The 52,898-nt window shown below is 40.4% G+C and overlaps 1 protein-coding gene across 4 annotated transcripts; it reads left to right on the forward strand.

The window, feature by feature from the left end:
• Positions 1 to 23,964: 23,964 nt before the first annotated feature.
• LOC125229594 (syntaxin-binding protein 5) lies at positions 23,965 to 51,838 on the forward strand. Of its 4 annotated transcripts, XM_048134469.1 has the most exons (22): positions 23,965 to 24,084; positions 24,510 to 24,720; positions 25,644 to 25,874; positions 26,651 to 26,814; positions 27,071 to 27,201; positions 27,751 to 27,830; positions 28,328 to 28,503; positions 28,988 to 29,107; positions 30,603 to 30,781; positions 33,726 to 33,888; positions 34,197 to 34,869; positions 35,541 to 35,600; positions 39,001 to 39,117; positions 40,425 to 40,547; positions 41,021 to 41,130; positions 41,326 to 41,560; positions 41,793 to 41,901; positions 43,307 to 43,396; positions 44,833 to 44,928; positions 46,516 to 46,640; positions 46,988 to 47,185; positions 48,413 to 51,838. In XM_048134469.1, the coding sequence occupies exons 2-22, from the start codon at positions 24,642 to 24,644 to the stop codon at positions 48,475 to 48,477; spliced, it is 3,324 nt and encodes a 1,107-aa protein (XP_047990426.1). In that variant the 5' UTR covers positions 23,965 to 24,084; positions 24,510 to 24,641; the 3' UTR covers positions 48,478 to 51,838. The 4 variants fall into 4 exon arrangements, with proteins under 4 accessions (XP_047990426.1, XP_047990430.1, XP_047990427.1 ...); XM_048134473.1 differs by lacking the exon at positions 43,307 to 43,396; XM_048134470.1 differs by lacking the exon at positions 35,541 to 35,600 and having other exon boundaries at positions 38,992 to 39,117.
• Positions 51,839 to 52,898: the final 1,060 nt, after the last annotated feature.

A 52,898-nucleotide genomic window follows, 5' to 3' on the forward strand; every position in this document is an offset into this window, starting at 1 on the left:
TTATTCGTTGCAACAGTAACACGACATGGCCTACAACAAATAAGATAACAATAGGAATTAAAATTGTAACTGGAAATTATTCGTATTTCATGTTTTAAAATAAATTTCCAACGTGTCATCGTTCGAGTAGAGATAAGCAGGATTGTTAACAGTTGGATGTGTAACTTGTCAATGTATAATTTCCCGTTGGGATATACAGGGTGTTTCAATGAACGTCATCCTCCTTGCGTTATCCCGGCATTTTCCACGGCTCATGGGTGCCTGGGGTCCGCTTTGACAACTAATCCCAAGATTTGGCGTAGGCACTAGTTTTACGAAAGCGACTGCACTCTGACCTTCCAACCCGGAGGGTAACTAGGCCTTATTGGGATTAGTCCGGTTTCCTCACGATGTTTTCCTTCACCGAAAAGCGACTGGAAAATATCAAATGACATTTCGCACATAAGTTCCGAAAAACTCATTGGTACGAGCCGGGGTTCGAACCCACGACCTCCGGATCGAAAGTCGCACGCTCTTACCGCTATACCGTTACCGTTACCGCGGGTGTTTCAATGAACGTAATACAAAAGAATTCTGGCTCTATTAACGACGAATTATAATTCACGTATTCTGGTCTTAAAATTCTACGTAATTAAATTTTGCTAATTTTCTAACAAAAGTAATAAATCACATTCTCAGTGTGGTCACTCATTGTGACGTCATGGCATGTGTTGCTATAAGTCAGTTGGATTTTTGATTATTGTGACAAGTAACACGTCAGAATGCATTTTGTTCATAAATTATCAGCCGAGATACAAAAACAAAAAGGTGAGTTTATACTACGTAACTAGATTCGATATATTTTCTCTTAACAACCTAGGTAGGGTAACCATGTTGTGACCAAATTAACAGGATTTAGAAAAACAATGATAAAAATGATTATTAACTAGTTTAATAACACGCGATCTAACATAGTGTTTTGGCAAGGAAGACGAGTTCGTAAAACATGTTTTGTATCACGTTCATTGAAACACCCTGTATCTTGTTAAGAGCAGAGCCTAAAAAAGTGGCGTTGATTGTCAGAAATAGTAGGTAATTTTAAGGGCATATCAAACATTAATGCTAGTGGCAGTTGTTGGAACCAATTTGAGTCCATAAGATTTAATATAATTAGAAAAGCCCACAAGCGCCGACGCGGCGTCAGGCTTTGCCATACAGTTGGCCCGACGCTACGCTCGCGAGACGCTAGATGTGGGGGGATCGACCCTCAATCATGCAAAATGCTCAATGACAGAAGTAAAGCTGAACATTTTATGCATTTATAGCTGTATCGAATATTCCAAATAAATTATCCACTCCGCCTACTTGGAATTTAATTGAAACTTGTGTACCTATGTATACGAGTACTGTACGCTTCACCACCATAGTTTAGTTTTTAATTAAGGTACCCAAAAATACCCTACACGCCACGAACCGATAAAACGTGTGCCTGACACGTAATTTACCGACATGAAAGTACAGAATTTCGGAAGTTTAAATTTAAAAAACAGTTTACCAGGAAAATTGAAATTCGGAACATCGCCTTTTGATCCTTTTTAAGTAACGTTTTTTTGATGAAATGCATTTGAGCACGTGGTTTTCGCTCAGAATCGCAAGCTTTTTCAATTCTAATGGGAGAAAAAAAGTGTCCCGAAGGTTTTCCCATTCCGTTACCATTTTTTCATACATTTTGTATGGCGGTAACGGAATGGAAGGTTTGAAAAATCTTGGGACTTTTTTCTCCTATCAGGACCGAAAGACCTCGCGATTCTAATTATGACTAAAAATAGCCATGTTACAAAAAAAGTGGGGTGGACAACTTTAGAAAAAAAATGGCCCATCTAGGTATATTTACATGCTTATTGATTTACATAAAAATTTGTTAAATTTGCAAGTAGAATAGCACATCCTCTACCTTCATTTATGCCTAGCGCTTATTTCCAAACATCGCAATAAGAAATAAATACAATTTTATTGAATCACACCGAGACGAATATTTTCATTGTACTTTTTGACATCCAATTAGGACATTGGCAATTCAACCGCAGGGGGCGGTAATTATGCCCCCAGGCGACAGTGACAATAACCATGGCGTACAGTTTCATTCAATCTCTTTATTTCATTAACGACTTGAAACGTTGAAAGGAAAATATCAAATTATAAATCATGTTTAATACTCGCCTGCAAAATCGACCTTATACTGTTTATTTTGGATTGAATTCTGCTTTTTGGTTAGCTGGAAGCAATTAGTTATCGGCTCATTTTTCTAAGAACACATTAGTTATAGTGACTTTATGAATAATTAACATTATGGTGTACATCCAGCTTCGAATATACTGTAATTTTAAAACGTTAAATAAAGTGGTACACAATACAGGATGTCCCATTTGACAGAGGAAGATCTGTTCTTAGAAACCATGTCATCGATTTTAGTAACAAGGAAATTTGAATATAATTATATTCTTATAGTTTCAGACTTTCCCATATCTACAGGGGGGTTTACGGTTTGTACAATTTGTACACCACTATGAGATGAAATCGCATATAATTTGTACTTTTAAAAGGAGTTTAAAACATTTTGTGACTTCCAACGATATCGCTTCCCAGAAAAGAAGTAAATCATCACATTCAGACACATTTATTGCGCATGTTACAAAGCAATATGTCATCCATCCGTGTATCCACAAATCACGATATCAAATAAACGGCAAAATCATGCTGAGACGTCGAGAAAGTGTCGATACACCCCAAAGATTATTTCAGATCTTTTATTCTCATTCTTCTGGTATGCGTATAACATGGCCTTGATGTATTTAAGAACTTTACGCCACCAGAGAGCTTATTTTACTGGCCATCTTCAACTGAGCGAGTTTTTTGTATCAAGATTGGTTATTGGTTAACTTCAAGTTTTATAAATAGTTTACGCGATGTAAGGAAGCCTCAATCCGTCAAGTCTCGAATTCTGTGCACGGAAATGGAGGATTATTTAGTGAAATGCACTAATCGCTTTAAATAGTATCCCCCTTATTCATAAACGTTTACTAAAGTTATCAAGCCGATAAAGTTCGTTTGTCCCTTTCTATCATACGAATATGTCGGAACTTTATCGGCTCGATAACTTTCTTAGTCAACGTTTATGAATAAGGGGTAAGTAAAATACGAATCAAGTGCGGAAAAGAAGAAGTTGGAAATGAGTGGCTATAAATTAAAACACGGCCGAAGGGATATAAATCGACACGAGTTACGAATTTCCTTTTCGCGCGCATATCGTACGACGTTTTTCAGTACAGAACTACAGGTGGCCCTCTGAAGTTTCGACCTGACAAGAAATGAACCACTTCTCGCACTAGTTAATGCATATGTATGTATGTATGTATAAGCTTTATTGTACATAAAGGAAACAAAAGAGACACAGTTACAAGAGTCAGTAATATACAATGTAGGCGGACTTAATACCTTGACTAGTAGTTATATTCACGAAAATAACAGGAGATGCTTGCTAGATTTATGAGTACTACGATATATTCATCACAACGCTTTTTCTTTGTCAAACTGTTTTCTTCCAAAGTCGTTGAACTAAGTGCCTTTTATATATGTTGTGAAAAGCAATGATTGAACACCATCGCTTGCCATGAAAAGCGAGCTTGTATCGGAAAACGTTTTACGCGGGTATCCAATTGAGATCTCTTTGATGCCTAAAGACTTTTTAATGTACTTTTGCTTTTGCTGGTAAAGAGTGTACATTTTACTTATAAGCTGGTATTAGCATACGTTTTACTACTATCCTGTATAATGGCAGGAATGGAAGTTTCCATGCGATTTTTCTGTGTGCAAAAAGTATCTGAATTTTGTCCATTATATATGCTTATTCTGCATTTAATCAAGTTTTGTATATTCATGCGTACGACATTTGAAACATGTTTGTTATGGATTAAATGGATAAGAGTTTTTAATGATTTTCGGTTATTTTCATTAGATTTACATTGCATCGTCAAACATAGACCGCGATTACCTTTTTGAGTTTTGTCGATCTTTGATATTTCAGACTCCAGTTGCATGCATCATGATCATTGAGAAAATCATCAGCGCGGGCGGGTGAACGTCGGTAAGCTTTGCGTAGATAGCGCAGCAGAGATTTAATTTCCTTCCTTCGCGCTCAGCGTCGGCTATGTTCTTCATTTTCTTCTAAAGCACGAGCGCAACATTGGATCGTGCATTTACGACTCGACGGTCTGTCCGTAACACACTAAACTAGTTAGCCACATTTGGTTCAATTTTGATTTTACATTTTTACATTAAACAAATCACTGGATTCCATATATTTGATAAGTTTGAATATCCTTTATTTTCGATCGAAATTTTTATATTTGTGAATCTTGTCATTGGCTTCTCTTACCAATTCCTTGCATGTGTAGTGGCGTTCCGTCGAGCCTTCCACTTTCGGACCATGTAACTTGATCCAATGATGCCAGTAGTAAAAAAATGATTAGTAGTACATGTACTAGCAGCAAAAGCTACCGAGAAATAATATGAATAGGTATAAACCCTGGCAGTTATACGATTATTTATGCTAAATTTAACATTTTACCTGTGAATAAAAGATAAATACGTAAAATATTTTGATAATTCATAAAACGTACATTCTGACGTTAATAATTGAATTGTGATCAAATAAATGAAAATACAGGCAATTGAGTAAAAATATTTCAATTGTAAAAGTCGTAATAGAAATTAACTTTTACACTGTTCTTGAATGAATGTTTTTGATTAATGCTTCGAATTTAAATAAATCCCAGCTTTGGTTTAATATTAAGACAAATAAATAATATTTATTTAGGGTTATTTTTGCTCTGTGTAAATTGCACCTTTTAAATCATCATGAGCTGATTTATCATCCCTCTTTGCTTTATCCCGGTATTTGCCTTAAGATTTATTGATACCTAATACTCAATTGATTTATTGTAAGTATAATAAAATTTAGATAAGTTTTTCGCAAAAAAAAAAAATTTTAGTTAAGCCTTCATCGTTGACTAGTTTTTCTTTTCTTCAATTAACATTCATCCACTGCTCTCCGATATGCGCTTCTAAAATCGCAAAATCCTTTAATTGATGGATATTGTATATTTGTCACGCACACTTTCCTATGGCACACTTTTTCTTGTTCTATTACGATACTATAATACTTACGCATTTTCACGTGATTTACATGTGTGTAAAATTTCAGTTTTATCGGAAACTGGGGAAAAAAGCCGAAAGATTTGATTACAGACAGACAACGGGGCAGGTTAATGTAAATAAAACTTTGTAAAAAATATTGTTGTGTAAGCTGACGTAGGTAATGCAGAGCTCTGAATTATACCACTTCATTTGTTCTGTGAGGGTTGCAGGAGTCAATTCAGCTGATTTTGATTCAAGTGCGGTGTGGTTGATAGTCTAGCAACCTGTCAAATGTACTATCGCAATTACCTTGTGATTGTAAGTAATTGAAACTTGAATATAGGTAAACTGACTAATTGACCGATAATATCTTGTACTTTTAAACGATACTTTTTGTATATTTATTTGTTTATTTGCTGATTTATATATATATTTATTTACACTGACGATCTGAAACTGCTCTGAATGATTTCGCAGAACTTTGTTATAGACTTTGTAGTGGTGAAAAATCATCTAACTTATTCTTAGTCCCCTGAAATGCCGAATTTTCGAGCTTTCACGCGCTGCTTCGCGCGCCATCTCGTGTGCAGTGAAGCGTACCAGCAAGACAGAATTCTTTCGGTCGATGTGGTAAGCTACCATTTACTGCAAACACAATTTAGATGGCGATACAGTATCGTATGTGCTAAAACGAATAGAAAATACAATTATTTGAGTTTTCGTATGGTGAAATGCGCGGGATAATCGATCTCAGTGCGGATGAGATGAAGTGTTACTGTCCCGATATGGCTAGGCTGGAGAATTCTTTTCGGCTCGATGTAGGAAAAATGTCTATTTGTAATCCAGATAATGATACATACGTTGGTGTAGGATAGCGATGTGAATTGAGCGAAGCTTCTCGAAAGGTTGCCCAGATATTCAGCATTTTCATCGTAAACATGCACGAAACTGCTGATTCCCAAGAGATTCCTTTGGCACGTAGGTTCCTTTTATAAGGTGTAGAGGAGCACCAACAAAGGATTTTTTTTAATCTGAATTCCTAAGGGGGCCAAATTGTAGTCCAAAGTTTGGAGTAATAATATTACTTTCAGTACGTAGTAAAGTGTAAGCCAAGTGAGAAAGCTACAACTGCGATTATGATGGCTTGCGATATGTCATTGTTTACGTAATTCATAGAAGCACGTTAAAGTAGGTAATATAATTGTAATTTTTAAAAAAGTCAGAAATCCTAAATGGAATGTTTATTTTTATTCGAAATAAATCTCCGTCGTAGAACGTAATTGATAATAGAAATTTCCTTAGAAAAACGTTATCAAATGTGTTTGCCGTTTATGTAAGAAGGCTTGGAAAAATATAAATAATAATGAAATGATAGGTTTGTATTTTTGTCACGCAAGTTTCTCGGAATCGTAGCGATCCGTTCCTGTTAATGTATGTGCTGGTAAAAAGGACGCGTGGTAAGGGTAGGAATGTGTAACGCTCATTTGTACTAGGCCCACAATTGTGTGAGAAAACAAAGACATTTTAAAGATAAAATTGTATTTATGACTTGAACTTCATTATCAAAATCAATTTTTCATTTCTTGTCAGGTCGAAACTCTTATATTTTCACCTGTACTGAAAAAATCATAACTCATATCGATTTAACACACTTGCATTGCAACGTACTATAGTTAATCAAACAGAGTGTACTTGTAGCGAGGAGGGTGTGGTCTTTGTAAAGATTTTAGTACTGTTATTATTGACGATTTCAAGTGGTCTAAGATGTTTTTTATTGAACAGAATGTACCACTTCTAGAGCTGGGTCAATCCAAAGCAAGAGCAACATGAGTCACGATTTTACGCCATGTTCCTCTATATGCATTTATTCACGATAAAGGTTCAAGGGATAATCTATCATAAATAAGTGTTACTTTTCCGATATGTGTGCAAGAGATCCTTTCATTTGCAGCTGTAGTTCAAACAGCAATTCGAATGAGGTCGTGGCTCACGTTACTTTTACATGGATTCACCCAGCTACGTCGTAGCACCTACTCGTAGCAGGTATTTCTTGCTTGAAAAACCTCGTAGCGCTTTACACTACGCATAGGTACTGCCGTATAAGACGAATGCTTCTAACTATTGCAGAGCGCATAGATTTTAGTGAGCCTATTTAGACGGTACGAGAACTCGCACAAATAAGTAAGTTTTATTACATTGCGGTGGACGATTGGCTGTGCAAAATTAACAGTATTGTAACCAACAGCCCGCAATGGACCTAAAATCGCATGCGAGTTCTAATGCAGTGCAAATCGGGCCTTATCATGTAGGAAAGGTAGAAAAAGATAGAAAGATACAACTGCGATTATGGATGGCCATTATGATATGTCATTAATGATAATCAAGATTTAAAGAATGTAAAGAGGCGAAAACAAAGATTTAAAATATGATTTTCGCTAGGTTTAACGTACAACGTAAAGAACTGGCTTTGTAGAGAAAAGCACCTAATGAATAGAAAATCAACCGAACAAAACGAAAATTAATGTAGGTAAGGTACAGCGGGACAAAGTCTTGATCAAAGCAAATGTAACTGGTCCATTTTTCCATGTTTTACAACGTTTGTATTTATTAAATAGAGTGTCCACCGGTTATATATGGTAGGCGTGTTCAGTGGATACATGTAGAATCAACATCATAGTAATAATGAAAATGGTGGATCAGTTACAATGGCCCCCTAATCGAGATTTACCCCGCTGTACCTTACATTGTATATGCTACCGGCGCATAAGATTACGGCGTCCACCGGCTACTGAATACTAAACAAAACGAATTCGCAATAAGTAATTACGATTTGGTTCATTTAACGACTGCGATTCAATCCTCGCGTGCTGTTTTTTACGAGCATTTTGTTGTTTTGTTTTCCGTCGCTTTGGGATGCTGCAGAAAAATAAAACTAAATCTTAGTCGAAGAAATAAAAGAAAGAAAGACAATTATTTCCTTGAAAGAAATAGGTAGGTACGTCATGGATAGTTTGTCTTAAACATCGGCGTCAGAAAGATACTCGTATGAAAGTTTCACGGTTAGATCGGATCGATTACTGGTCTTAAATACACATACATATAATCACGCCTGTATTCCCATAAAGAAGGTAGGCAGAGCACATGAAACTCAAATTTCAGTGCGCTCCCTTCGCAACTTAGGAAGATTCATATCTAAAAAGGGTTAGTTAACTTATTGACACCTTGGCCCGGCCTTGACGCGTGACACTCTGAGTCAAAAGTGGTCAAAAAGGCTTTGAGCTTACAGCCGAAACATTGGCATGCATTACCATCTTAGCACCTACTAACACAACCGAGTAATGAGTACTACCACCAATCCACCCATGCAGTATCTTATGTCTAAGCTCAAAAATCTTCGAGTTTCCTACCAACACTCCTCAAAACGAGATTATTTTAGTAAAGTTTGTACGAGTAACTTGACAATCCGACCTCGCCTTTGACACATGACATCTCGGAAGTCAAATGGCGAAGGACCATTACAAGCTGGACAGCTGAGGCATTTGCATGCATTACCATCTAGCACCTACTAACATAACTATACCACCATGAAATATCTTACTTAAGCTCCAAAAACTCCCGAGTTCCTTAACCAAAAATGAGATTATACAGTAAGAATTTGCGGCTAAGTAATTTGACAATAACTGAGCCGGCCTTGATACGATGACACTCCGGGCTGCAAAAGATTTTGCCGACCTGCAAAACTGACAGCTGAGGCGTTTGCATGCATTACCATCTAGCACCTACTTAACATAACTATACCACCATGAAATATCTTACTTTGAGCCCATCCAAAAACTCGGAGGCGTTATTGCATGCATTACCATCTAGCACCTACTAACATAACTTGGTACCACCATGAAATATCTTACTTAAGCTCCAAAACTCGAGGTTCCTTAACCAAAAATGAGATTATACAGTAAAGTTTGTACAAGTAACTTGACAATCCGAGACCGGCCTTTGATACATGACACTCGGGTCGAAAGGCGCCCGACCACCAAGCTGACAGCTGAGGCATTTGCATGCATTACTATCTAGCTTTCCTACTAACGCTGACAACCGAGCATGCTGCCGTGAAATTTCGTATTTTGAGCTTCCATCTTTCGAAAAACAAAATAGGTAACTTTAGTGACTTATGCGTTTGTCCTCGTTTACACACTACATCAATTGTAACTTCAAAATAAAAGAAAAGAAGCCATAATTAACTATATTTTGCAAAAGTTACAAGATACCTAGTGATGAAAGGCAAGATTCGTACCTTGTTCAGCTTTTTAGCTATCGATAACGACATGAACTCAGAGCTTTGAGTGGGGAAGCGTAAATGAACACGGTAAATCGTACAAGTTTATACCCAAAAGCAGCGCCACTAATCGTAACGGGCTTGTCGGTAACAAAGCAGTAGAAATTAAGCCATCTTGAATTCATTTTAAGCTTAATGTTTAAAACGATATAGAAATCGGAATTTCATTAGTGACAAACTCAATGACGTATTCAAAGTAGGCGTCAATTGCAATAAACCTGTCAATGCTTCTTCGGGTATAATGCCAAATCAGTTTAACCCCTTTCCGCTAAGTCACCCCACCCTTTGCTGGCACTCTGAAATGTGGGTCACCTGTTTAAATGTGGTCCGAGAGGGAGTTACCTAAATATAAACGGTTGAAGTGTTGAGACCATTGGTTGTCAAAGATTTCATAATAGAGCGAGACGACTAAAACGAATCACGATTAGTCCGTCGGTTAGGATTATCAAAACATTTTAGACACGTATTCTTTCTTTTTTCTCGTAAACGAAAAATGACGACGGTACAGTGCGTTGAAGTTTCGCGTGACGTCACGCCTCAGAGTACAATTTTTAATTAGAAATGACGTAAAAAGCTCCCCACTTTGATGCTTCTATATCTTGGTATTTTTTCATTAATTAGGGAAACAGCTTGCGAAAATATGAGTTCAGTATTTTTGGATTGATCTAACTGACGGACTAAACAGAATGCCATTTTTTATGTGTAGTCGTTATCCCTAATAGGCGATTAGCTTGTTATAATTGATAAATCGTGTATTTTAAGCTGAGTAACAGGCACCCAACATGTAGCTTTTATTTCTATGTTTTGTAACTATTATGGATTTCCTGAGGGAAATATCACACATACATTGTTGTATTTTTTTAATTGTCAGAGCAGGTTAGAGCGTCACTTTTTTTGCAACGCGTCATGACTACATGACTTACATTTAAACGTGTGCTAGGGCATTTTCAGTAATTGGGACCCAAAGTGCAGTGACAGTTGTTAACAAAAATTAACTCGATGTCAGCGTTGTGAGCGACTTGTAATTAAAAAAAATAAAATTTGTTTAAATACCAACTTTTTCTCTATACAATTTATAATTGTAGATTATTGCTTATAGCTGTTTATGAAATTTCATGCTTAATTGTCAACTGTCGTCACAAAACGGCGTCGAGTTAATTTCTTGTTAGCAACTTTCACTAATTTTGGGTCCCAATTTTTGAAAATGCCCGCTAATGAAAATCTTCGCTCATTTTTTGCTGGATAAAAATTGAATACTCTATATTCCCTTTTGCAAAAAATCATCCCCTCTATTTTGCAGTAAAGCCTTCATTTTTCCCCTCACTAGCTCGGAAACACGTGTTTTGTCCTTTAATACCAGTGGGTAAAAACGCATTTTATCCACTAGTGGGTAAAGTAATTTGACCTTGAATAAAGTCAAATTAACTGCTTTAAAAATTGATAAAAGTAGGTGAATCTAGTAATAAAGATGATTTACCACCTGTGGAACTACTGGAAGCAGTGATAAACGCATTTTTGCGTTGTAGTTTCCTCGCTATAGTGAGGGGAAAGTTTTGTGTTACACTCGGGTGCAAATGTATTTTACTTCTCGTGTGTTAAAAAACTCGCAAGTTCAGGATTCTATTTCGAACCACTCGCTTCGCTCGTGGTTCAACTATAGAATCCTTTCACTTGCTCGTTTTTCAATTCCACACTCGGCGTTAAAATACAACTTTGCCCCCTTGTATAACAAATAACTATTCTTTATTGCTTCGCTATCTAAAATCCAAATCGGAATTAACTCCCTACTATTCATATCCAAGTTGAGATTGCCTAGTCCGGATTAGTTCGCACGTGTGTGTCAACTAATCTCAACAACACGCTAGGATGTCTCTGCTATATTGGTAGGGAGTTGCGCAGTTTTGTATTAGTTTCAACTTTGTTATTGGAGTGAAACGTTTGCTACTTTTAATTAGCGCAGAAGTGTACGGAGTGTTAGAAATAAGGGTTGACAATTTGATGCTCTTTTGTCTTGAGACTGTAATGTTTTTCTTGTGTCAGTTTAATTTTCTCTCTTATTGTTTTAGATTTCATTATATGGAATATAAATTTGTAGCTATATTTACTTCCTATGTAATTGTTATGTTGGCAAACAGAACTATTCACCAACATAAGGACTTTTTCTTCTAAATAAAATTTAAATATCCATTAGGGCCATGGCAGGTCTGATATGATTTTAATATTCTATCTAGTAATTAGTATGCTCCTCAGTGTTAGCTATGACTCAGAAAACTTGCTTCGAAACGCTTGCAAATGCATTTGGGTCCGAAAACTGAAGCATTGAAGTTACACATTGCCAAAACGTATCTTTCGGTTTTGCCTTACTTCAAAACCCTAGGCACGCTACTGTGCATGGCACTGTCATAATTATATTGTGACGAGTCATACCTATAGAGTTTTTCTTAATCAGCTGATATGTACGTGTATCATTGACATTTTACTTGCTGATAAGCTGGTAGCCTAGCGGTAAGAGCGTGCGACTTTCAATCCTGGAGTGTCGCGGGTTCGAATCCACGGCTCGTAATGTAGAGTTTTTCGGAATTTATGTGCTGGAAAAGTGATTTGATATTTGCCAGATGCAGCATTTCGGTGAAGGAAAACACCGTGAGGAGTGCCAACGCCAAGTTTTGGGATTAGTTGTCAATGTTTCCTGGGGTCCAGGCTACTATGAGCCATGGCAATGACGGGATAACTCTTGGATGATGATGATTGGACATTTTACTTTCTCTTAGCATTTTCTATTTATTACTCCAAGAATAAAACATTCTCTTAACTTCCCACATCCTCATTGAAGTACCAGTCTAGCTTCCACAAACGTAGCGAAGACAATATAAGATCCATCAACAGTGTCGGTATAATTGTACAGCAGTTGATTATACACGACCGCCTGTTTGCTCACACAGCATCACAAATTGTTGAAACACTTCCACGAATTTACTTACGCCCATACCATAGACATATCACTTCGTAAGGATATGTTATCCGAGCTTACGAATGGTGCCGATTCATTAGCCAGGTAAACACAGAGCGAGGCATCAGGTAGAAGACTACGTTCGGACTGGCGTCGTTCATGGAGATGTCTCAATCATATAAATTATAATCGTTGCCCAAAACTATGTTATCCTGATGTATATATATGCTTTTACTTAACTTCCAGAAGGTATGAGGGATGAGGGATACATGTAAGGTTTCATTGTATTACCCAACCACTCAGAATCTTGGGTTGGGTTGGGTTATATATAATAAGTGTTGTGTTTTATCATATAATATTGTCTCATCTGCATTTTTTTGCTATTCTGGGAACGTTTATTATGAACGTTGCTATTCTTGATTAATGCACTAAAACGTGATCTAAATAGACTTTAAAATGATATGTGTGGTTTATCATCGTTACCATAATCGTCGAGTTTCCATGAAAATGCGCACAATATTTATTAAACGCTTCCTCGCTTTGTCAAAGTCGACGCAGAAGTTAGCTTGGTCCGACTCCACTAAATCGTCGCTTTAATATAAAGGTCTCATTTCCAGGAACCATTGAGTTTTCCGCTAACGTCCACTGCCGGTTTTAAGCCCAAAATGGCAATATATTATTTTGAATTTAACTCAGTAATTCGGTTTAACGACACCCCGCCGGCGTCCATGGAGACGCTTCAAGCCAGCGCTCTCTGCTTCATAAACAATCGTCTTAATTGGCGAAGTTGCGCGCCGCGGGGCTCACTCGCTCCGCCATATTGTAAGTGTTAACTGCACAAACAATAAAGATCGTTATAACACACCCTCGGGCGTGTGCCAACCCTGTTACCTGCCGTCGGAGTTCTCAATTCAAATAACGCCCCTTATTGGCGCGCGCGACTATCAACCGCCAATGGTAACGCTGTGATAATTAAAGCCCCCAGGGTTGTCTCCGCGCTATTGTCAGATATTTCCACAATTTAAATTACCGGCGTACTAACGACGTCCGCCGCAGACGTGTCGTCGCACAAAGGTATCTCGAGGGGCAATAAAAAGCGAGTCGAGAGCCGAAAGAAAAGGCGCGTTTGTTCTCGTCCTCTTGAAGCGTTATAAATTATAAAGAATTACCATTTCAGCTGAAGCCAGGCGACGTTGTGCCGGAGCGACTAAGCATCCTTGTGAAGCGCGGGTGGAAAATTGCGTAACTGCCGTGTTTCTAACATTCCGTTATCGTGTTCGCTTTGGCTTTGTGTTTTCCTGTGAATTTCTTTACGACATTCCAATTCCATGTTGCTTTTGATGATAAAGCTACTTACTGACTTTATACTGTGTTGGCAATCGAGGCGCTGTGCGGGCTTGTGTCGACATGTGTCGTAAAGCGAGACGTGGACATGGACAATGGGCCTGTCTAACAAGTTGCCGAGGCAGTCTCAGCTGTGTCGCGACACCGGACGGCGATAGCCGGCCGACACTGGCGGCGCGTCATTGTCAGTGAGACGTCCCATTGAATATACTACAATATGAATATGCAAGAGGACACCGTATGCTATTGAAGCGCGTGACACATAGAAGATAATATTGACTATTAGTGTTGATATTGCCGTAATGTTTCAAGATAATTTGTTTTGTATTTGTACACCACGATGGCAGAAAAGAACAACAAAGCGCCTATTGGTATGAGGTTACCATAGACGTCTGCAACTTAAAAGTTAATTTATTCATATTCCTGAAATTTTGAAACCCATATAGGCAATGTTTACAATAAGTAAGTACCTAATATTTGTCACCCATTTTAGTACTTTTAGCTAAAACAAAAAACAGGTGAACATGTGGCGTCTCCTCTGTCAATTCCAAAGGCGTGCCGTGCCACAATAATCTAACAAATGGCGCCCAACGTGGAGCCAAATAAGATCTGTCAACAAAAGTGTCATTGATTTTATATCCGATGCTAAATGATATGTTAGTCAACTTTATTCTGAATCTGATGATATATATTTCCCACATTATAAAGGGGATACGGAGCGATCACATTCGTGATGCGAACTAGGGCAAGTTGTAATAAGCCGGGTCGTGCGAATCGACCCTTTTGGACCCTTATTCGCAATCCTTCACATACACGTCGGCGCAGTCAACCAGCGTACGCATGACCTACGATTATATTCAATTGTTAAAGGAACCATGTGCGTTTTCACATTATTCGATCCGGTATCGGATATAGGACCGATATCCCATACATTTAAGCCGCCATCTTTGATATGTACTATATATATCGGATCGGTTAATGTGAAAACGCACTAAGGCGTTATATATTTATTCAAAGTATATAACACAAAATAAGGCGTACTTAATGCCAAATGGCATTCACGACCAGTATCATAAGAATGAAGATTGACAACGGCAAATTGTAGAGAAAACTTTCGCATGTTGATCGTCGACATCCAACATGACGGCCATGTAAGATGAAAAAAAAACCTTAACGAAAAGAGCGGTCACTTGTTGATCCAATATTAGGAGATAGGTAAATAGAATCTTGTCTAGACTTCGTTGGTAGCTGACAACACGTAGGAGACTAAATTTATTGTGAATATAGGCAGGCAGTCCGTATAAATCAACCCCGCAATGTGGTAACGGCAACAGGGTTGCCAATACTTAAAAGTCATCCTGTGTGGAACTGTTTTCCTATGCGTCACACGACCGCTAAGCCTCTTTGTAGAATTTCGACTTTTTTATTACTTTTTCATGTACAGGTACTTGTAATAGGTGTGTTGGACGCGTGAGTGCGAGACCTTTATGCGTGTCGAATAAAGTTTTGTGAATAAATGTTTTACGCCGCAAAATCGTTTTAGGTAATCTCTCAGGTTTAGGTACCTTGTGCGTAGAATGATTAAGTAGATAGGTTATACAAGGTACATAATATTAGTAACACAACGCTGCAGAATCTCCAGATACGATCAATGGCCCATTTCTCGAAAACTGTCAGCTACAAGTTTCCAACTTGTGGGTGTGTAATGATTGGTATAACTTTTTTGGTATAATAATATTTGATATAACAACATTTGGTATATATTTAAAGGATATAATCACTCATTTGACATAATTAACATTTGGTATAACCACAAAATATCTACTTTTTATTTTTTGTATAATCATTATTTCGTATAACACTTATTTATAATAACCGTTATATGGTATAACTATCTATTGATATACGACTGGTATAATATAACTAGCAAACAGTATAAACATTTCATGAATTAATTTTATTCTTTTTGAAGGGATCACAGTTTCTAACCTAACCTAACCTACTTTTCTGATACCAGTACATATGTTTAAGGGTCACAGTTCTAACCTAACTTAACCTATTATTCTGGTAGCAGCGCGTTGTGTGTAGGGGTCACAGTTCTAACCTAATCTACTTTTCTGGTAAATGATGAATCTAATTTATTTTACAATTGTTTTTTATTCTAACTGTGCTTTAGAAAGAATTTGTGTTATACAATTTATTTATTATCGGAAATAAGCATTATACTCAAAGTATGTTATAATAAATGTTATTCGAAAAAATGATCATTATATTAAATAAGAATTATACAATTTGTTAGTATATTATTTGTTGTTATGTGATTCAATAATTATATCAAATGATCGTTATAACGACTAAAAATATATCAAAAAATGTTATATCGATCGATACGCACCCCCAACGGGTCATATTAGACATTGATTAGGTACCACTTGTAATATTGTCTTCGGTTACCGCGATAGTTAGGTACTCATGAAATAAAACTAAGGAAACGGATTAAATCGCGTATAATGAATTTAAAATTCATCCCGACTTGTAAAATGTAACTTGTAGCTACGAGAAATGAGACCCTGGTATGTGTCAGTGCGAAATAACGTTTATTGAAAAAAAAAACATTTTTGACACTGATATCAGGGTAACTTTGAAGAGCGTGGTTATTTAGAAAATATTTACTGCAGGCACACTAGTGGGATAAATCGGTGTGTCATATCGTTTATCACGCGACCATGCTTGCCTGCCTGAGCTAATAAAAATGAAAATGAAATGAATTATTTATTTTTTAAGTAGGCATATTACAATGCGCATATGAACGTCGAATAAAGCTACGCCGGCTCTAACCCTACGCCTCAGCCTCGAGAAGATTTCAGGCCCCCCTCAGTTGGAGGGGGGTATCCACATTGGGACCGGCAAGAAACTCGGCGGGCCACTTCTTTTCAAAACATTACATCTTATAATTAACATGCATTAAATAACAAGATAAAATGTAACATGCAAAAGTATTCGTCAAAAAAATATTAACAGACTAGGTAGGTACTCTATGGAAATTAATTTCAATAAATTATTTTATTTTATTAAATTATATTATAGTAGTAGTACTAGACCTAGACATACTTACATAGAAGTACTCGTACTATTAGTATCGAAGCAAGGTCTCTATACGCATTGTCTTGTAATAAGTGCAAGGGCCAAATTACTCACTGAGATTTGTAATAATTGTAATAAATATGTTTGATTGGTGTCCTAAATTGTATAAATCTACAACGGTTCCAATGTATAATTTATTGACGTTAATGCAACCCTAGTTTATATGAATAATTACATGACAACACACCCAAGATACGCATACTTAGTTTGTAACTCTCGTTGCTACGCTCCATGTTTGAAACTCGGTCTACGGGGAGTGTCCCTTGTCTTTGTGTGATGAAGGCTTTGAATTGAAACTTACACAGTTAGTTATCAACTTATGAGCGTCAAAGAGTAAGTTTGAAACATTTTCTTGCAAGTTAAGAATTACTTACATAATATTATGATATTTGATTACTAGGCGAAGACAAGCTTAAAGTTAAATACAGTTTGAATTATATTTGCACTACCTTTTCCCGCGGCTTCGCTCGCGTTAGAAAGAGACAAAAAGTAGCCTGTCACTCTCTATCCCTTCAACTATCTCCACTTAAAAAAATCTCGTCATTTCGTCGCTCCGTTTTACCGTAAAAGACGAACAAACAAACAAACACACTTTCCCATTTATAATATTAGTTTTTAACTTCTGATTAGCAGAAACGTCTGCAATCGATGCCGTTAGGCTTAGAATAAATTTAAAAGTGGAAAATGTCTGCCTTGGGTGAGACTTGAACTCACGGCCTCTGGATGGGCTCTCCAGAGGCCGTGAGTTCAAGTCTCACCAAGGCAGACATTTTCCACTTTTAAATTTATAATATTAGTATACATAGATGGATTCCGACAATCCAAGTTTATGATAATTTACTTATGTGCAGTCGAGTACAAAGAGATGTATCCATTTTTTCACCTTATTACAATGCAATAAGGTGAAAAAGTGTATACATCTCTTTGTAGTCGACCGTACAAATAAACTCACGCCTGTATCAGAATCTGTATCCCCAAAAGGGGTAGGCAACATATATATGACATGAACTTTCTTAAGTTTCAGTGACACTTTTTACACTCTTAGTAACTACGTCATAATCATGCCCATATCCCACAGTCGACTTCTACGACACCCACGGCAGGATAAGAAATGGTAAAATTCTTACTTAGGTCACCTCACAGAAGACAAAATTAATTCCCAAAATGGCTATGATAATTTCTAACTCCCTTATTCATAAACGTTCAAGCCGATAAAGTTCGTTTGTCCCTTTCTATCACACCAATACGTCGGAAAGAGATAAACGAACCTTATTAACTTGAAATATATTTAGTATCAAGCACAAAATTCAATCACCTCCGTCCTCGTGCCCTAAATAAAAGATGTTAGCTGTCACATCACATTGAAAGCATCATAAAGGTGGTAATATCTTTTACGGCCATTGTGGGAGATTGTCGATCATTGTCGTGTCGTGGCCGGGCCGTAAATCGCACATTGTAGCCATTATTCGGGTTTGACGGCGCGCGGCGGAGCAAGTTGGTGGGGGTGGGTAGAGATATGGGGGCTTGAGAAATTTTAATTTGCATTGACTATCGGCGCGATTAGAACTTTGTGATTAATTTAAATAATTATGGTTTGCTGATATGTATACGCAAACGGTTGTTAATGGATCATACCTTATAAATGTCCGGGTGGTGGTAGCACACTGTATATCATTAACAGAGGGCGGAATTGCTCATGGCAAAAATCAAACGTCAATAGAGTTGGAACGGTAAATTTTATCGACATTTTCAGCTATCGATAAAAACAGTCACCTTTTAAATTTCTGCCTTTATTTGACCTCTGATTAGCTATTCGACCATTTGATTTTGACCTCTTTGACTAGATTAAAAGTAAATTGTATAACATTTGATTACCATTTTTGTCACTAGTCCTCTTGCAAAAACGTTTGAAAAAATGGTTAATCTAAAACGAAAACCAGTCAACAAATGGATAAAGAAGTATCCTCGTCTTACTTACGACGGAAACAACTCAATATACTGATAATTTCAGTTCAATCGATAGTCGATAAAATTTAACGTTCCAACTCGATTAAAGTTTGATTTTTGCCATGAGCAATTCCGCCCTCTGATCATTAACTACTATGAAAAATTCGAAGGCGAAATGCGTAAACTCTATATAAATAGTTGCTACATTTCTTCTTCTGGCTGCCACGAGGCCACGACAAGATACGAGTTGTTTTGTCCCATTTTTCAATGTATACTACTTAAGATACAAGAATGACAATTATTTACAACTAAGCGACCGGCTTGCAAGAAAAAGGGAACATTAAAACAGAAACTTATGCGACAACTAAACAAATTACATAATATTTAAAGTCACACACAAGTCGAACGTGAATTATGAACATTATTTTACTTTTTTCCCAACATTTTTTTAATTTTTTTAAACATTAACTAAAAGCGGGTAGATTATATGTATTTGTCTACCTCGAACATTTATGTAACCTAATATCTGGCAGTTTTGTGGTATTTACATCTCCGGTGACACTTTGCTGGGACGTCAGTCTTCCGCGACCACGGCCAGTGCAACCTGGCCGAAACGTTGGAAAAAAGGTAAAATAATGTTAATTAATCGCGTTCGACCTGTGTGTGACTTTAAGTATGTGTACAAAGCGCGAGAAGTGTGTTAAATTACATAATAACCGAATTAGTATCCGTCTCATGTGTAAGCAACAGCCTGTAGTCGCTATAACGGACTCGAGATTGGCTACGGCTTGACATTGAGGTGCACTTGCCGGCACTAGGTCATTCCAGTGTCAGACACCAATAATCTCGGCTTTTGCCTTGTGGGGCCTCGAATTCTGCCGCGAAATATGATGATTGTTATTTTCTTTATGCCTCTCTATCGTTCTTGTCTCGAGCGATACACAGCACAGAATACCGATGTTTCGTTGTTTGCAATAGGCTCTTCGGTTACCCCAATAAGTAGGTAGGTAGATTAACTACTAAAGTTACATTTTTGCTGCTCTTTTAAGAAAGATTTCTAGACATGCCTCTTCACTAGACGTAAGTCTAACTACCCTTAATGGACGTCTGAAAATTGATTTGTTTATGAAATACTTGCGCATTACTCGTTTATGATATCACCCAGGATATCACTTAAATTAAAAAAAAAAGGCTAGCGGAAATTTTATTTGCGCTAATGCGTAATGCTTCAGCTGTAGAGACCTATAACCAAGTGTCAACATATAGGTGTACATTAATTGTTCAAAAATACGTCCCAACTCCCACAGCAAGAACTCTGGGACGTATTTATGTCAGCGAATGAAAAGCTATTTGACATATTTTTTGACATATTCACTCGCTCTAAAAATTCTTACGTGTCGCCTATTTTATGGCCCGAAGCACGTGGTCCGTGGGGGCTTGTGGGGTGTCGAGGGTTGCAACAAGTGGCGCCGCGCCGACGGACAAGGGTGGTTTACAGATTGGCTTGTTAAGAATTAGATTACGATGAGATTAGACAGTTTTATGCTGATAATGAATGTGCTTTTTACTAATTAGGAATGTAAGTAGCACAGGGTTGTGATGTTTTATTTTTATTTTTAGTAGAAATGGACCCTTATAGTTTTTAGCTAGCGTACTGTAAAATTGTAACGATCTAACGAACAAATAAATCTAGTACGTCTAGATAAGCGTTATCCAAAAGGATAAAAGTCAGGGTCCGCTTTCCTACTTCCATTCTTTCTTTATAACCCCCGACGCAAAAACGACGGGGTGTTATAAGTTTGACGTGTCTGTCTGTCTGTGTGTGTGTGTCTGTCTGTGGCATCGTAGCTCCCGAACGGATGAACCGATTTAGTTTTAGTTTGTTTTTGTCTGAAAGCTGAGCTAGTCGGGAGTGTTCTTAGCCATGTTTCATGAAAATCGGTCTACTATGTCGCGGTCGGGGGTTTTTTCAAAATTTTTATTTTGTGGTTAGGTTAGGTTATCATTGCGCGTTCTTAGGCGTCCTCTCGTGTACCTATGCCTGTTTAGGCTCCTATTCGCGTATAAGATTTTTCATGGGTCGTCTTAGTGAACGTACCAATGCTACAATATTCTCACATCAGTGAAAGTCTAGGCAATGCGGACAAATTGGTGCCAAAATTAAATTTCTTTTCTTTTATAGCTCGGGCAGCAGACGAGTATTAGCAACTAGTTCTTTTTGTGGTGCTATTCACAAAAAGAACTAGTTGCTAATACTAAAAGAACTAGTTGCTGCCTAGCACATAATTGGAACGAGATTATGTCGCTGCGACATGTATCCTTATGTCATTAATACAACGGAAGAGACGTGTGCTCGAAATCGCGGCGAGATACTGTCGCACCAATAAAAGTTTTAGACCTGCAGTGTACTAAATAATTATGAATTGATGATAATATTGCGTGATTTATTAATTTTAGAAAACAACCATCTTTACCATCTTCAAAACAAAACAAAGCTATTTTCTGCTCTGTGGCAATATTTACGGTCCGTTGCGTAAACAAGGAAGACGAATGGAGCTTTCTGTAAGATTAACAGACTCTCTAAAATCCGTCACTGTCGTCAACGGGACGCAATGAGGCAAACTGACGTTTTATCACGCCAGGTGGCGCCACTTTGACCGACTGCTGTCACTGTCAAATCAGATACATTTTTTCTCATATTTTTTCTTACCTTCTGACAGGTGAATGCGGGGTGAATTTAAATAAAAGCCGGAAAAAAAATCTGACTTGGCCACAGATATGACGTGTACTTGGCAATAGGTACATATTGAAACTGCCCGAAACTGCCCAAGATCGGGAAGACTGGAAAAAGTGGGGGGAGGCATTTGCCCAGCAGTGGGACATAACAGGCTCTCTCTCAATAATAATATAATGCTGTACGTAGCGACATCTGTCCTAATCGTTCTAGATGTGCTCACTTGGTCGTTGCAAAAATGGTTAAAAACAGCTTAAACTCCTCGATATTACTTTATATAAATATTCGTTATATGACGGACTTGGTTGAATGAAACATCGGAAAACTGCCGACCAGGCAGTATTTATTGTTTCGTCTGCAGGAACCCCTCCGCAGGTGAAGGCCTCAAACGGCAAGTCCACTATGACACTAAATATGTCTAAATGCGGGACTTTTGTTATAGATGAGACATTTATTCAACAAATAATATCTTGAACCAAACAGAGTAAACGACAATATTTACCGCGCCTTTCAGCAAGATGAACAAACTCCCTGGCATCTGTCACTGTCGCCAAGGAAACGCAATTAAAACGTGCGTGTGCTGTTTGTCACCGGGGTAATTGGAAGTGTCCTTGTGTCACGGACTGAAATGTTTACGCGATTGTTGGCTAAGGGAATCCAAGACATTTAAAAGGAAAACGCAAGTTCCTTTTATCCAGTGGTGGGCAAACTTTTCCATTGGGGGCCAAAATTTTAAGGAGTTTTAGAGGAGGGCGAGATTTACACCAGAAATGCATTCTAACTACGCGGGCGGCGGGCCGTTTGCTCACCACTGCTTTTACCGATGAGACTGCCTGTTGTTTTCCTCTATTTTACTTAGTTTTGTATCTATAATTATAGTAAAGATATGTATATGGGATGCTGGTATATCAGGAATCACTGCTATAATTCAAAAGTGCCACAAAATATCTGGAGTCTGATAAAGTGTTACGTGGCTAGAAAAAACTTACTCATACTTTTACCATGATTTCTTTTATTTGTATTTTTTTGTACAAACGAGATTTATTTTAGTGCCCAACTGAGCCTTATTGTTGTGAACTAATAGAGGGGGAAGGCAGTGATTGTGATCCACTTCACGATCCGGGCTCCGATGGACAATCTGCGGTTATTAGATTTGTCGGCGGCTGAGGGGAGCCTCTAATTGACGCCTTGGAGGCGCCGGTCTGCTTGCCACCTAACTACACAGGATTGAAGAGATTTTTTGGTTTTACATTCAAAATATAACAATTAGTTTACTGAAATAAACATGCGTTTTATATTTTTAAAAGTTAACATCATGCCATGAAGAAATAAATACTGAATACAGTATACTTTTTAATGATTTTGACCCTGTTTGCTTATTCCCATAAAAGAATAGTTAAGCTAAAATTTTGTTGATTTCTAGCCACCTTATGACTGAAGTAGCATGACGTACGGAAAAGCTTTTCGCACTATATCTGTATTACTATTTTTGGTAAAGGACAGGTAGTACTTTTAAATGTAGCGTTAATGGGCAATGGCCACTCGTTGTCGATTCTGTTAATAGAATTTAAATCGCTAGTGGTGATGAGGAACGAAATTCACGAAATCGAATGGTCGACATTCAAAAATCGGCCCGCTAATTTGAATTCTTGTTTTTGTAATTACTTCAACATAATAGTAGGGTACCAAAAATTAGTCAGAATAGAGAATTAAAAAAAACAATAGATTCTCATTATAATATAACTTTTATATAAAGCACAGGCAGCTGTTAGCGAAAATACAATTTTATGATAGAATGAACAATGGAGAAACAAAACGCGTGGAGCAATATTCATTTAAATATTATTTATACTTGTTCGTTCACATTACTGTTTCATTATACTTATTGAGTACGAGACTGCTAGGAATTTCGACCACAAACACAATGTTTAAATAAACAGATGTCGCGACTGTTGCGTTTTCCCGTCATCAGGCACAACTTAACTTTTGACGACCGGTCTGGCCTAGCGTGTAGTGACCCTGCCTGCTACGCCGCGGTCCCGGGTTCGAATCCCGGTAAGGGCATTTATTCGTGTGATGAGCACAGATATTTGTTCCTGAGTCATGGATGTTTTCTCTATAAATAAGTATATAAGTATTTGTATATTATATACATCGTTGTCTGAGTACCCACAACACAAGCCTTCTTGAGCTAACCGTGGGACTCGGTCAATCTGTGTAACAATGTCCTATAATATTTATTTAGTTATTTATTTTTATTTTTTTACATTTACATCTAGCGCGACTTCAACTTTGGACTCGCGCGAGAGAATGCAAGCTATACCGCCTGGTCTGTCCATTTCACTTGTAATTATTGGCATAATTATATGTGTACCTTTTGTTTGTTGCAGCACGAGAACGAATCACCCGGGAGCCGTAGTGGAAATTAGTGACAACCCTTTAGATGCCAATAAGGTGAGAAAATTTACAGTTCGTTTTAATGATTAAATTATAATTTACTAGAAGCCGTAGCTGAAAATCAATAGCGTTTTAATAGGCTGATCGAAAAGTGAAAATGCATCCTGAATGCCAAATACTTACCAAAGAAATATCGCTTGATTTTTTTGTATATTATATGTATATTGATTGTTATTGATTATATGATTATTCCAATAACTTATTATAAAATTTCGATTGGCCTTTTCTTTAAATAGACTGAGTCTTGGCTACACATACTGATCTGATTGCAATTTACAACTGATGACTAAATTTAAATAAAGATAAAGATAAAGAAATATTTATTAGCGCAAAGGTAAGTACATAGTAAGGACGATCAATATTTACGACGACTGGGACGATTAATAATAAAAAAATATTTACTAGCCTTTATCACATTCCAGTTGCTAGTGGCCTTCGAAACTGGACTAGTAGTGGTCTGGGACCTCCGAGCCAAGGCGGCAGAATGGCGCGGCTCACTCGGAACCCCTGGTGAAGGAATCCGCGCGGCGTCTTGGCAACACGATGGGAAGCTGATGACTGCTCATGTGGATGGGGCGTTAGCGGTGTGGAGCACGCGACAGCCTAGGCCCACATCACTGTCCTATCCTCATGGTAAGAACACTAACTAATAGCCTTCTCAACTGGTAGAAGTGTTGCACCTAACCTAGGCGGCAAAATGGCGCCGCTCGTTCGGAACCCCTGGTGAAGGAATCCGCGCGGCGGCTTGGCAACACTATGGGAAGCCTATGACTGCTCATGTGGATGGGGCGTTAGCGGTGTGGAGCACGCGACAGCCTAGGCCCACATCACTGTCTTATCCTCATTGTAAGAATACTAACTAATAGCCTTCTCAACTGGTAGAAGTGTTGCACCTAACCAAGGCGGCAAAATGGCGCCGCTCGTTCGGAACCCCTGGTGAAGGAATCCGCGCGGCGGCTTGGCAACACTATGGGAAGGCTATGACTGCTCATGTTGATGGGGCGTTAGCGGTGTGGAGCACGCGACAGCCTAGGCCCACATCACTGTCTTATCCTCATGGTAAGAACACTAACTAATAGCCTTCTCAACTGGTAGAAGTGTTGCACCTCACCAAGGGGGCAGAATGGCGTGGCTCGGAACCCCTGGTGAAGGCATCCGGGTGGCTTGGCAACACGATGGGAAGCTGATGACTGCTCATGTGGATGGGGCGTTAGCGGTGTGGAGCACGCGACAGCCTAGGTCCACACCTTTATCGTAAGATTACCTTATCCTCCGAAAACGGATTGTTAGTTCCGGGAATTGGCACTCCTGATGAACGGCTTGGCGAAACTTAACAGGTTTATAATATAAGTAAGGCCATGGCCAATGGCTTTCCTAATCCATTTATGGTCCTTGTTTTTTATGATAAGGATGTCTAACTTTATTATTGAAGCGCAATTGGCGCAAGGGCTAAGAAAAAAAAATATAATACATTTTTCGTGTATATTGTTAACACAAAAAACCGCATATAATGTGAGTGATACAAAACCTAACAAATTACATCTCTATATTTTCAGCGAAAGCGAACAAAGATGGAAAACTAGAACCTTGTAAACCTATACACAGACTGGAATGGAAAACGTCAAAAACAGGGGAAAGTTTAGTAATATTCTCCGGCGGATTACCAACAGACAAGGCAGGCCGCACGCACAGCATCACAGTCCTAAACGGAAAGAGCACAACGGTCTTAGAAATGGAGCACAGTGTGGTCGATTTCGTCACGCTCTGTGAAAGTCCTCATACGGCTGGTAAGTGTATCTATAATATTGTCTTTGGTTACTGCGATAGTTACTCATGAAATAAAACTATGGAAACGGATTATATCGCGTATAATGAAAAATGAAACGTCGGGATGAATTGTAAATTCATTATACGCGATATAATCGCTTTCCATAGTTTTATTTCAAGTGTATTTATATTAAAGGTCCACGAAGATTTAAAGATTCGTGGAGACATTACAAAACTTTCGGGCTTGAAAAGATCCTACCGAGGCGAACCTCAACACGACACTGAAATTCACATACAGCCTAATATATGAGTTTACTTTGGTACGAGTAGTTAACGAGTATAATGTTTTTAGGACCAAGAAGCAAGAAAAGCAGATCTATTATAATTTCAGTATACATCAAAATTTCATCTCCATACTACTCCTTAACCATAAAAGACACTATTAAAACTAACAGATCCGAACTATACTAAATGGTATTCTCAGTATGTAGTTTTAAAGATTTGAATTTAACTTCATACACGGTAGACAACTCAAGCCTTCAGCGATGCCTGCTGACTGAACTGCTGAACTGCTTTTCCTATAGCCATAAAGACAATGACGACTCCTTACGGCCGTACCACGACATTGGTCTAAGCGCGACAGCGGTGAGCGGCGGCCATACATTGGAGCGAGATACGGCGATGGGACGTATGGCTGCCGCTCACCGCTGTCGCGCTTAGACCAATGTCGTGGCCAAGCCCTTAGACTCTGACAACTACACTGCAATGTAAATAACTTTTTACCTGTGACTTCTAGATTACCAAGAGCCGTACGCGATCGTGGTGCTACTCCAGAACGACCTGGTAGTAATAGACCTGCAGACGCCAGGATACCCCTGCTTCGAGAACCCTTATCCCATGGACATACACGAATCCCCCGTCACGTGCTGTTCGTACTTCGCTGACTGCCCTTCAGACTTGGTAATTATAACCGTTAAGGGTCTCACTACGACATTGCGCGACCGGTGGCGGTGGCAATAGGCATGACATTTCGCATTATAGTGCCGAAAAACTCATTGGTACGAGCCGGGGTTTGAACCGGCGGCGACCTCCGGATTGAAACGCACGCTCTAACCTCCAAGACACCAGCGCTTCCGCAGGTTCAGACTACTTATAAGCATTAAATACATATAAAACTGGACACATTCTTGATCGTTATTTTATACTTATTTTTTAGATCCCCGCGTTCTACTCGGTGGGTCGGCAAGGCAACAAGAAGGCGACGGGGTTCAGCGAGAAAGAGTGGCCAATCAACGGGGGCGAGTGGGCGCCGGCGTCCTGCTCTTACAGCGAGATTATACTTACAGGGTGAGAGAGATAGATGTATGCACCAGCTGGATGAATAAATATACGAATTAGACCAGTGGTGGGCCCGCAAACTGATTTTATCCGGCCCTGTATTAAAACTGTATTTTGGTCTAAGGGCCGGTTGCATTAAACCGTCGTTAAATTTTATTGTATGGGAGATTGCATAGTCGTCTGCTGCGTGACGATGATGTGTCTGTCAAATGTGGTTGATGCAACTGGCCCTAAATCTGGCCGGCCTGTAAAATTCCATAAAATTTTGGCCCCCAATGAAAACAGTTTGCCCGCCACTGAATTAGACCATTCAAAACGGATTGATATTATTGATAAGCATAATTATATCGAATCTAAGTTATGCAGCCAGTATGAAAGAAATGTTAGTCATATAGGTATTGAGCTTAAAATTGTTGCGAAATAGATGTGGAAATTTTGGGTATTCGCAAAAGTAAACTCTACCTACGGTTTTGTCAAATCATAAAGTTGTACATTTAAAAATAAATATTCGTTTTTCCTCACTGGTAATGTAATTAAATAACGATTTTCTCTTTCCAGGCATCAAGACGGTAGCATAAAATTTTGGGATGCAAGTGCAGGAACTTTACAAATTTTGTACAAATTAAAGTGTTCTAAAGGTAAGTCAAGCGATTCTAACACGTCCAGCATAATATTTTAACGATATTAAATATACAATATAAAATTGCTGAATATTCCTGGTGAAAAACACAGTATTTTGTTTGTATTAAGTAATCGATTCTTGACCTCGTTGGTTTTCTCCTTATACCAAGAATCTATAAACTAAGTAAAATAAGCAGAATTTTAGTTAGGTAAAGATATATCAGAATATAAGGACATATGTATCTAGTTATTATAGGACCACTAAATTCAGTGGGACAACGGCAAGGGTGGTGGCAAAAATAGCAACTATGATAACAGGACACTGGTCAATAATATTGCATCGTCACGTGATTTACATATGTGTGCAAAATTTCAGCTCAATCGGAAACCGGGACGTGAGTCAAACTTAGCTTCTAAGTTTTGACCCAAACTAACATACTAATAAGGCAATTTGACACTAGACTCATAAGGCAATTTGAATAAAAGCCTGTAAAAATATAGAAAATGTTTCCAGTGTTCGAGCGGCGCGGCTCGGTGTCGGGCGGGTACGGCGGCGGCAGCGACGACTCGCCGCTCGCCATCCAGCAGGCGGCGCTGTGCGCGGAGTCGCGGCGTCTGTGCGCGGCGCTGCCGCACGGACACGTCGTGCTCTTCAAGTTCCGCAAACAGGACACGCACGCCGAGACACACGTACGTCAACATAGTTAATGTCGCGGTCCCATATGAGAGCCTTGCGGCACTCCCGATCCGACCTATTTACTTAGTACAGAGTTACCTTTCAAAAAGTAGCTACCTTGCATTGAACGTAGCTTAAATTTAGAACACCCCGATTAGATATCGTACCACCACTCTGAGTTGGAATGTGCAGCGAATTTATATGATTCGAGTAGCGAGGAGAATGAACGACCAGGTCAAAAGCTTTAAACAAATCTGTATACACTTGCAGCATGGCGCCGATCGGACGAAAAGTATAATTCCTAATATGGATTTAATACTTTGAATTGTTTTGAAATCTACTAAATTACCTTGATTCCTAATCTGAATATTCTAACATTGAACTACCAACAGTACCGCTTGATTGTGTTGAAGAGTAGATTCTGGATTAGTTGTCCATAATAAATGCTTTTGTTTTGTATCAAAATGCATGATTTAAATTAGTTATATTTTGTTTCAGGTATTAGAAATCCCAATGATAACGGATTCATTAGAAGAGGAAACGTCACCAGAGCCTGACGGCAGCCGCTCGGCGTCTTTCAGTCGTGGCGGAGACAGTATAGAAGGAGAAAGTAGGAGAGTAAGTTTTGTTTCATTTGTTATTAGAGTGAAACCTCTTTCACTTTATGGCTTCGTCGGCTACCGACTTTTTTTGGCTAAAATATAATAAAATTAAAATTAGTGAGCATCTATCGTTCGCCTTTTATCCTAAATGACTGCGCCAGTTAGGTCTTTGGAATTTATTGTAAATTAATTATCTATTATATTTGAAGCCTTTTATTATTATTATTACAGCTTTATTTATTCAGTGATATACTAAATATAACTTTTTATGTGTTTGTTGTATTTCTTTGTTTCGCTGATCCCGTATTGGGTAAAATCCTCCTTGAGTCCCTTCCATTGTTCTCTATCCAGAGCTATTTTCATCCATTTTTTCCTGATGCTTTGACTATATCATCTGACCAGCGTTTATGTGGTCTCTTCTTGAGTCGTTTTCCTGGTGGTCCTGTCCATTCAGTCACAATTTTTGTCTACCTTTTGTCCGTACATCTTGACACATGTCCTGCCCATTTCCATTTTAGACGCAATGTTTGTTTTAGGGCATCCACAAGTTTGGTTCTTTTCCTGATCTCTTCATTTCTGACTTTATGTATTCGTCTTAACTTCAGCATACTCCTTTCCATAGCGTGCTGGCATGTGGAAATTTTATTTTTAATTGCATTAGTATACATCCAAGTTTGACAACCATATGTCAAGCAGGGCAATATGCACGTGTCCATAATTATCTTTTTGAGCTTTGGATGGTAGTCCCCTTTCAGTACTTCTTTTCATTGAGACCAGTACTTTTTCCATATGTTGTTTATTCGCCTGTCGACTTCTTCTTCATTGTGATTTTTATTGAAGGACACTTGTTTATTTAGGTAAATGTAATCATGTACATACCCCACTTTGTTTCCATCAACCTTTATTAGCCAAGCTTGGGAGTTTGTCATCACTTTAGTTTTTTCTATGTTCATGTACAGTTCGACTGGCATGCGTTTGCATCATTCCTTCTAGTTTCCTGGCTGACTCGGCAAAGATAACTATGTCATCTGCGAACCTGAGATGACTGAGATATTTAAAGGCGCTTCCGGCGGGACTTGATCCATAGTCCTTGGTCGCTCCAGATGATTTTTTTTCCTTTTGTACACACGTCTTGGGGTGAAAATTTTACATCGTCAAGTATGGCTATAAAAAGTTTAGGTGACAGGGCATCTCCCTGTCTTTCACCCCTTCTTATAGGAATTTCTTCTCCAATTTTTTCTAGCCTTACTCTGCTGACTGCTTAAAAATACTTAAGTACTTAATGTATGAGTTCCGTATTTTCAGTCAATTGAAGTTTTAGGTTCGGGTGTTCAAAATTCTCACTTTCGTCTTCAAACGATAGGTACTCTTAAGATTTCATTACGATACGGACGTATCTGACTCATATCGTATTTTGATCTAATATCGACATATATCAAAGTTCGAATCGGGTGGAATGATAAAAAGCATAGTCTAATCTTTTTTAAATATATTTTTTAATTTGTGTTTAGAGTGGCGTGTGGGCGGGCGGCGGCGGCGGGCTGGGCGCGCTGCGCGTGCGCGGCGCCGCGGGCACGGGCGGCGCGCGCCGCCCCGCGGGTCACGCCGGCTTCCAGGCCGCGCTCGTGGCGCTGCAGCAGGGCGCGCCCAGCCCCATCACCGCTCTCACCATCAACTCCTCCTACGGCCTGTGAGTACTGTATAATAGGCCACTAGACTCATATCGCTGCGCGTGCGCGGCGCCGCGGGCACGGGCGGCGCGCGCCGCCCTGCAGGCTTCCAGGCCGCGCTGGTCGCGCTGCAGCAGGGCGCGCCCAGCCCCATCACCGCTCTCACCATCAACTCCTCCTATGGCTTGTGAGTACTTTATAAATAACTGGTGTCTGAAGTGTGCAATTTCATTATTTCGGACATCATTCACAGGTTAATCTATATCACTAATATCACTTTGTTGTAGTACACAAATATGCATATTACACGTTGAACGCGGAAAGAACGCAGTAGAGATTAAAATACGTATAAAATACCTTTCTCGATTAGAAAAAGACTTCATAGAGAACATTATACCCCTCTAGTTGTTATTACATGTAGTCCTGTACCCGGCGGTGAGCCTATCACATGGCGACCGTGACAGGGCGCAAGGAAGTAAAGTATAAAAACCTGCATATAAATCCATAAAGTATTCTAATGCAGGTTTAAACCGCCTTGCTACGTTTCTATAGAGTATAGAGAATCTCGTTGATATCGGTTAATCAATTTGGAAGATATCATAATCGCCCCTATTGTCCCAGAGCTGTAAGAACCTCTTTTTGACACATGACAGCGTCCACAAAACGTAAACTCGTGCAACCTAATGAAATTTTAAATAAAATCCTGTAATAATATCTAAAAAAATCAAATACTTAAAAACAATATTTCGCTTACTTTAAACATAACATCTAGCACATGTTACATTTTTGAGGATCTTTGTTAGTGAGTATTTTACGATATTGATTTATCACGCAGGATTTACTTATTTTGTCATTTATCATTCATTTTTATTTTTAAACTAGTGTAGTGGCAGAGTCTGTCATTTAAATTCAAATGACATTTCTGTAAGTTGACAGAAATCTTATATTTGTTTAAGCGCCTCCTTGTACATAGGGCTTAATCGATTCAACCAATTCGAAATTAATCGTTAGATTTGGCAAACGATACGTCTTCGCCACATCGCAACATACTTTAAAACAAATGTGTCAAAAATGGGAACTTACAGATCCGGGATAATAATAACGTAAGTAATCTTGCAACTCACAACATCTAAGCAGTGGCCAAAGAAGCATAGAAATGTTTCTAGACCTTGTTACACCATTCTTAGAATATTGTCAAAGTTTAAAAATTCTAGTTGTATGCTTTAAACGACTCAATTTTCACATATCGTGGACACCCAGCAAACCTGGTATTTTTTTTTAACCTTAGTCTATAGGGCACCACGTACTTCTCACAGACATTACTAGATATGTACCTCATGTTTTCATCATGTATATTTTTTCTTTTTTTTGATGTACTTTAACACTTTGAGACTATACATCTCTAAAATCTCTTATTAATCATAGTAGCTTTGTACTTTGTATAATTTATTGAAATGAATTTCCATAGAGTAGGTACCTAGTCTGTTAATTTAATGTTTCTTTTTTTTTGATGAATACTTTTGCTGATTAAATTGTATCTCGTTTTTTAATGCATGTTAATTATAAGATGTAATGTTTTGAAAAGAAGTGGCCCGCCGAGTTTCTTGCCGGTCCCATAGTGGATACCCCCCTCCAACTGAGGGGGGACTGAAATCTTCTCGAGGCTGAGGCGTAGGGTTAGAGCCGGCGTAGCTTTATTTGACGTTCATAAGCGCATTGTAATATGCCTACTTGGAAAATAAATATTTCATTTCATTTCATTTCATTTCATTCATAGCTTTTACCGAAGAGATAGCAACACTATGCCCATAGCTGGGCATTAACTCGTTAATCCGTTAATCGTTAATTAACGAAGTTAACATTTCCATTAACGGATTAACTTTTAAGTTAACTTGAAAAAATGTTAACGGACTCGTTAACTTCCGTTAAATTTCTCCGAGTCCGTTAATCGTTAATCTAGTAGGGCATAGGCGCCATCTGCGCTGCGAACAACACGTTCTGAACGCTACTACAAAAGCCCGAAGTACGGCAAATCCTATGATTTGCCGGTAAATCCTAGGTTTTACCGATGTCGATTGCTAAAAGTCCGAAATATTACCTAAAAAAGTATTCTTCACGTGGATTTGCTTTTACTAACTTTGATTCGGTGAATCCTAAGCTTTACCATGGCGACTGTTGTAGTGATAGGGCAGCAAATTCGAGCTCTATTTACGACCACATTCGCTTCCCTAGCCTCTACCGCCCAAAGTGCCACAACAGTCCCGTCACCGCCAGCATTTCTCCTGACACAGCTCTTGGCAGTAGCTCAGGCGATCACTGCCTTCAAGTGCAGCCTAGAGTTCAATAGGCTAGCTGTATATTGATTTAGACTAACACGATTTGCACTCATAATTTTAGAACAAAACGGGACTTAATCGCGTAAACACTTACATTTATATTAGGCCCGACGTTTCGAACATCACATTATGTTCGTGGTCACGGGTAGACTGGCGAGGAATTGCATCAACATCTTCTAGCCGCGCGAGTTTCTCGAACTACCCGCACTTGTTCTTGATTATTCACTTTTGCGCTAGGGTTGTCACTTTGCCTACACACAACACTCACGACATCAGCCGGTGTGCCTAATATAAATGTAAGTGTTTACGCGATTAAGTCCCGTTTTGTTCTAAAATTATGAGGCTAGCTGTACTTCGGCCTTTTACAGAAATATAATACGTTATAGTGGATACTGATGCAACTAAATATTTAAAGAAAAGTTTTTTTCCACGTGTTAACGGATTAACCATTAACTTTAACTTACGTTAAATTTGTCGAAATTAACTATTTTAGTAACGGATTAGCGATTAACGAAGTTAACTATTTGATTAACGGTGCCCAGCTATGACTATGCCATCTGTGTGAAGCCGTGTGTGAGTAATGATTTATATTTGAGAATGCAGCTGATGAAGCCGGTGTGTCGGTCAGGATGGCGTGGGGCGGCGAGCGCGGCGTGGTGGTGGTGGACGTGTCGCGGCGCGTGGTGGTGGCGGCGCTCGCCGCGCACGCGCTGTACGGCCCGCTCGACCCCTGGGGCCGCCACGCGCACGCGCACCCGGCCGAGCGCGCGCGCGAGCCCAGCCTGGACCAGGTCAGCCCGCACACCCGCAGACGGTTTTGTTTCTTTTGCGATTTATGTTCAGTTGTGCGCTCCGTGCCGCGGCCGTCGGCCGCCAGGCCCCCGGCCCCGACATACCTAGCCGTAGCACCCCGGCTTGTTCTAGTAGCGACATATGGCATGGCATCGTTAGTTTCCTCTCGTAGCCCCGACCGAGCGAATCTAGATTTAAGGTTCGTAGGTTCACGTCCGGAGTACCCTCCGACATGTCATATCGCACAGAACATCCCCGGTCGGTTTCGGCGCGCCATACCTCACTTTTCCCCTCCGTTCCCCTCAAGCTCTCGGACGCGCACGCGCAGGCGCAGGCGCAGGCGCAGCAGGCGCAGACGCAGCAGGCGCAGACGCAGCAGGCGCGCTCGCCGCCGGCCGCCGCCACCGCGCCGGCCGCGCCCAGCCCCGCCGAGCCCGACGACGACGAGCGCCCCCGCCGCAAGTCCACGCCCTGGAAGACCTTCAACCTCAAGCGCCAGATCTCCAAGGTCGACCTCAAGCTGAAGGCGGCCTTCGCGGTGCCCTCCGAGCCGAACTTGGAAGAGAAGACGGAGGAGCCGGCGGCCGCCGCGCAGGCGAGCGACGCGCCCGTGGAGAGGGCCGAGATCGCGATAGAGTCGCTGGAGGAGTCGTCCGCGAGCGAGTCGCCGCGCTCGGACGAGGAGGGCGGCGGCGACATGTTCGAGCGCATGCACCGCGAGCTGCAGGAGCGAGCGCAGCCGGACGTGTACGACCGCATGCACTCGGAGCTGCAGGAGCGCTGGCAGGAGCGGCCGGACTCGCTGGCGCTGGAGCCGCCGGTGCGGCCGCCGCGAGCGCGCGAGCGGGACCAGCGGCTGCTGTCGGTGCCCAACATCAAGTACGGCAAGAAGACGGAGGTGAAGGACCTGCGCCGGGCGGGCGCGGCCAGCGCGAGCGCGGCGCCCCCGACGGGCATCGGGAACCTGATGCGGCGCTTCAGTAAGTACCAGCTCACCGCGTCACCCATCTCACCCATCGCGCCGGGCGCAGCACGTGGCGCCCGAGTTCCGTAGCGTAGTTCTCGATTCGGATTGGATTGGAATGGTAACGGTTTGGCGTTTTTATTCATGGTTCACTAACGATAGCCCCTTTTTACTCATTTTTAATACGGTAGAACGTTTTGGCTCGTTTGGTGAAGTAGTTAGATTTTTTAATATTAAAACGATGTACTAAAAGCGGACGTAAAGAACGCTTCCGGATAACTAATGACGATTTAACTAATGTCGAAGAGTGCAGTTTTAAGATTTTTATCATACGCTTTACGCTTTTTGTGATATTTGGCTTTTTATTTATTTTTTATAATATTGTATCATATGAAATGTATATAGTATACGATGCGCGCGCAGAAGGCCGCCGCGGGCTAGACCCGGACTGATGCGTCTGTTTTCTCCCCAAGGACAAGGAGTCGTCAGACGAGGACTCTAACTGCCTTAAATATCTATTCGCGGACTTCCTCGGTAACCGCTCATAATTCTGTGACTGCATCGAAAGTTCAGTAGGTGATCTCTGTGTTGTCGAATGTCTGGTTGAGAGTAGCGCTAAGCCGGTAGAGGCTAAGTCACTAGCTTGTAGCACGCAGTAGCCGGCTCTGACGATGGTAATGTCCCCAGGGGAGTGTGTAGCGCGGCTGTGCCGCGCGGGACAGCAGCAGCAGCGGGCGCCTGCGGGAGGTACGATTACAACACGGTCACAGTACTAACGGCACTACTAACGAGGCACAGAGATCACTAGCTCGTGCAGGTGTGCGGGTGGTGGAGGTGTGGTGTTGGTTGTAGATGAACGGGGCGGCGCCGGGCGCGGGCGCGGGCGCGGGAGCGGGCGCGGGCGCGGGCGGCGGGGCGGGGCGCGCGGTGCGGCGCTCCCGCTCGCAAGGTACCCGCAAACTGCACAAGTGCCTGTCCACCGCCTCCGACGTCTACGCCGCGCCCCAGCAGCATTCTCTTCTCACGACGCGACAGTATTGCAGTTTTGGTAGTACAGTCACCTTATTGTCACTCGGCCTCGTCTTTCCATTCTGAAACAGTCGCAATTTCTCTTCTTGGTTTTTAAGTTTTTTTTCGTTTCCCTTTTCTTCGGTTGGATCTGGTCCTAAATTCTTTGCCGGTCGTCTAGTCTTCTTTACGACCTGATTGGACTATTACTAAATTCATTCTTCTCGCTATGAATTACGTAACTAATCGGAATGCTTTTAAAGTTCTCAGCATATTCGACAAGTTTAAGTAACCGCACCGCACGCGGGCTCGCTTCGCCCGGTGCTCTTGCATTATACACGTTTGTACTAAACTGGGAGTACTTCTGTGCGTCCGGCTTTTTGCAACTGATCCAAGTAAGATCTAGAAAGTATTGTTATTTTCGTTTACTCCTTTCTTTTTCGTTGTTTCTTCTACATTCACTCAACTACTTCTTTCCATTACTGATAATAACATATTCGTTGTGGCTATGAACTTGAAGAGTACATTAGTAATTTGATCTCGATTTGGACCGTGACGCGCTTGATTAGATTCTACAAATTCATAGCAACAATTCTTAAAAATTTTGGTCAATGACTTCCAAAATAAAACGATTCCTAAATCAATCATAATATACCTTGAATTGGCAATAAGTATACACTAAATTTGCTCATTAACTCATTTAGAATTGATCGATAAAAATTGAATGATCATCATTTGTACGACCCCATTTTGTTTTGCCGACGAGCATGAGTTCAGTTAGAATTTTTTGTATATTTATTTTTGTCAAATTTCCAATTTCAGATCGGACTCATTTAATAGGTAATCATTGGAATATACCACGCCTCTGTCGGTTATTATTTACTTTCTAGCTGTTCTCCCAGTAGTTTCATGTGTTCATTGCCAACTTCTAGAATGAGATCCTGAACTTATGTGTCCACTGTGACTGTCTGACTGTGGCTCCGGGCCTTCCGTGGGAGCACTTCGCGGCCCGGCGTCCCGAGCGGCGTCTAACCACTCCACGTCGGTCTCAGGAGACGGCTCCTTGCGGCATCTCCTGAGAGCCGTCACTCACACATGGACACTAGCGCCACACACACACACACACGGCCGCCCGGGACGCCGCCGCCGCCGACTGGTGATCATGCTTGTAACGTATGTGGTTTTGTTTGTCGGTACAGAACCACCTATTCCGCAGTCTCTCGCATCTATGGAGTACTTACACATTATGCAACCCAATGGTATCCAAACGTTTGCATCGATATTATTTCTTATTCCTTTTTCGATTTTATTTCCGATTTGCTTGAACGACACGTCATAAGTGACACGTAGCTGGTACGTTAGCGAAATTGTGGCTGTGACTGTATGTCATGTCTCCGCACACTTCGGTTGCACTTGATATGCTGACTCCCTGGCATGACTCTAGATATAAGAGAAGGTGACTTACTACTCAAAACTATTTTATAATCTATCACTCTGTTGCCGGTGGCGGATCTGTATGTTACATGTGCATATATACGAGCGAGGCTTTCCATATTGTATCAACATGTATCCGTATTATCATTTGTATCTATACTTTCCTCTTTAGTTTGAGACGTCGGTACTGTAATCACGAGCGCTCACGTTTTGTTTGTTTGCCTGTCTGCAAGACGCTCGCGTCAGTAGCGGGCCGCCATTTGGCGCCTGTCACAGTTTCTTAAAATTCTTGTAAGCTGTTGAGTAACATTAATTTTCTTTTTCTAGCTCGACCACAAAGCAAAAAGTTTATATGGCTCGTTTTTGGCTGCCTCTATATTCGGCTGTCGTTATGTCTATGTATGCTTACGGTACTATCCTTATTAACGCACTAGTCGCATGCCGCCCGCACCTCCTTGGTTGTAGAAGTTTTGTTTGATTGCCGTAGACTCGTCTACTGTCTGTCCGTCCACGCGTCCGCTTCGTATAGCCGTGTGTACTTGATACTTGCTGGCGCCCTCCGCGCGCGCCCCACTGGCGGGCGCTCTTAGTTGGTGTCGCGCGCGCCGTAGTGTCAGGTAGAGGCGTCGCGCTAGTGGCTTCGCGCATTACACCATCCATCGCGACTCACGCCACTAATTTCTTTGCTAACTTTAAAAATTTCGTTTCTAACTCGGCGCTTCTCATTCATCTTACCGTTTAGTGCTGTTTATCAATGTGCTATCGATAATATTACATTTTAAAACTTAAGATTTTAACTAAAGGGCTTGGTGTTTTGACTTGTAACTGTATGTGATCGTTAACATTGTCAAGTCATAATGCCATTTAAATAATTCTAACTAACCAAACCATGTTCAAATTCGATCTAAACATTTCGACTGACTAGACGTTGTGTAAATAAGCTGAGATTGGACGGGCATGCAACCGACTCTTCCGGCATGATTGATCTTTTTTGTAATTTTGAAGCACTGTCCAGTGAATGTGGCACATCGGATGGTTTCAGCGTATTTCACAACAGCACCGGCTGCGCTAGCGATAGCCTGCAACTAGTAGAGTAGCCGGGCGCTGCTGGCCATAACTAAATCACTATAATTATGATGCATTGGCGATTAAAAAGCACCACCGAGTATCAAAAAGATTAGTTACTCAATTGCTGCTTCATAAGAGATTGAGATATTCTTACGGCAGACGTCACTAAGCCATCTAACGCTCATATTATCCTTTATTGACGGGTAAGTCTCCAGGAGGCGAGTCTTGTCCGAAACAATGATTTTTTTAAATTAACATATCTCTAAACATTCGAGTATTATGACTTATTTAGCAAACATCTCTGCTTAATACCAAAAGTGTATTTACCTGGTCTAAAAGATGTTTCGGTCAGCAAATATCTAACCTAACTTTTGCTGACCTTATAATTTTTCAGCTGAACAAAATGTATTTTATCAGTGTGTAAGTACATTTTAATGACTTCAAAATCCTACTTTCCTGATACCAAAATATAGTCTATCATAATATGCATAATATGCCAAGCTATTTTATCCGTCAACGCATCATTATAACCTCACCTCACACGTAACAAAGTCGGTCAGCGACAGCAGCGCCCGGCCCCTCGCCGGTCGCTCCGGAGACAATAACTGGTGTGTTCTGTTGGCAACTGGCCGCGTAGACAAGCTGGACAGCTCGTTCTCGCGCTCGCGCTCCAGCAGCATGTCCAGCCTGGAGAACATCTCGCAGGAGGGCATACAGTGTCTCGCGTTCGCTGACAGCTATACGAAGAAGTCAGGTGAGAACAAGTGCTTATGTTTTATGAATTTGGACGTCTGTTGCGTGACTGAACTCATGATTGAGCTTGAGCCGTTCAGTGAAATTTTACTTGTTGCAGTAGACGGAATGTCCGTAAGTGCGATTTCACATTATCGATGATCGGATGTATAACCGATATCCCTACAGGCACCATCTTGGATTTTTTCCATTGAAATCTTTTCCGACATCCGTTACCGGATCGGATAATGTGAAAACGGACTTATGAGTGACACTCTTAGGGCCCGCGCACACGGATGCAACAGTTGCTCGGCGACTTTTTTGTCTCTGTCGTCACCCCTTGCGACAATTTCCACACGGGAACGACAGCGACGCAACCACACCACAGACTACTAAGAAGATATTACCATAGACTAATTCTATAATCTTTGGATACTACGGACGCAACTTTTTTTTTTCATGAAATTGAGAGCCTATCCAAAATAATTTTTTTGGTACTTCAGAATGAGTGTTTAAAAGTTTTGATGAACTGGTTAGAATTTTACAACCCGGCATCGTATTTTCTCAATATTGTCGGAATATTCTTTTAAATTCTTGTCATATAAAATCGGTCTTTCCTCTACTTCTTCAATTAAATGACAGATATCACTGTCGTCTTCAACAATCTGCATTTAAAATTATATTTATTTTGACTAATAACATACGTTCGCCCAAGCCAGGCCAGTGATAACTGTCAAAATGACAACCGACCGGCGACTGTTTTGTCGCCGTGTGCGCACTTGCATTGAAACCAATAGGGAAGGAGACAGTTGCGTCGCAGGCCTGTCGCCGAACCCTGCGACAAAAAAGTTGCGTCGCAACGTGTGCGCACCTTCATACTAGCCAATAGACCGAGCGACGGAGACAAAAAAGTTGCGTCGCCCGTCTGTGGGGGCCCTTATGAGTGACATCTTCGGACAAATACAGACGAACTGCAATCCTTATTAAATTTTACACGGTCAACGTCTGTACCGGTCGCTCTTTAAAGATTCGAAGTTAGTTAAGTTGTTCGAAGAAGTTAGTTAGAATAGTAAATTATATGAAAAATAATATTCAGGGTACATTTTAATAAGAAAAAAACATGAAGCCTTTTACAATATCCTGATATATTTTAGGATTTCAAGTACGAGTTCCGTCACGCAAACTTTACTAAAAAATAAATATCCACTAAATTGACTTCAACCTACCGCGATTTTTTGCGATGTTGTAACTTTGAAGTGCTTGCTTATTCACATGTTGCTGATTCATTATTAGTTTAAACAAAGAATACAGCATATCTTGACTGTCCAGACCCGACGACGCTACTCCCGACCCTGTGGATTGGCACGACGCTAGGCTCCGTGCTGACGATGATGATCAGCCTGCCAGAGGCCGATAATAGGCATACACAGCCCGTAGTGGTTTCCATGAGTGGTGAGTGTCTAGAAATAAGAGGTCTAACGAGAGTGTGGAATGAGTCTGTCCAGACTCGACAACACTGTTGATTGGTACGACACTGGGTACCATGCTGACCATTGTGATCAGCCTGCCAGAGGCAGATAATAGGCATTCACACCGTACTACTCACCATTAACAGCAGCAACTTTTTCTGACAGCGGTTTAATGATACCGTGACATAACATTTTTTTCAACTACTAAACTGATGACTCCTCGTTGACACTATAAATCGACTGCAAAAATAATAGACTTAAGGGCCACTTGCCACTTGCACCAACGAAAATGGAGGGTTAACCCACCATTTTGCCAAATGACAGCCCACTAACCCTGAGTTAAGAGGTTGGTGCAAGCGGGCCTAACTCAATTACTACACGATTTTTTTCACTTGGTAAATCTGTTTTTGAAATTGGTATTATTCTTTATTAATTCGCTCTTTTAATTATTTTCAGGTGGTCCTATCTTCAGGTTAAAAGGTTCAATTCTGGCGATGTCATTCCTAGACTGCAATGGTGCTTTAATACCTTACTCATTTGAGAGTTGGAAAGATGACGCGAAAGATGTAAGTGTTCCTACAAAAGCTTCTGACTGTGTAGATTCTATGGATTAATATATTTTCTGTCCTTTATAATGAATCCCCATTAATAGAACTAATCGAAAATCTCACAAATGCTGTAATTTTGTAACATTCAGTAATTTACTTAAGGAGTGCCTCAGGGTACGGTTCTCGTTCCTACACTATTTATCACGTTTTCAGGTAAGAGGAAGCCGCGAACGAACACCAACGAAACAGAGCTCATCGAGCAGTGGTAGCCGTATGAGCCCCACGCCTGGCGCGGAAGGCGGCAGCGGCGTCGGCGACCGCCAGTTCGTGGTCATTGCCAGCGAGAAGCAGGCGCGCGTGGTGGCGTTGCCGAGCCAGAACTGCGTTTATCGACAGCAGATTGTGGACACTGATTTCGTCGTTAAGGCTGAGATTGTTAGCTTGAAAGGTGTGTGCATCTTTTTCTCTATTTGTTAAAGTTTTTTTACTATTGGGTTGACATCCATTCATGGCTGGATGGATGTCTGGAAGTCTGGATCATAGTTTGACGATTTCTTTCAATACGTATGCTTGGGTTATGATGTCATTGCAAAATTTATCTGTTGGTACTTATTTCTGCAATAAGTAGACACAATTTTGTCTCTAGAATTTGTTCTCTCTAAATCTCGTTTAAATTCCAGATAGTGTATGTCTTGTCAATTACCTGTCAACGGGGCACCTGGCGGCGTACAGCTTGCCCTCGCTGCGGCCGCTCGTGCACGTCGACTTCCTCCCCCTCTCCGAGCTCAGGTAAACACCTCGCCAACTATTCTAACTTTATCACGCCAGTTCTGATGCCATCCACTCAGCTTTACCTGAGATTATTGGACTTTTCGAGACTTTCCACTAAATAGGGTTAGTCCTATAGTTGGGGTACCGTAACGTAGAGATTTTTAACAGGGATATCGGTCCTTATATCTACAAAGCTAAGGCTAGGTACTTAGGTCTCACATTTAAGAGCCAATTTAATCGATTTTGCACTAAAATTGCAAAGCTAAATGCAATTGTACATCCGTCACATTGCTACCACTCACACTTCTACAATATGTTTGATAGATATGGGATCCTGGCAGGTATTCTAGTTGAGTGATGGCATCGGGACTCGGAAAGAAACGTGCCCGGACGGATCTGAGGCACTGGATGTTGTGTCGCGCTCACGATAGTTGTCCCGTGACACACACCACCTAGACGATTCTCTGCACCAGACGAAGGCACTAAATGATAAACGGCTTATTTTTTACTAGACCTAGCCATTAGCTTTGCAAATTTTTCAGCATGAGAATGCTGTTTTTTCAGCTAACGATTTGTCATTTTTACGGTTTTCGCTATCATTCATCATCAGCAGAAGACCATACGATTTGCTATTTTATCATTTGGGAGCCGGATTACAAGACTTCCTGTGAGTTTCGATCGGTGTTAGAAGCAGCCCGATGCGCGGCCCGCGGCAGAAACTTGTGGGGTCCACCGCGAACTATGAAAATCCAAATGTCTGTGCTTATCTCACTATTGCTTGAATATGCAAGAGCGATAATGAGGTAGATCATGAAACTTTGGTTATTGATACTCGCGGTAGGCCCTCTGATCCCCGGGCCGCGCGACAGGTCGGCCACTGCGCCCACCGCTACCGTCGCGCTATTCTATTCACAACGTAGTCAAAATTGCAAATCTATCGAGCACCACCTGTGCTTCCGATATTTGGCACTCTTCATCTATTTTTCAGTTTTATGAAATGACGCTCCGTCACACATTAGACACACCACGGATTGATTCCGAACAGAATGAGACACCGATCCACTTTAACAGTTTACCCGCACGGTGCAGTGCTGATGATTATTGTACATACACTTTTGACCTCTCACCGCCCCCAACACATCGATCGTTCATTGAATGTACCTAACACCGGATGCTATGCTAACCGAACCTCGTGATTTAACTAATGTGTAATCCTGCATCACCCGTGGACTTGTCAGTCTACATAGTTTACCTTAGTACCAGGAGGAAGAAGCGGTGGCGAGCGGCTTTCCCCACTATCGGATATAAATCAGGAGACAAATGAAGATATTCAGTGCTTCATTTGTTCCTTGAGATCCGATGGTAGGGGGAAGCGGCGCGCCTGCAGCGAGTCCATACTGACAGCTGTCTGTGTTCCTGGTAGCTTCCAGACACAGTCCAAACAGAGGGGTATCGTAGACCCAATGCTCTCCATATGGGGCCAACAGCTCATTGTAAACGAAGACACGGACCAGTAAGTCATCGACACACAATGACATGCGTTAGCCATGTTCCGCCACCATGTAATGTGGTCACTCCGGCCTCTGTTGCGTTCTCTCTAGACATGTTTGTTCATGTGCGTCAGCTTCGACCCTCCCCTCCCTGTGTTCCCATACGAACGGTAGTAGCGGAGGAGGCACCTCGTCGCACTCTGAACCATCAGCGTCACTAATAGAACTAACCGACTAATCTGCCCCAAAAAGTTTAGCAGCGTTAGCTCATCTATCACATCCCTTGCACTTGCACTAATGCTATGGCCACATTATCAGGTGACGATTTGTGTCACCCTGTCGCGACAAAAGACCTGACACACTTCGAGTCAGCATCAATAATTCCGCACCCACATTGGTCAAAACCTGATAATGTGATTGCAGCTTGAGGGTGTTCGATGAGTTGCCTCCCGCCCAAGGCTGCTTGAGACTGTGCTTCACTAGTTCCCACTCGAACCCACTGCCCACTGTGCCCACTGTGCCCACTCTTCACACACACACGCACCTGGCCCACATCAACCGCCGGTGCACCATCACATACCTACTCTACCAACACTGTTACCTCTTCTACAATTTTCACTACACGATTTTGCTGTCTATATTGGCTGGTTCTTGTTCTCGCTCTTTCTTCCTTCTTACCTCAATGCTGGAGCATGAAGGCTTTTGAATGTTTTTAGTTTGAATGTTTTTCGGAATGCAGATTTAGCAGTCATCTTTGTTAGATTACGTAAGCTTACGTGTTAGTTATAAATTTGATCCACTAGATTACATCAATAAAGGATCCAAGGAAGCAAGGTGAGACATTTTTATAATCTGCGAAATTAGAGAATTAGAATTAATATTTTGTAATTAACTACCCTCGATAATTCAAGATTTTGTGAGAGTTATAAAATTAACTATATTTTGTAGTCGTGGAGTCATATGGAAACTATAATTATGTCAAGTTTCCACGAAAATATAATCAGCTCCGCAAAGTTTAGCTACCTAGATTAAACGTTGTAAGCATATTTTAGTAAGAATATCCACTGAAACTCAATTAATACAGGTCGTAGCCTAAAAATCTGACAAATCATAACGATCATTGCAATTATAGATACTACTTTTTTTTATGATAGGGTATGATTTTACTTTTCTGATATTTTGGTCAGCAGATAAATCAATTCTTCTTCTTCAACCTAGCGTTTTCCCGGCCTAGCGCCTGGGTCCGCTTGGTCAGCAAAAATTCAAACTAACTGCTGCTTGCTTGCTGACCATCTGTCCAAAATATTTTTTTTTGGTGGATTCATCTTTAGATACCTAACTTTTGATCCCGATTGTTTTTAGCTCTTTTAGAATTAGACCTATATGGTTGTGGTCAGAAGAGCCAGTGGATGTTCTTGCTGTTGTGAATTCTGGTGGTGTAAAGGTTGTCGTGTTGCAGGATAGCGAAGACGTTCTGCTTCAGCAACCGCGGGCACGGGCTGTATCTCGCCTCGCCCACGGAGATTCAGAAGTTCACCATCGACGCCGAGTTCTGGTTAGTATCTCATGACCACTCTCCTATATTATTCGCAGCTCAGACTTTTCTTTACGATGCTAAGTATTCCCAGTGAATTGCAATTCAGATTTCTTTATAAAGGTTAATTCAAAAACTAAATTAAATAGACTACCTGTTGATTGGCAAACTACATGTTGGTTGGCAATGCACCAGGGGTTTACATATAGGGTGTAAAGTTGCCATGGTGCCTTCCAAAAAAATGTGATATGCTGCTATTCCATGCCATGCTACCCTCAATGACAAAACTGTGGCCTGACCGTTTCTGTAGTCTCTATGCATAAATAGTGTGGTAAGGTAAAACATTAAATTATTGTTCCGGAGTTGTAAGTTCACATTTTTGACATTTGTTTTGAAGTAATAATGTTGCGATGTGGCTAAGACGTATCGTTTGCCAAATCTAGCCATTATTTACGAATTGTTTGGTCGATTAGGCCCTATGTACAGGGAGGCGCTTAAACAAATATACGAATTCTATCAACTTACTGAAATGTCATTTGAATCGAAATGACAGACTCTGCCACAGCACTGGTTTAAAAATAAAAATGAATGATAAATGACATAATAAGTAAATGCTGCGTGATAAATTAATATCGTAAAATACTCACTAGCGAAGATCCGCAAAAATGTAACATGTGTTAGATTATGTTTAAAGTTAGCGAAATAACTTTTTTAAGTAAGTATGTACTTGATTTTTTTAAATATTATTACAGGATTTTATTTAAAATTTCATTAGGTCGCGCGTATTTACGTTTTGTGGACGCTGGCATGTGTCAAAAAGAGGAACTTACAGCTCCGGGACAATAAGCTCTTATGCCTTGTCTTCTTTGTGTTGAAAATTGTGATAAAGTCCAGTTTTTAACCCCCGACGCAAAAAAGAACGGATAAACCGATTTAAATTTAGTTTGTTTTGTCTGAAAGCTGAGTTAGTCGGGGGTGTTCTTAGCCATGTTTCATGAAAATCGGTCTACTATGTTGCGGTCGGGGGTTTTTTCAAAATTTTAATTTTAGGGTTCCGTACCTCAAAAGGAAAAAACGGAACCCTTATAGGATCACTTTGTTGTCCGTCTGTCCGTCCGTCCGTCCGTCTGTCAAGACCCTTTTTCTCAGGAACGCGTGGAGGTATGAAGCTGAAATTTATATCAATTACTCAGGTCTACTGTCCCTTGAAGCTGTGAAAAAATCAAACTTCTAAGCCAACGCAATCAAAAGATACAGCCGTTTATGCCGCAAATTTTCGACACTTGCAAGGGAATCAAAACCTACAGGGTGCTTCCCGTGAACTCAGAATCTTGAAATTTGGTACGAAGCAACGTCTTATAGCATAGATAAAGGAAAAATTACGAAAACCATAAATTTTTAGTTACATCACATAATATATATTTTTTTAATAATTTTAACCTTACTACCCATTTTTTTGCAATAAAAATGCCATAGTTATGACTCGATTGTCGTAATGAACGAACTTTGTAAACCTTGCAGGTTTGTACGGAACCCTCGGTGCGCGAGTCCGACTCGCACTTGGCCGGTTTTTGTGGTTATTAAATGGAAACGCTTGACATGTTGCAGCGTGAGCCTGAACGAGATGCTCGGCGAATTGTTCCTGCCGCGTGACATGCCGGAGCCACCCAAGGAGAGCTTCTTCCGAGGTCTCTTCGGCGGCGGCTCGAGACCTCTAGACCGTGAAGAACTTTGTGAGTTGATTGCTTTATTTGCCTCTTTTTACATGTAATTTTTTTTAATATAGCTAACTCAAGGACGCAGTCAGTAAGCCTTTAAATGCTAATGCAATTACTGTTAGCTACTTCTAATGATCATTATCAAAAGCTTAGGTATAAGAGTTTATATGAAAACTAATCAATGATGCCTTTGATTTCAAAGCATCGGTGTTAACAACACTTATTACGATGCGCTGTAGTTTCACATTACTATTTCAAAACTTGAAGTTCACAAGTTTTCCATTCTGTGCAGATCCTTAAAGGATATTTGATCACACTGCTTACGTTAATAATTATTAGCAAATCCTACCATTAATTTTCAGTCGGCGAGCAAAGCGGCAAGCCCAACCGCACCGTAGCGAAGGTCATCCCTGGCCCTCGAGAGAACCTTGACCAGCTCGGCGCCCGCGCTTCCACGGCGTCTAGTGAAGTAGCGCGGGCGCACATGCTCGTGGTGGAGCGAGGAGACAAGCTGAGCCAACTCGAGGACCGAACTGAGCGCATGTCCACTGAGGCCGCACGTGAGTCTCACTAACCTCAACTTTAGTACTTACCCCACTGTATACAAGTGATCCATCAAGGATGTAGCCTCCACAGCGTCTAGTGAAGTAGCGCGGGCGCACATGCTTGTGCTGGAGCGAGGAGACAAGCTGAGCCAACTCGAGGACCGAACTGAGCGCATGTCCAACGAGGCCGCACGTGGGTACCTTAGCCTCTCAATACTTTAATCTTACCTCATTGCAGCATACACAAGTGATCCCCAAGAGCCTCTATAACGTTTAGCGAGGTGGCGTGAACATTATATATGTCGCTTAACTTAAAACTTGGGTAAATCCATTCTTCTATAAGGTTGATTATCTTTCAAATCATAATATATTTTTTTTATATATAATATAACCAACCTTAAAGCAGAATGGATTTACCCAAGTTTGAAGTTAAGCGACACATATGCTCGTACTCCCGAGAGACAAGATCGTACCGAGCGTAAAAGTAACTTTTAATTGTATTTTTTTTATTTTATTAAAATAGCATACCTGAACCCTTTAGCAAAATTTCGCTGTCGTGCGCGAGTCCATACATCAAGCGCGACTTCAAGTATGGACTCGCGCGCACGACAAGGCAAGTTGTGCTAGAGGGTCTGGTCTATTTATTTTTAAAATCGGGACTTAATCGCGTATGACTACATATTAAACTGTCCTGCCCTGAAACGTTGGAGGTCAGTTTAATACGCGATTAAGTCCCGATTTTTAAAATAATTATGTGTAATAATCGTGGTCAGGGTCTGGTCTACACAAAAAAATACCATGCTGTTTAAAAAGACTGACTTTATCACACTCACCCTGCGCCCTTTATGAGTTGCAAAGGATGACTTTCCGTATGACAGCAGCTCCTAGAGCATTTTTAAACTTTTAGGGCTAGAGAAGCGAACGTTTAGATTTTAAACTTTTACTAAACAATATTTTATTCGCAATAACAAGCAAAGAAATCTCTCCCAAATTACAGATGCCCGCATTCAAAAAAGAAATAATACATTTTAAAAAGACTGCCTTTATCACACTCATACCCTACGAGCTTTATGAGTTTGCAAGAATGACTTTCGGTTTGACAACAGCTCCTAGAGCATTTTATAAACTTATGGGGCTAGAGAAGAAAGTCAATATATTATACAAAAATTATTCGCAATAACAAACAAATCTCTCCCAAATTTCAGTGAATTATATACTAATTGACGTCTTGTTTGTTTACAGAATTCTCGTCGTCCGCGCACCAGCTGATGCTCAAATACAAGGACAAGAAATGGTACCAGCTGTGAGCTGGCCTTGCACTCGACGCGGTCGCCGGCCTCGCTCTTTGTAATTTAGTACCGGGCCCCGCGCCCTAGAGCTTAGCTACCCACGTAGAGATCTTATGAATACTTTAGACCCTATAGCCTCTAGGCGTGTCTTGAGATGAACGCACAATGTTCCCGCGGGCAGCGCCGGCGCCGCCGCGTTTTTTCGTTTTCAAAACACCCGATTTGTTTTTATCCGTGTCTACAGCCTGGCAAAAAAGAGGGCGCCACCATCTCTATGTAAACCGTTTCGCATGTGACAACTATTGAGTTACTTTTGTATGAGAACAGCAAGTGTTGCTATGTGACAAAAAAAATAGTTTCATTTCTACTCTTTTTTGTTGCCAAACTGTAAGCAACTATGAAATTTAAAAAGCTTACGTAAACATATTAGAAAATGTATGTTAAACGTTAGAAGAGAAGAGTTTATGAAGTTACTTTACGTAACATTTGTCGTCGTAAGAACGACTAAAAAATACTTTAGTGAATTTTTAAATGGCTTTTGATTGAGACCGCCACGGACAGAATAATATAAAATAATCTTTCTGCTACACTTAGGCTTCACAAGATTAACCTTTTGCTAATTTTAAATAGTTTTCATTAAGAAAAATGCAGAACAAGCAACTAATTTTAAAGTGATTATATTAACTATATTTTGCTAACTCAGAATCTGGTGTTTTGTAAACGAAGCCTTCGACTTCGCGCTGAATCGTTCAATTATTTCTGTGCCTAATATTCTTACTTCTTTCGGCGGCGCCGGTGCATTTTCCAGGCGTTCACTGAGCGTTTCAACCGCTGGTCTTTTACAAATGTTTTTTTGAATTCCTGATTCCTATCAAATGGTAAGAAAACAGTAATTCTGAATTACAACTTATCACTTTGTACTCACCATTCTATTCTATTTGTGAACTCCTCTCATACCTACTTGTAATATGTAGCTTGTCGTGAGATTAAGATTTTCAGACTAAAAAAACACTACTGTCAGGAGTTTAGCCCTTTATCGTCCGTATTTTAAAGGTAAGGTGGTTGAAACGTTTTAAGAACGCCCCTCCCTTCGCTTCAGACCGACGGCGCTCGCCGGTGTACATACTCGTAGCGCCGCTCGTTCACGATGTGATAATGTAAATAATCGAAAGCATTACTATTGTACTTAACTCTTTTTATACAATGTACCTAACGGTAGCCCGCTCTGTCTCCCGTAGATGCACTCGTAGGACTAGCACGGCCGGCCCGCGACGTCTTATCGCTCGATAACACGACAGTTCATCGCGGCCGACCGCGCCAGTCGTCTCTTAGCGTTCGTGTCTCGCTCGGTTCGCGCCGCACCGTGACACAGTTAGTTGTAAATTTTATAGATACGAGTAACAAATGAAATAAGTATAATGGATAACAATAATAGTCGACGATGTTGATCTGTATAAAGTATTAAGTACATTATAAATAAAGAGATACTTATAAAGATTGGAAAATTAAGCATTGGATGACAATAATTTTTGTTACACTCGTCAGTTTGCGCTCGGCCGTCGGTCCGCCGGGCGAAACCGATGTCTTACGACACTCAATTTTACAACAATTTTGCCGCGGCAAAGCTGTCATTAACCAAAATCTGAAAATAAATTTGACAAAGTATCAGGTCCGTGTTGGCATTTAAATATTTACTACTTTAAATTCATGTTTTGCTTTGTCAAAATTTGTCGTTGAAAATTCAGTGACGTAAGCCACGGGTGCCTTCACATTACTTTACGCCCCCAGATCGTTTGTTTAGCATTTATTAGTGAATTAAAGTTATATTATTGTTAGTGTTTATAAATAATCTGACGCGTCATCGCGACGCACATACAAAGAATAGCAATACTACGTGTGGGTTACCAGCCTAATGTAAACCAGACCAATCGGTGTCGTGTCGGTGTTGCTAGCTAACAAATATAAGATAAATAAAGCGATAACTACGCTACTAAAATAACGACTAAAAGCTGTTGTGTATATCGCTGGCTCTTTAGGTAGACGGTGGGCAACGCGGCGCTATTTTTATACAAGCTAAAGAACGTACTTGAAGCCAAAACTTGTTTGTTCACACTAATTTCAATAGAAATGTAATGTGCTCTTTTGGCTTAGATCTGAAAGCATTAACTGTCGAATATTCTATAGCGCGACAATGAGATAGCCGCCGTCTTTACTCACAGGAGGTGACAAAGTGATAGCATGTCGTTTATCTTGTCGCGCCGCGCCCCGCCCTAGCATAAGTACCGTGTAGTATATCGGTGTATCACATGGCAATAATTTGTATCTACGCGAAGCCGCTACACTGCTCCGTTGCTTTCCGATCATTTATACTTATCCTTCTAAACTTCCTTTGGATATTGTATCGTCCAATGTCATTTAATCGCCTTACTTAGCTTCGATTTTATACTCTATATAGAGATGCTAGTTCGATTTAGTTTGTACGTATTAGTTAGCGTCTGTATGATATCTTCAGCTGTATAATGTTGGATGCCAAAGGTTTGTACTATTTTGACGCTGTGTTATACATAATTGTTACACGATTTGTAAGCGTATTTTAATTTAGTTTAAGAGTTCCGTTTTTGCAAATATGACAACTAGAGTACCTTCATAGGCTTGCGGAGTAAGCTCCGCTCGTCAATATCACTATATCGTAGCCGTTTTTAACCAGATTATTTTGGAATAGAGACCTATATCGGAATCGCCGGATTTTACTCGAAAGTGGCTATTTTCATAGAACTGTTTTCCCTGGTGTTTCCAGGTGTTTTAAAGCTTTTAGGTATTCCTTTGGAACCCGTACCTGCCGCTCGCGTATCACTGTATCGTCGCATATCAGTCGAGTAAGGTCCGTTCAAAATAGCCCTAAAGCGTAAAGTAGATTTTTCATTTTCACAAGTCGAGTTAATATTAAGGTCCTTTGAAGCATGTTGTAATATCTGTTATGTATGAGTCAGAGTTTATTTCAGATGATAGTTGAGAGTCCACTATGTTACAAGCTTTGTCACGACATTAAAATTATCATGTCGATATACATTGTCAAACATGATATGATAAAATCAGGCAGATCATCATTCGTTACTACATTCACGTTCGTAGTAACGAATAATCTTCTACACAAAATGGCGTTCGATAAAAATGTTCGTCCTAGTCTTAGACAACTGTGAAAGTAATTTAAATTGTCGTGGCAAAGTTTTTAATGGCTTAGCCGACAACACTTCGACCATAACATAGATGTTGCCAGTGTTGTCGGCACGGCCCTTGTTTATAAATAAAATACATAAACTACAGTCCGCCATATTGTCTAGTCTACTCCCTCGTCTCGCTCTAGCCGAGGCCGCGCTCTACTAGTACACTGGTCAAAAAGAGAAATAAAAAAACAAAGTGTGATGTAAAGCTGCATTTTTGGTATGTTATTTGGGGTCCTTGGGGGAATGTAGGACTATATTTTGCAAGCAAAAAAATGATGTGCTAACTTCGTAATTTAAAAAAAAAAGTAAAAAAATCAGACTTTTTTTGGTTTTTGCCGTTTTATTAAAAAAATATGCATTTTTGGTCAAAAGTTGCTTTGTAATGTTGAAAGCGCATTAAATTTCAAACAGTTTGACATATTTTTTATCAATGTCCGTCAAATATTTTTTGAGATACGAAGCGTCAAAAAAAGAGCATTTTTCCCCTTTCTATGAAAATATTCGTTTTGCTAATATTTTGAGACAGATATCAGCAAAACAACTCAGACTATTACATAAATTGTAAAATAAAAATGTAGAAAATTTCACTAGCTTTCATTTAAGACCAAAAGAGTGCCAGTTATTTAAAAAAATAGGATTATATCATAAGTCTAGTATAACTGGATCAGAAATAATCGGTGGATGGTAATGGCCAAATGGGATAGTTTACATATATTTACAGGAGGCGTAGCGGAGAACGAATTATTATTATTTGGGAGCTGTTCAAGTATTACTCAGACACATATTTGCGTATATCAAATCAACGTTTATTTAGTAAGTTAAGTTTACGGTCAGAAAGACCTCAGGATCGCTGCTTGGCGGAAAAAAATATTTACGAGTAGAAAACCCTCATTAAGTAATTGAATCAGATTGTTCCGAAATTGTTCTTGTACGGACTGGTTTTTAAAGCATATCACTGAGGGTCAATAACATCGATGTAATCTCACGAGCGTTGTCGTGGACGTGCCCGAATCATAGTATTCTCCGTTTAACGAAATATCAGTACATAGTATGTGTTGTATTGCACGCGCAAGTCTCTCACCGCCGCGCAGGTGTAGTCGGACCATAACTCGACAGTATAGAATAGAATAGAAAGTGTTTTATTATATATCATTTTTGTTACATAGAAATAATGTCCTCAAAGGGTTGTGTACTTAATGTAATATGTCTTAAAGA

This window comes from Leguminivora glycinivorella, chromosome 9 (genome assembly GCF_023078275.1).
Source record: "Leguminivora glycinivorella isolate SPB_JAAS2020 chromosome 9, LegGlyc_1.1, whole genome shotgun sequence".
Lineage (NCBI taxonomy): Eukaryota > Metazoa > Arthropoda > Insecta > Lepidoptera > Tortricidae > Leguminivora > Leguminivora glycinivorella.

Bases quoted from the DNA above. Each gene is read 5' to 3' on its own strand.
- LOC125229594 (XM_048134469.1), top strand. From the start codon at position 24,642: ATGACTGCTCATGTGGATGGGGCGTTAGCGGTGTGGAGCACGCGACAG. The intron at 26,815-27,070 runs GTAATTATAACC...CTTATTTTTTAG, and splicing joins CTGACTGCCCTTCAGACTTG to ATCCCCGCGTTCTACTCGGT. The intron at 47,186-48,412 runs GTGAGTCTCACT...GTTTGTTTACAG, and splicing joins CATGTCCACTGAGGCCGCAC to AATTCTCGTCGTCCGCGCAC.